The sequence below is a fragment of the Orbicella franksi genome, chromosome 6, assembly GCF_964199315.1.
Source record: "Orbicella franksi chromosome 6, jaOrbFran1.1, whole genome shotgun sequence".
NCBI lineage: Eukaryota > Metazoa > Cnidaria > Anthozoa > Scleractinia > Merulinidae > Orbicella > Orbicella franksi.
In genome coordinates, this window is record NC_138150.1 from 19410039 (window position 1) to 19480554 (window position 70516).

The following is a 70516-nucleotide window of genomic DNA, read 5'->3' on the forward strand; positions in this document are numbered from 1 at the left end:
ATTTGTTTTCTCTGTGTGAGATCCAAGTAGATAGAATCGCGCAACTTGATTGGTTGCTCGAGCGCGCGGTCTGAACTCGTTTTACATCAGAATCCGGATTATCCTGAATGCTTACGTCAACTTTTTTCAAGCGACATTTTCCATGGTATAAAATATAATTCAACAAAAATAGACCAGCTCTTTTCCTGTGTAATTTCAGTCCTTATTTTTCTATCGTAGTATAGTTTATCGGTTCCCTGCAGTGAAGAGCAGAAAGACGAAAGAATTAGAAATTGGTTCAAATGAGAATGGAAACGCACCATAGCTGAAGTTTTAAAAAGCAAAACTAGAACATACAAGAAGAATTAATATTTGCAAACTACATTTCCTTCTCTTGAAAGCGGCGGCAGTTGTCCTCATCGTTTAACAAATGTGCTTTAATGTGTTTTGGTTAATGTTGTAGTTTTGGAACAGCTTTCATCTCGATTCATTAATAATTCACGCTCGAATATACGAATATTAATAACCAAGTCAAACAGGAAAAACTTCACTTTCATGAAATTCTTGATCGTGCCACAACGCGACTGCTTGGTTGGAGTGTATTAATTCGATATATATATCTCGCAGGATATCTCAGCAAGGAACATCCTAAGGTTCACCATGAACGCAACACTTTCCACAATCGAAGGCTTCGCCCAGCAGTTTAAAAACCGAACAACTGCCATTCGAATAGTAGAATCACTAAGTATGTTGTTGATCAACCTCAGCGCCTTTGCTGGCAATCTTCTCCTTGGTATCGCGGTCTTTATAAACCCAAATCTTCGGACAATCACAAACATTTACATCGTAACGTTGGCCTTTTCGGACTTCCTGCTATCTTTGCTAGGAATTCCTTTCACGGTTGCCTCTCTGATCGTCGGATCATGGCCGTATAATAACTTTGTTTGCCAGCTCCAGGGATTCTGTATTCTCCTCATGTGCGCTATATCGTTACAAACCTTAGCTGTCACCGCTGTAAACAGATATTTTCGGGTGGTCCGTTCACGTGCGCTGTATCTGAAAATCTTTAACTTCAAGACAACAAAAATAACAATAGCATTCGTGTGGATCATGGCTTTGTTTGCGCCTCTTCCCTACGTTGTTTCCGGGCATGAATTTTCCTTTCACCCTGCGAAAGTTTTCTGTGCGCACAACGCCGAAAGCTTGTACAAAGGTTACGGAGCGTACCTAGTTCTGTTTTTTGTTGCTATACCACTGATTATCATCATAACTTGCTACACAAAAGTGTTTCTGGCGGTGCGCAAACACAACCTAAACTTCCAAATTCGAATCCGCTCGGGGAGCCAGTCCAAGCCCTCGATTGACGGGTGTCTATCAGTGGATGAGGTGAACATCACCTACACCCTTCTAGTGGTAGTCTGTGGTTTTCTGGCTTGTTGGACGCCTGTTGTAGTGGTCGATATGATCGATTTTATAAACGCAGACTGGAAGCTTAAGCGACAAGTTTATGTGAGCTATACCTGTTTCGCATTTGCCAGCGCTTCGCTCAACCCCGTCATATACGGCATCATGAACCGGTCCTTCCGCGCGGAGTACGCTCGGATATTGTCGTCCCTAAAATTGTGGTCTTCCCACGACCATCCTGAAGCCAACAACGATGGAGAATTAAAAATGTCAACGACGCAAGGATTAAGCTAAGTTTGATTAGAAACAAAGTCGATTTGTAAGTTGGCATGCATTAAAATATTCCGTAGAGTACAAGGTTGTATAATTTGAAAAGTAAGCGAGCATATCTACAATCAAAGCTTGAAACAACTAATCCCTCATACGACTAGACATTGAATCGATCAACGTTTGGACGGGTTGGTGATCTACGATCATGAACTTCGGCGACTTAGAAGAGCAATGGCCACCTGGTTTGAGTCTCCCGTAACTTACAAAAAATCTTAGAGGGACTACAGGTCTTAGTTTAAGGACGTGATTCTTTGCTGCTGGTATAAATTTACGATCACATTTGCAAAAGAGCAAGTTGGTAAATCTTATTATTTTTTCCCTTAACTGAAGAAAAAATTGTTCTGCAAATATGAAAAAACAATTTATTATCTTTGAAAAGGGCTCTTAAAACACCTTGGTGTCCATTTTCTATGCATTTAGTTGTTGATTCAAACTAACCCACCAGGTCATTGCGAGATATACCTTCGTAAAAGTAGATATAAATATATACATCAAATATTTCAAAAACAGTCTTAGAACCTAAATACTTAAGTAAAAATTGTTCAAATTATTGATTCTCTGAAACTTTGATCAGAATTTTGCCAGACGCTAACCAGATGTTCACTATAGTTTAAGGCAAGTACGACTATTTTATCTCAAATTCACTTTCACTATTTTTCTGTCTGGACGTCTCACGCCGGTGAACAAGAAAGTAAGCCTTGCGAACTAGACTAGAGCTGTGAAGTGCAGCGGTTCACGTCACTCACTTCTGTACATACAAGGAAAGCGAATCTTGATATGAACTTCAAACCGAGTACATAGGATCGGTACGGATTGTCGTTTGTTTCAGAATCGCGGAGAAGGCATTCATGAGCAGGTGTGCATTATTAAGATAAAGAAAATTGTATGTAGTGCTAGAGTCAATAATTAAACTGTCATCCCAGATTTGAAAATTAAAAGTCGTGGATGACAGATGTCTGCTATTAATGGCATATAGAGCAAGATAAATTGAAAGACAGCGCTATTAAACTGTCGTCCTTAATCTCTGTTATTGATAGTTCAACAGAACAGCGAGCGGTGGATGACAAAGCCAATTAAACACTACTATCTATGCACGGATTAGAATTTCGATAAAAATCCCTTCAGAAAACTGAAATTAAAGGCCGAGACCTTTTCAAATGTTTCTCGTTTTTAGCGCCCTTTTTAAGCTATTCGAGTGATTTTCTTTTCAATGGAGACAAGCTCAGTTCGTGACTTGGTAACCTCGAATTAATGAAAAGTACATTAAACTGTTATCTCCTGGCTCAAAAATAGATTTTTGTGAACAAAAATATGCTCATAAGCGAGATAAAATAAATGCAACACATTAAACTGACATCTTTAGCCTGGAAACAGATCGTTCAGTTGTGAAAAAACAGCTCAGCTATCTGTCAAAACAGTTCTGCCCCATCGAAACGACACGATACAAGTCTTTTTCACTACAGCTACCAAAAATAAGGGCAATGCCAAATAGTTTTAGATTCTATTGATACTTAACTCGAAAATATGCATTTCATTCAACGAGGAACGAGATATTTTGTTCAGAATAACAAAACTATTATCTTACCTGGCGACACTTAGCGACTGAGTTAGTTGCCCGCTGGGTGGGATTCACTCATGGCGCCAAATTTAAAGCTCGAGTCGTAAAATGCTTTAAATTCACTTTCTTTTTTTTTTTAATTTTAACAATCTGTTATGGCTATTGGCATTTTCAATCCTTTTTCGTGAATATTCAGTGCAGTCTTCCGGTTAGAAAACAGACTCGACTTTCAGTTCACAAGTGGTGCCAGGACGGTTGCTGAACCCTTGATTACTGGCCGGAGCCGCTATGGGAAGTTTTGAGTACACGACAGAAGCGTTAAGAGTTGCTCGAGGTACAGTTGAGAGCAACTACTACTAAAATTTTAAGCGTGTCGATGACGTCAGTTGTTTTATAATATTGCCAATAGAAACAAGTTTCTCTCGCGAGGTTAATAGTTGCTCGAGGCACAGTCGAGAGCAACTACTACGTAAATCTCGAGCGCGTCGATGACGTCAATTGTTTTATAACATTGCCAATAGAAATAACTTTCTCTCGCAAAGTGAAGCTAACTCTCTTCACGTAATGAGCTTGTACGCTTAAATCCTTACGTTTGCTAGCTGTTATAAGAATAGCTCGTGAAAACTGCGAATCAAAACTCTCAGTGACATGTCACTCTGATTACAGAGTACAGAGTGTTAAATTCCCTTAATCTTTACGTCACGCGCGGCTTAACGGATAGTCGCTAATTAACAAAATTAATCAAAATGGCTATCAAAGGATTACCGACAACGAAACTGACAATTAACTCCAGAAACCTAGAATCTAGTAACTGAGTCGCATTTTGAAACAATTCTTAAGGCAAAAACAGAGATTTGACGATTGTGGGTCGGGATGAAAATTAAAAGAAGTGAACAAAACAAGTAATTTATATGCAAAGATAACAATGCGACTTACAGCCAGGGTGTGAAACGATTAACCGTAATTAATTTAGCCCCATAAAGCCTTGGCTTTGTGGAAATTCACGCTCGAAAGAGGAAGAACAAAAAAACGAAGTCACTTTTGTTCACTATCAGTTAGACGAGGCGCTACCCCACGACGCCTAGCAACGCGTTTTGATCAAAACGAAGTATTCGTTCGTATCAGGCAATATCACTTCATGTAGACTCGAGGGGAGTGATATATAAGCACTCGACGGGTTTATTTGCACGATCTATTAACGTCAACCTCGTATCTACATGAATTGTAGGCGAATTCCAGACGTCATTAGAGACGATTAAAGCTGGTTTGATCCATCCATCATGGCGACGGCTCTGCCTCGGGAAAGTTTACAAGTGCAGCCGGCCGTGAGGGCGAAAGCCGCGAACAAGGATTTGAAACAGAAGAACAACCGAGCATTACATAACTGGCAGAAGGTGAGGAACGTGCTGGACAGAGAGAAAGAAAAATGGGCGAAAGGAGTTCAAGATGATCGAAACAAGCTGCTGAAGCATCGCGAAATGCTGCGAAACACGTCACTGAACCTAACAAGGTCCGACTCTTTACACTCCGAAGACGATGCCACCCCTCAAGTTAAGCCTCGTTTGTCTTTAAAAGATGTGTACGACACGCTCCTGAAGAGCGCCCAAGAACAAGAAGATGGTGGCTTTGATAGCAAGAGCGTCAAATCAGAGCCGCCAATAATGTCATCGACAGTCAGCTCCGAACAGAAGCGAGTGGGAAGAAAAGCAATCACATTTTCTTTACAAGGTCTACAGAAAGCAAACAGCAATCTGCAAAGTAAACTACAAGCTATGGAAAAAGCGCAACAACGTGACCTGGCAGTTGATGATGAAAATCACAATGCACGACCAGTTTCAGGGCCGCCACCGAGCCATTTTGACTTAAACGACGAGGAACGCAGCTTAGGCCCGACTCTAAAGCTCCCCCCTACCCGTCTTCCACCTATAGCTAGAAGCGTGTCTTTCAAACCTCAAGCGCGGAGTTTTAACAAGGATGAAGAGTTTAAGAAGCGCGTCAAAGGCCGAGAATATTCACTAGATGACATACGCTACTGCCGCTACTTAAGGAAGCGAGCGTTATCTGATCCGATTGAACCAACGAAAAAACTACCTCATCACCATCGAAGCACAACTTCATCTAAACCTCAAGGAAAAAAATAACACGCAAATCTCTACGTCAGTTTTGCGGGGGACTAACTGTGCACACACAACCTGAACTATATATTGACTCGAAATTGTAGCAAAAGACCAAAATCAAGATAGCCTGTTCATTTGCATTTTTCCTGTTGCCCACTTAAACGTTGTACGGTTTCATATCACATCGACAATAATGAAGCTACACTTCTAAACTTTACCTAAAAAATATCAAGTGATAATGGAGACAAATAGTATTTTGGGGAGAGGTTATTCACAACCCGAATGAAAAACACAAAAGAGAGGAAGACGAAACAAAAATGTTGAATAACAGACAGGAAAAACTGATGAAACATGTATGACGTACTTCGGTTACAGCGACAACACGAATGATAAACGATATTTTAGTTGCACGAAATAACAGCGTAATAACACGTACAGAAAGAACTGGCAGGGTAAAGCAAAAGCTCGAAACAAGGAATCAAACTCTCCAAAAAAACTCCTGGTAGTCATTACAAGAAACTACAGCGGAAAGAGAAATATTTAAAGCGAAAGCCATCACTAAATAGTTTCAGAATAAACGATGCGCGATATGTGTAGCAACACGAGGATGTTAACATGTAATTATACCTTTACAAAGATATTGTCGAGCACTTTTCAGAAAAAGGTTCAGTCCGAACGAAGTTCGGCAAATAGTAAAACCTTTCGGTACACAAGAACTTGTTGTACTATGTCATGAAGACAAAAAAACAAATTTAAACAAAGCATATATTGTTCAATGAATAAAAATAGATTAGAAAACAGCTTTCCGAATCTTTTACCGGCCGCTTTTAGAACCTCAAAACTGCAACCAGGAAAATTCGCGATATTGAAAACCTGTTAGTTGTTATGGATATTATCTACTGGCCCAAAAGAACAGAACATATGGCGTGGGCGCTGTAATAGTTGGGGCCTAATTGCGTGTTTGCTGCCGTCAAACACATGCTCTATTTAAATTTCAATCGAAACATTGGAGTATTTGCATAATGACAGTTCCGTGGTCTGGCCACGCAACATGAAGTTTGCGGTCACGAGATTAGTTAGTCACGTGATGTGCAAAAGCCAATCAGTGAATTGATGCTTCCAGCTGACAAAAGGTGAAAAGTAGTTTTGTTATAACTACTATTATAACTGCTGCAACTAACGTTCTTAAAATAGTAAGTTCTGTTTTATCTAAGGAGTTCAGTCACGGTATTTTGGCCATGTAAAAAATTACCTTCAAATTGAAGGAAACCTGATAATAGTAGTTTACTAAGGTAGAAAAACACCAAAGAGATAATAACAAACCATTAAGGAACAAGGATGGCTAAGGATGAAGAAGATTGACACGGATTACAAACGACGAACTTGAAAAATTTAAGCTAAATTTGTCAAGATACGCAAAACTAAAAGGATCTCATGTTCAATCTATATTTCATCCTAAATTTTCCTTATTTACTTCAAAACTACAAATACCCCTTCTTTCTTTTCCTGCACACAACTCGTAAAAATCATCGAAAACGTCTAACCCTTGGAACCTTCCACCGTAAACTAGTAAGTAGAGGCCTTCCATTATCAGTTTCCAAGTCACTGTTACCTTCGCCATACGGACTATACGTGAAAATCAACTATCTGCTTTTGTGCTTCTTGAACGAAGGACTAAGCGACAAAGTACCACGGTTCAAGCGCGTTAGACAGTTCGTGCCCCGCGGTATCAGACGCGTAATTTGTCTGGATGAATTACGAATCTCTAGTAAAAAAAAAAAGACACCATCTTGGAAAACAACCTTAGACACACTTTCCCGAATGACCGCGGCGCAAAACTAAAGAACTCGCCTAAAAATGGCAGGAATTAGAAGCAAATTCTATTCAGTAAAGCATGGCCGCCTAGATTAGCCTTTGCCACCTGCGGGCATGCTTGCTTTTACATATATGTTTATTTAAAAGGATTGTAATCAATAAATTAAGTGTAAAGTGCAAGTATGTAAAAAAATAGTCTGTAAATAATTTATAGCATTCAGTTGTTTCACTTTGATGTTTCTATCGGTTCTCTTGGGAGCTAAGTATATCTAATTTGCTCAGGTTAACGGTAGCCAACGTAATCGCTGAATTTTGTATAGGTAATCATACGTTTTTTTCTCGTTCAATTTGAAATTAATTTGTACGAGTGAGTTTTTCAAAAAGCTGAAACTGTACGAACCGCTTCGGCTTTTTGAAAAACTCACAATTCAGATTTTTGAAAATCTCACAATTACCTATTCAATAATCGCGTGGAGGAAAGGCCAGAAGATCTTTCTTGACGCCATTTTTTCTCATTCGAGAAATCTTTTTTCAAAGTTTCCGCACAAAATTTTCGTCATCATTTTACGTGATATCATTGGCTTAGAAAATTTCCCTTTGTCTTTCAGCCATTCATAATCCAGAATTACGATGCGTAATTTGCACTGGTGTTATACTTTTTGCACTGGTGTTACACTTGAACTGCACTGCTCTCAGCCAATCAGAATCGAACAATTTTTTCATGTACGTTATTAATACTAAATATATCACATTACGCTGAATAAACGATTGATGTGTTTAGCTCTGATTGTAAATTAAAACCAGACACAAACAACGATTAAAAATCTGTTATCTTGTATAATTGTTTTTAATAATAGTCACTTCAGTCACTCACTATATTATTTCCAATATACAATTTTCACGCGTTATTCATGTTTTTACATACATTTGTCCTTTAAAATACATACGTTGATTTAAGTAGCTTACTAGCTCCCAAGACGATAATATAAGACTCACTGACTGACTGATTGATTGACAGCTTGATTGACTGATTGATAATAAATAATAAATTGATTGATTGATTAATTAAAAATACACGACCTCTTATGGGCCAACTAGCAAGGCAAGTCTTTATAAACTTAAGTAACGAGCAGTTTTTCATTGGAATAACTAACTAGTCAAATTCTTTCTGTAATTCATCGTTATCAGAAGGGTTGAGATGTATCTGGTATGCAGTGTTTTCTGTGTGAGGTAAGGGAAGTCTATACTCGAAGATCGATCGATCTCTGCCAGCCTCCACTCAATACCAAGGTGTGCTCCCCTCGCAAGTTTGAAATGCAATTTTGGTTCAACATACCAAATACCATAAACAGTGTGAACAATAATATAGGTCATCTTCTCGGGATTTCACCGAGTTATCGTTAAGGAGTTGATGAAGGACTGGTGAAGGTTTCCAAAATTGGATTAAAGTTAAGGGAAGGACAAAACAGGAAAAAACACTGAACTCCAAAGAGTAAGCCTGGTTTTGGTAGTTAAGATAGTGTTAAGTAAGTTTTTTTAAAAATGCATGAAAATTATGGCATTCAGATATAATAACCCTCAATAAAAACATATAAAAGGGTAAAAAAATTAAGGGTACGTATGATTTGTCCGGCAATTTGATATGAGAAGTAATTACCTTATTGAATATAATGAGTAAAGTCCTTATTTTCATACATGTTATATGTTCCTAACATTGTTTGAGTACTGCTTGAGTCGTAATTAACTTTATTGACTCAACGTCGAACACTCAACGTGGAATTGATTACCTAAATAACACAGTAAGTGGTGTTCCCACGTTAGTAAGGGATTATTATTTCAAGCTATCAGCGCTTGACACTCAAATAAAATTTCAACATCGTTATCATTATCGCCGTCGTCGTCGCTTCGTCGTCGTCGTCGTCGTCATCATCACACGCTTAGTTAAGATTTCGTTGCATATTGCTAGACTCACTGGGCATTCTGATACATCTGACGCTTTTGTTTTCGAGCATCTCGAAATAATGTTAAAAACAGAGGGTAGTGACGATTTGTATTGGTTATTGTATCAACGCGAGTGCAATAAATAAGGATTTACATGACAAGTGATATTAGAAAATTCTCTCCAAATTGCACGAGCCTTTAGGGGAGTACAATCTGAAAGAATTTTCAAATATTACGAGAAGTGCAAATCCTTAAGTGTTCGAGGATTCATGCGATTGCTTGTATAAATTGGCACTACCCTCTTTAAAAATTACGAAGGAGCGCACGTTAAAAATTAATGCAAAATTACCGATAAATTGGCGAGCTCTCTCAGCCAATCACAATGAATTAATTTCTTCAGTCTTATAATAAAAAGAGTAACACTCTCATGGTTACCGTCATCAGAAAGCAAGTAATTTTAACGATGCGCAAAACTTCTTTTTATTACGAACAATGATAGTATAATAGTGAAGAATGACACCTAGGGGTTATTATGAACTAAAAAAAAAACAGAATTATAGTTAGGACTAAGCAAAACTGAGATGGATTATGAATGATAAACCTGATAACGCTAGGTTATATTTTTCGCGACGTGTGGTCATAGTAAAATTTAAAAATGCTGACTAGTCTAAACTAGACTAGACTAGATTGACACGTGTCGCCGCCACTTTCGAAATGCCAATATAAACATTCTGACTAGACTAGACTGTCACGTGATCGCCGCCATTTTCCATAATTTCGTCTGCAATTGGGTTGTCTTTGGCTCCGGTTCTATCGTCATCTTGTTCGCGTGCAAACTCCAGAAAAACCTACGGATATTGTTTTAGTCGGTGAAAACGTAAACACAGAAGTGCTTTAACCGTATGTACCGTCCGGCAGTAGGGGCATTAGTTTTAGGCCTCACAAGGAGTGGGGAGGGGGCAGAAATATACTTAAATCCCCGAAAAGAAGGAAGGAGCGGACTTACCTCATATACAACTATGCAGCAAAGTTGTTAATAATGGCATCTATGAATTACTCCTGGGTTATAAATCGATTACTTGTTCACGAAATTCTCGATGATTACCACATCTCTCCTTCAAAACGATTTTAGCCCAACAGGTTTATGTTCCTTTGAACAGATATTAGACCTCGAGTTAAATTTGTTATGAAATGGCAACGAGAGGTTGGACATTAATTAAAAGGTTAACTGTCACTGAATGATGGCTTTGAAAGGGGTGTCAGGATTTCTAATTTTTACCAAGTCTAAAATTCACCAAGTTTAAGCACCAGGGAGAAACCAGAAAGTGAACGAAATAGCCGAGTTCTTCAGATTATTTACCATGGCTATATTTTTGTAGCAAAGAAAGAAAGAAATAATTAGTAAAAGTCAAAACTCTACCTGTTCAAGAGTTGATTGACTGAAGCTGTACTCTTCTATCCCGATCTCTTCCTTACCTGGAAAATCAAGCAAAGAAAACTCGCTTAAATAACAAAACAAAAGGACTTCACCTTTTCATTTCATCGACGTTGACAGCACAAAAAAAAATGAAACAATAAACTGCAATATTCATAGAGGAAAGCTGCATTATTCCCTGCTGGTTTTAAAGCGGATCCTCTACCCTGGTAGAGCTGAGACATTAAGAAATGTTGATTTTTCAGGAGGGAGGAAAGCATGAGTATCCAGGGAAAAAGCCTCAGAGCAGGCTGAGGGACAAGAACCACTGACAAATTCAACCCACATATGACACCAGGCAGGATTCGAGCTCTGACCACGTTGATGGGAGTCGACCGCTCTCAACACTATGACATCTAACAAATAGTTGCGGCTGCATGTCTCTGGATGAAACCCAGGTATGTAACCATTCTGACTTTAAGTCCGTGGATGACTCCTTAGTATGTAGTGTGACCATCCATCCACGAAAGCTATCAATTACTGCTGTTTTTTTTGTTTTTTAATATTTTTGTAAAATGAAATTTTAGCAAGGGTTTCATTAATGTTTTCAGAAGGAGGGCAACCTTTTTTGAACTAAACTTCCTTATAGGAAGAACTTTCCTCTAGAAGGTCAAACCAGGCGAGCAAAATTGTCCTTGCATCCGGTCAATTTGCCCTATTTTGTCGGTCAATTTGTCCCTATTTTAGATTTTTTTTTTTCTTTTTCCAATTTTTGCTTTTTGAACTTGGTACTCCTGGGTTAACACTATCCCATTATTTACTGCCACGTTTGTCCCATACCTCTTTCGAGTTTGTTAAAGATTAGTGATAGCGCTCCTACGCCTTCTCTCGGGACCTTGTATATCACTCTTCCACCGAACTCCTCGGACCGAGTGGCACCTGGAAGCAACTCTACAACATAATTGTGTAACCGCTCCATCGAATCATCCGTGGGGGGTTTAGGGGACTGGGTTTGAGTGAGTTTGATTTCCAAAGTGTAGCCACTGCCATAAGTACTCTTTAAATGTTGCGTCGAGCCAAGACACCTAAAGGCAGGATGGTGATATATTGGTCAGGTTCTTAAGGACTGGCTTTTTGTAATTCCAAATAATAGCAATGGTAAATCCATATAACCTCTTAGAAAGTATGAAAATTTAAGTAGAGGCCATAAATGAAGTGACTGGAGAGGGAATTGTGCGAACTTAACTTGCTTTGGTTGATGTTATGTTGTACAGTTTTCAAACAAACAAATTTCTAATTGATTTTGACCACGCAATTTTTAGAAGAAGATTCAAACTAAAGTCTTCATAATGGCTGGAGCAAAAGCCACTTGCTACATATTTAACTCCAACCTGGCTCCAAAGACAAAAGACAACTTTTTTCATCCCTTGGCCTTGATGTGGTTTCTTTAGTTTTATCGAAATAGGCCAATCGGTGACAATGCGCAGTTGAGCATCTTTGCTTTCAAATGTTATAACTAACTAAATTCTGCTATGATATTCAAAATAGTGACTCACTTCAGTTGACCTTTGACCATAATACCAACTCGTGAACACAAGGCGTCTGCCTCCTCCATGGAGTGAGTGGTGAGAATGGCCCCCCGGTTTCCATGGACGTTCTTACTAATGGTGTTCCTAATCAGGGGGAGCGACACAACAGAGAAAGTGAAACATTCAGTACACTTAGAAAAATACTCGTTTTGAAAGGAGTTGGTGAAGATGGTAATGAACTAAGATCGCAGACAAGAAAAGTTTTTTTTAGGGTGCCAATACAGCAAAGAGCTTGTCACGGACGACAGAAGGTTTGGCGCGAAAGTAGCAAAACGCATCCCGTGGATGACAAGAGTTTTTGACGCGAAGAAAAGCAGACCATGGACTGCAGACGTATTCGCGAAAAATTCAGACGCGAAAACAGCGATAAGCTTCCCGTGAGTGTTGGAAGTTTTGGCTCGAAAACAGCAAAACGCTTCCGGCGGGTGACAGAAGATTCGGCGCGAAATATTCAGGCCACGTTTGACAGCTGTTTTCGCACGAAAATAGCAAAATGCTTGACAGTTTGCCAATATTCGCCGGTAGTTTTTCACAACCAAGGTACTTTTTTCCTAGCGTCATTTCATGTCGGTAGCTGGCTGCTTACCATAGGAAACGCCTCGCGGATGGGTCCATGCCAGTGGAGGGCTCATCAAGTAACAGCAATTCAGGGTCCCCAAGCATGGCCATGGCAAAACTGACCTGTATGAGCAAGACGAATATTTTTATTGTTAATTTCTCCTTACAAATCAATACAATCTCAAACATACAAGTGTTGAGAATAAAGAAAATCATCAAGGATATATTGACTTACGAAAGACTAAAATCTCTGAACTTACATTACAAGAAATGTATGACAGCAGGTAAGGAGAAAGTCTGCCTCGACCAGGAAGTACGATGCTAAAATTGCATACAACGTAACTGGAACAATCAAAGTTAAATAGTTTGGAAAAAGCCAAAGGAACAAATGATAACCTTTCTTTTTGTTCCTCCTGAAAGATCTTTGGACCTCTTCCCAGCATGTTCTGTAATCCTTAAAGCTGACATATAGCTAACAAAAAAACAAACAAACAAAAATGTCGTCAGTAATAGCAAAGATTACCTAAATACAAAAAGCAGTTTTTGCAAACGGAAAGCAGGAGTGGCTCAGTAGGTACAGCGCTGACCATATACCAATCTGGCCTGGGTTTGAATCCAGGGGCCTGTTTCTCGGAGATCCCGACCCGGGGGTCCCGAAAAGTTTTCGCACCCGGAAAGCCGTAGCAGAACCTCAAACCTTACGATTACAGAGCTGTTCTATTTACATATTCTTAGTATGACCAGATGTTCCCTTCATAGAAGACGTTTCAGGCGTATACCCCTCTCTATTTTTAGATAAAGATTAGAAAAAAAGATTTAAAATGGCTTTACGGGCCAAAAAAGCTTCCGGGGCTTTCGAGAAATGTGCCCCTAGACCCACTGTCATAAGTGGGTTAAGTTTGTTGTTTGTTCTCGCCTTGCTCCGAAGGTTTTTCGTCGGGTTCTCCGGTTTTCCACCCCCCACAAAAAACCAACACCTCTAAATTCAAGTTTGATCAGGAAACAGTGGACGAGTAGCCACTCCCTGGTTGTACCACTGCTTATTTCCATTTTAATTAGTTATATTATATATTAGTTTATTTTAAGAGGAATTTACTCACTTTTCAGGAGAATATCTATACGTGTACCTATTTTTGAAAACTAGTTTCCATGTGTGGCCTACTTCAAAACTGTACCATGCATAGCAACTGTAAATATTTGACCGAAATGGAATGTTCTGCTAGACAGGACCAAAACACGACTTCAAACCCCCTTAAAGCTTGATGAGCATTCCCCCCTTCCCCGCCCCCCCGCCCCCCCCCCCCCCCACACCCCTCACTACTTGGTTGCTTTTATTTTTGGAGATACTGAGGTCAATAATCAACTTCAATTTTTTAAGGTAACTGAGTCTGAAGCTGACGTTTTGGGCGTCAGCTCCTCGTCGGAGCCAACTGGCATACGTTTTGTCTTGACTAGCCTTGGCTATCTGTAGGCATTGAAACGTTTTCAACTTACTGCCCGACAAGTCGTTTGACTTCACCCCATGGCACGCCGCGGATCCTGGCGTAGGCTTCAAGGTGTTCCTGCAGTGTCACGATCGGCCAGAGTGCGTCTGCCTGTGGGCAGAAGCCCATGTGCTGGAATGCCTCAAATGGATGTCTGCTCATGTCATAACCCGCTACATAGATCTTGATAAAGAAAACAAAGAACAGAGTCTGAATACATAATACATAAAAAATACCGCTTACATAATAAGCTAAACGAATTGTTGACCAGTTTTTCAAGATTGACTAATGATACTTCGCTTAAAAGTACAAAGAAATTCGGATAAAACGGTCCAGTTCAGATCGCCCTTTCTTATACTAAAGGCGCATATCGGTCCAGAAGAATTATACCCCTGTTTTATGCGCCTATATAGTATAAACACGAGATGAACTATCATATCGCACACAGAAGCGCTACAACACCAGAAAAAGGATACCACGTAAGATTTTAAACTTTCTTGAAGCTTTTCAAAGAAAAAATGGGGATAGTTCCCAGATTCTTTGATGGAATTTCAAATCCATAGAAGCTCTTACCAAACATACATTACAAACTGTATCCCGTACGCTTTGGTCACCTGTGATCTGGCTACGGCAACTATGCAAACAAGTTTTATAGCCTTTACACGTGATCTTAATAGTAACTGTATACTACCTTTCCCCTTGTTGGTGGAAGGTCTCCAGTTACCATGTTCAGAGAGGTTGTCTTCCCAGCTCCGTTTGGTCCAAGAAGTCCAAAGACTTCTCCTCGCTCTACACCAAAAAACAGGTCTTTGACAACTGTTTTGGCTTTCCTGCCAGTGTTGAATCTCTTCCACAACCCCTAAACAACACAATTAAATAATAGCTTTAGCTCTTTGTTGGAACTGATGGTGTTTGACCCCAATATTGTAGTGGGTGTGATAATAACAGAGGCGCGATTTGGTTAGACTCGAAGATCAAGAGGTCTATGCCTAATAAAATTCCATGTGTTTTATCATTATCTGTTATATTTTTGGCCGGAACGGTAGATGGAGTCACCCCGCTTTCATAGTAATTTCCTCAGCTGAGATGTATAAATGCGAACTAACAAATTCCTGGGAAACCCTAGCCTTCTACGAAGACCGTCTTTGGGCTTGTCACACTCAGGATTGTGTGCCGAGCCAGTAGGAAACTAGAGAAACCCTGGCGTAATGCAAAGGGCGGGGGTGGGGGAGGAACTTGTGATTGATCGAGCTCTTGCGCTCTTGAACTTGCCTTGATTATAACGGAGAAAGAGGACTCTTCGATGGAAGTTTCGTTTCTGTTTAGCAGTTTCTCCTTCTCTCTTCGTACGTCGTCGTCCTCTGGTTCCGGTGACCGAACGCTGTCAGATCGCACGAGGCTCGGACTTCCACCAACTTGACCATTTTTCTTGCCACTGAAAAAGTAAATGCAACTATACTCGCAGAAAGCAGGTAACGTTCTTTGCGGCCTGTTTTAAAAATCTGCAAGGATCCCTCAACACGCTTCTGTTTCTCTTCTTTTCTAATATTATAGTATTTTGTCTTTATAAGGGCCACGTGTTGAGAGATGCCCGTAGAAGAGTAAGCTAACGTGTCGAGAGACAGGGGACTCAAGCCACCCTCTGGTCATATGGGAGTCAACTCGTCGTAGGTCGTACGGGATTAACGGGACGTACGGGTCTTACGGGATTAAATGATAACAGAGGGTACGGACCGTATATGTCACTGGTTATTTGGAAAGTACAGGTCGTGTGGGATTACGGCACGCACAGGCGGTACGGGATTAACAGGAAGTAAGGGCCGTACGAGACTTACTGGTAATATGGTGCGGGATGAACTGTATGTGATAAACGGGTGGTTCGGGATAATAGGATCCTCTGTTCAAGATGCTACCCAGGACTTGCTCGGCCCTGGCTCCGAACAATGAAAAGATCTTTTCCAGAGGTCATGGGATTCGTCACGTAGCAAGTGATCAAAGACTTTCTTGTTCCCTTTTCTGGTTTCTTCTCCCTCGGCAATAAACTTAGCCCCTGTTAGGAATATATAGGGTCTATGTTTATTCATTATGACTCAACATACCTGCAAGTACAAGAGCACATGGCTTTACCGGCGACATTTCGTTGGTCCAGAATATAGATCAGCACAGCGAAAAGGATTGTATGAAAGACAGGCTGAGAGAAACAAAACAGAATCTTAAGTAATTATTCAATACAAGGCAATGAGATATTAATTAAAACCCAGTAAAGATAGATACGCGAAGACAATACTAAGGTTGAGCTATAGTCGCTCTGCAATTGTCTAGCTGAATGACGTTCAACAGCTCAACAGTCCAACAGTCGTTCAACAATCAAACCAGCTAAACCACAGTTCCACTGCAGTCGGCTTGGCAGTCACACTACCCAACATTCTTGTGATAGGCGAAACACAATCTTATAGTGCTCGTGCACAGTCATATCAGTCTCAATCCAGGTCACAGGCAGGCATCCCGTATTCATAGCACAGTTATACTACAGTCTTGTCAGTCACACTACAATCACACAATATTCTTGTGATAAGCAAAACACAATACTGGACTCGTGCTTACACCACATTCCAAACACAGTCATAGCAATCTCACTGCAGCCAAGTCACAGACTGCCAAACCAAATTCATAGCAGAGTCGTACTACAGTCAGAGTCGTGGCTTTGACACCACAATTGTACAATAGTCGTGTTATACAAAAAAAGGCAAAACACGATAATGCATTGGAACTTATAAGTCCAAGAGAGGATGGGGGATGACAATGTTAATACGTCAAACAGGACTTATTCCCAAGGTAACTCTCAAGTTATTTTTAGACAAGGTATCATGATATTATGCAGATATTCTGTAGGCACTCAGTTATTCCACGGATAACGCTATTGATGGTTTCGTGCAGGATTTAAATGGGTGTGAACCCGTTTGGCCTGTCTACATGAGCAAAATCCGCGTCAAATGATTTGCTATTTCCAGACCCTCTTAAGATTTCCGCAACCGGGATTGATCTAAAAATAACTTAAGGCGGATTGTCGTGGACTAGGGAATTAACCCTCTAACGTTCATCCTCTCTTGAACAGTCTCTGCATTTCTGCTGCAGTTGTACCACAGTCATACCTGTCGTATCGTGGGCAAACCCGCCACAATAGTAACAAAACAACGCGTGTGTAACTGTGTGTGTCTCTTTGGTTGTAGTTTTAGCACATTAACAAATGAACAAGGAACTTCTACTAAATCTAAGGCGTTGTCTACCAGGAATCCGATAATGTTACAACACCATATTATCCAATTTCTGCTCTATTATCTGTCAAGAGGTCGCTCACAGGAGGTAAAAAACCAAAATAAAATGTCAAACTTTTAGCTCTAAAAGTGGTCGCGGTCGCTTGCGAGAGGTGGTCTCTTGCAAGAGGTTCCAAATCTAGTGATTTGACTTGAAATCTTTTGGTATTTCGGAGAACTGGTCGTTGAGGAGAGGTGATCGCTTACGAGAGGTGGTCGCAACTGGAGGTTTGACTGTAGTCGTATCATAGGCCAACCCGTCACAACAGTAACAAAACAACGCTTAAGGATTGTCGTAAGAACTCACAGCAATCAACGCAGCAGGAATGCCATTGTATTTAGTCCATTTGAAGTAATCACTTGCAGTGACTTGCACATCAACTGATCCACCATTGGCTGTAAAAAACGCTATAGCGGACTGGTACCTGTACACCTAAACAAACATACAAACAAACAATTAAGTTCTGGTGAGAACAAGAAAACAAGAGATTTGCATTCTTGCGGTATGACAAATTAAGGATTCCCTCCGAGGATTTTTCTTCTAAGCGAGCCAATTTCACCCAAGGTAAATGAGCTTGTCGAATGTTACAGCAAAACTCTGAGATAAATAAACGTCTGGTAGTATTTAAAGATTTTCCTTTAAGAATACTCACGGTTTCGATATAGTACAAAGCTCCGAAGACTGGATAAGGAGGTAACAGAAATACAGCCACATAGTGAATGATAATAGCTGTATCACGGCTTGCTGTCATATCCACTAACGACACCGACATGAATGGGATTAAAGCAGCCTAGAAAAAAGGATGCAAAAGAGTGAGGTTTTACGCATACGCTCTTCAAGTTCAATAACGGTTTCTGAACATGCCTAAAGGTTACTGCTAACCAAAAAGATCGTGGCCCCTGGGAACGAGATTGCTGTTTAAGTAGCGTTAGTTTCCGCGTATTGCACAGATCACACAATAGTTATCTGTACTTGCCACAGATCACCAGCTCTTATGATTCTTTCCCGCGCTGCCATGGACACGCACTCGTCACGGCTTCCTTTTGCTTGCCACGGGTTACATATTTTTCCAGACCCACCTCGATTACAAGTTTTCTGGATTACATATGTTATGGATTACACATTTTTTCTTCTAGTATTGATTTTTTTTTTTTTTTTTAACCACTGCAGTGACTGGCTATGGTTGATTTTCTTTGATTGAAGTCCTACTATCCAATGAGCTATTGACGTTTGCAGGGTAAATGTACTACCCGAGCCTACTTACTGTACATACAGTTGAATCCCGCTATCTGAAACATAGTTCGAGATGCTTTCGGGGGTTCAGCCATAAGCCGATAGTAAGTGACTGGCAAGTATGTTCAAGGGAAAATGTTTCGAGGATAGCAAAGTTCTACTGTATCTCAAACAGAAATGCAGAATTTCACGAACGCGTTTTGTTTGTGTTTTTCACCTCTACAGATTATCAAGTCCAATTTCTGTACCTCATGTAACGCTGTCAAGACAAACAATGTATCATTTGTAATGATTTGTCCAATCATTGCATGACTTTCCAGGATGAACTCGCGCTATACTTACAAAGGTGAAGACATTGGGCAAAACTTGCTGGGCTACGTCCCACGAACTGAACGGGAATGACATAAGGTAAGAGAACAGTATCCCCGAGGGCAGATACAGGAGCAAAGCCATCACCAGGCAGACCATGGCGGGGGCAGGAGACAGCGAGGGTAGCTGGAAGGCTGGGATGAGTATCAGCATTAACACCATTGGGATGAGGAATATGATGGCATCAGAGATGAAGAGCTCCAGCCAGTAAACAAATGACGACACTCCAGACACCCTTAGTAAGTGACGAATCTTCTCCTGCAAACCAAAAACAATTTTGATTATGCTCATGAAATCTTCATTAGGAAACGAACCAATGAGACGCACACACTTAAAGGAGTTACGTCACGGTTTGCGTTAAAAGTTTAGCCTACATTTTTCAAAGTCGTCGTTTGTAATCCGTGTTAATCTTCTCCATCCTTAACCATCCTTGTTCCTTTATGGTTTATTAGTATCCCTTTTGGGGTTTTCTATCTCAATAAAATATTATTTTCAGTTTTCCTTCAATTTAAAGATAATTTTTCAGGAGGCCAAACTAACTCAAAATACCGTGACTGAGCTTCCTTACTAGTAAATGACGTGTTTCCAGTAAAAACTCTCCGCTGTAATTATCATAGTTAATATGGGGAAAGGGTATGAAGCCCGACAAACCTCTTTGTTGTATAACGATGCCGAAACGTCGGATATTTCACGACATTTTAGCGACTAAAAAGACAGAGTTACTTTATTCATCTACGTTGGCGCTACGCAGTTTTCATTTATTCTTACCTGGCGTTCTGCTACAACCGAAATACCAAAGCCGCCTGGAATAACAATGAGAGCTAAACCAATCAACAGGATGGACGTGAATGCCGTAGCGTCGTAAGTCCATTCTGGTTTGAGGCCAGGAAATGGAAGGATGGTCGTCTCCAGTGGATAAGGTGTTTTATTCTGACTCTTCAGCGCATTCATGTTTAGAATGGATCCAATGATGTTGATGCCAAGAGGTACAGAATGCACTGCTGTGTCGTTGTATCGCATCTCGATACTTGAAGAAAGATCCTGGAAAGAAGATGAGGTGAAAAAAATAGTCTAATTCAAGCTAAATAACCAAGGGTATGTCTTCGAGGTTCAAGTTGCACACTTGCACTGGACTTAAGTAGTGTAGACCATCACTTAGACGAATCCCTTGCTCTCTCAAACTGAAACTCGTTTCCCTTTCGCAATACTATTTACAATAGTTTTGTAACACCTATCTGGGACATCTTGCACTCCAATAAGATTGCGTGTTTCAGTTTGAGGGTAAAACCCACAATCTAAGGGCGCTTTCCATTCAACCAAAATTTCCAGGACTTCAAGGTTCAAACCGGGGGAAAATGATACGAAAATGTCCTTGGAAAATCCGAAAATTGTCAAATTTCCGAAATGCAAACTATCCAACCGAAAATTCCGGGGTGAAAATCAAAAGGAACAGAAATTTCCAGTAGAAATTTTCGAAAATTTCGTTAAGTTCGTTTTCCCTTTTTCTGGAAATTATGGAAAATGCTGTTCTATTAGCCACTGGAAACGTCCGGACATGCAACCCAGAAAGTTTGGGCGCATATAATTTGAATTCTGTAAAAAATAAAACTTGTGCCTTATTGCTCTAATTACCGCTGTAAGTTTAGTCAAGGAAAACATACTTACACTGGGTTGCAACAAATTGGAGTCCGCCGGAAACTCTCGAATGTTAAATCCCAAGTTATACAAAGCATGAGATGAACTGCTCAACACACTCTTTATAGAAGATACCAGCGCGGTACCAACACTATATTCAGCCAAGTAAGCCATTACGTAGCCCATGGCATGATTGGTCGAGTTCTGTAGAAGAGCATTGGTGGCATAATCTGCGTTACTTCCTGGTTTCAAGTACAAATCAGGTGTCAGTTCAAGGGGTTGTGGTCCAGATGCTGCCGACGTTTCCTTGTCCTTACTTCCACGGAGTATCGAAAGACCAGCGATCAACAGAATGGGAGGAACAACAACTTGGAAGAACACCTTAGCTGGGGTACGAATTGTCATTAACCAGCGAATCTGTGAAAGTATAAGAAGAAGGGAGCCATTTTAATTCAAATCTTTTAAAATCCCTTGTGTAAACATGTAAATTCTCTTGACTCGTCTCAATAGATTAGTCAATACCTTTCCTAAGAGTATAAACGTCTGAAAAAATTTTTTTAATATAAACACCTTAAAAGAACCAGTCGCAACAAAGATTACAGAATCAGTAGTAACAACAACAACGGATTTATAAACCCTACATTTCTTCCTTCTTACAAAAAGGATCACAATAAAAAGTGCCTCAGTCAGTGCTGGCAAATTTACCTATTTTTGCAGCGATTTGAACATCTAAGCTGCATTGTATAGCAGGCATTGAGGATTAGACACAACTACTGTACCGAGACTGTCAATGATGCAACTGACACTATTATAATACTGCCAATGAAGTGAAAAAGTGCAACCTGCGAAAACCGCGGGAAAATGTGCAACCCGCGAAACGCGCGGAAAATTTGTATTAGCCTTGACGATGTACGACATCCTTGCTCTCATTGGTTAAAAGATATCACATGACCAACGCTGCCTCTGTCAGCATTCTGAGTTGAAATTAAGTCACGCCATGCCATTCTAGTCTATCTACGATCAATAACATACCATTAGTAACCCTAGCAGCTGTTGTTTTGCCTTCCATACCGGTTTCTGTGTACTTTCCTTCAGTTCCGGATTATTTAGCTCCACCCCTGCCTTGTGCAATGCATTGACAGACCCTGACACTTTCGAGCCTCCGTCTTCAACATCGATGGCATCCGTAGGTTTGAGAAGATCTTGATTACTCTCCCCCGTCTACCAGAATAGAATAAACAATTCGAAATAACTTTATTTTGAAGCATCGTGAGAAATATCAGCACTGCCTCGTAAACTGTGAAACAGACGATAGAAAAATGGACATAAACTTCAAAACGATGAAATTGGTTCCAAAAGCAGAGAAACAATAGGCCTCTGGCTCCAAACCAAAAAGCTTTAAGATGGAATCCACCATAAGTTCGAGTAACAAGAGGAGAAAAACTTTGTACCAAGGTTATTTACATTGTATTTCAAACTTCTGTGCGACTGTTTTGATAAATATCTTCTCAAAAGAAATCATTTATAACAACAAATGTCAAAAACAAATTTCGAAGTTCATATGAAACGCTTGAAAGAATTGATGAAATGAAACTGATGAACGTTTACCTGTGTTACGACAGTTTCTCTAAACTTTGAAATTTATCTTCTCGCGTTTGCAGGGTAAATTGTTTTTGGTGTTATTTCAGGCAACTGTATTTATATCTTTAGCTTTTAGAAAATGCAAAAAGGACTGTAATGTATCTAAAGTTTTTCCGGTACGAGGTTTTTGTCCATAAAAAACTGAAATTGCTCGATTTCCTATCGGATTTCGTCTTGAGGCTCATCGTCTCGAAGGCCGTCACTTTGAGAGTCCAATTACAGTCACGTTTGTATTCAAACGCTGAAAGGTCATCTACAAGAAACTAGAACTCCTAAGAAATGATTGATTATAGAGCGTGACAGGTCAGACCAGCAAACAAGGAGACTGCTATGTCTGTATCATGTTTTCACTAAAATGGATAGCCAATATGACAGAGCTTACAGAATAGGCCATGTCCGAGTTACCTTGTGCCTCTGTTTCAAAACGAGTCCTCATGCAACCTCGTTCCCAGGGTCTTTTCCCTGGCTTGGGGGAAAAGACCCTGGGAAAGAGGTTGATCTTCATGCAAAACCTTTCATATGAAAATGAGTTCGATGACTTGCATGAAAATAAAAAAGTAGGCAGAACACATTTCCATATGAATGGTTCCCCACGAAGACCCGTTTTGACACAGAGGCAAAATGAAATTCGGAATTGCCCTATATTGCCTCCACTCTCAGGAAGTAGCGAATATATCAAGCCTGACAATTTGCCTATACCATCTACTTTTAAATACCATGTCGAACCACACAATTGTCACCCTTGAAAATTTTCAGCTTACCGGAGGTTCGTCTTCTAATGAAGACTCGCTATCTTCCTCATTTGTCTCTTCCAGTTGGAGGAAAACCTCCTCGAGCGTTGTCATGGAAACACCGTAGCTGGTCACGCCCAGTAAAGGGGCTGTGCAGACCTCAGAACTATCATTGTTATCTTCCAGGGCCTTGAGTAACTCTACAGGGAGCAACAATAACAACTAAAGGTATCAAGAATTTAGACGCTTCGAGGTGGCATGTTTTTGTATCAAGTCATTTGAAAGAGTCTGCTACACGTATTGACCTTTGTTCATTTTGTCTTGCCTCGTACACTACTCAAGGTTGTCACGCAATGGGGAGATACATTGCGTGACAGCCAACATTAAGTCTCATAACTATCAAACCAGATGAAAATTTTGCCAGCAAGTCAAAAGTGCAAGAAATTTCGAAATGTTGTTTCGTTCTTCTTTTTTTTTTTTGTAAGAAGTCTGTTGGAAAAATCAAAAGTTGCCAGAGCAAAGAAATTCAGATTCTAGGGGCGACCTGTACCGTTAACAAGGTTCTTTATAATTGGCCAAAAGAAACAATAGATAAAGAACACAAACAATGCCCCTAGCGCTAAGAACAAAGAGGTGCAGATTAACAAAAAAGAATCAAAATACCATAACTGGCGCGTATACGTCCTGGGCTTATACAACTTTGTAAGGGCTTTTAGATGCGCTTATAAAGGGAGCGGCGTCTATCCAAGAAGAACAAATTCAAAACAAGGAAAGCTAGAGGGGGCTTAAATCCGGGGTTACTTATAACCGAATGAATTTTCGGCTCACAGGTAGATGGGCCTATAACCAGGGGGAGCTTATAAGCTGTAGGGGGTTATAAGCGAGGGAGCTTATACGGTAGTTGTTCAAAAGAGGTGCAGGTCCACTGAAATTCTTGAAGGAATGTTAAACAAAGCAAGAACTTGATGTAGAGTGGTTCATGCTGGGATAACAAGGTCTTACCAGGCGTTATATATTAAAGAGGCACTGTCACGTTTTTTTTTTTGTTTTTTTTGCTTAAAACTGTTATAAATTTACGAAATGGTCCCTAAATTTATATAATAAGAACTTAATTAGCTCTAACTAAAAATTTCTTGAAAAAACTGACATCCTGACGCTTTTTCAAAAATCCATATCACAATCCGTTTCCATCCTCGCCATCGTTAACCATCCTCACTTCCTCGTGGGTTCTAATCATTTGTCGAGTACTGCTCTACAAAATAAAACCATTATTGTTCAGCTTCCAAAGATCGATACCTGTTTTTGAGATTTCGAAAATCTTGCTAAAAACGGTGACAGTGCCGGTCCCTGTAAGTGACGTTAGGAAACGAACATGTTATGATTATTGCCTTGTTATTAACTGCTTCAGGTAAAACGTAACTTTAGTTACCTGGGAATCGTGATACTTGATCCATGGGCAAAGCAAACGCCATTTCTTTACCATGGTGACGAATAGCCTCGGCTCCTTGAACTTTGCTTTGAACAAGCTCAGTCAAATGCTGCGTGTCGCAACCTTCTGCTAGTGCCATACTAATGAAAAATTGCAAACATGATACATTTTCTTGGATATAATTAACAATTAGATTATGAGCTCGAGATTTCTATGCGCGCTCGTCAACTATCACGCATAGAAATCGAGAACGAATAATCTAATTGTTTTAGTTTAGTATAAATCTATTAATTAGTCATTCAAAACTTAAACAACCACCTGAACAATCCTCTTCCCAGACACTTCGAAAACGCAATGAAGCGGCCGCCATTTTGTTAACAGCCGCACTCTGCTAGGCTACTCACTATCTCCAATAGAGTAGACGGTGAGTAGCGTAGCCAATAAGAGAACGGCATTCGTTACAGAAAGCCAATATATCTGTTGTATACTAACAGTAAATTTATCTTGTGGAAGTGGCAACTCTACTTATTGCAATGAACAAGTAATGTTTTCACGTATGTATAACAAACAAACCTCGCCGCAAAATTGGCCTTTTTTGATGACCTTTTACGAAAAATTCCGTAGTTCTTACTCTCTGGTTTTTACACCGTCGTTTAAGTTCCTAGATTTTCTCTCTCTCCAAAATTATTTTTCGTTTTACGCTCGTTTTACTTTACGCTCTTCTAAGTAAATCCACCTTTCGAGTTCAAAGAGTCAGTTACAGAACTTACCTCAATTTTTTTTCGGTTTTGTTTTTTTCTTTGTCACACTGCATATTTTACATTATATTTACTTACAATACAATGCTTGTTACTAACAACACAGTACATACTGTAAATCTAACTACATGTACATTGCGCTACATTACAAGAAAATAAAGGGTTGTGGACAGTTTATACGACACTACCTAACTACAGTACGTTACATGACATTAGTTATTTACAATACGCTATATTTACTACACTCACTTCAAATGATATCCAATTCCAAAGCGGTTCTTGAGAAAAAGTGAGCTTCCCGCACAGCGTACTTTTCCTCTGGATAAAATAGCCTTGTAATCTGCAGAAAACAAAAGCATATCACTTAAAAAGTGCCCTGACTCACTGGTCTAAAGAACTGATAACCTGGATTAGCATTTCACTGACAGGCACATCCAGTGACAAAACCAGGTTATGATTTCCTCAGGGTCCAGAGTAGTTCTGCAGCGATAATCGAGCCATGCACGAAACCAAGAACGTCAATCAAAATTTCAGATTAAATAAAGCAATTGCTACAGTATTCTAACGACTATTAGTATAAATCTATTAGCGTTCTATCACGAATGCCGTTCTCTGATTGGCTACGCTACTCGCTATCTATTCTGTGATAAATAGTGAGTAGCGTAGCAGTGTACCCTTGTTAACAAAATGACGGCCGCTTCTTGGAGTTTTCGAAGTGCCTATGAGGAGGATTTAGATAGAGGTTTGAACGACTAGTAGATTTATACTAAAACAATTAGATTATTCCCTCTCGACTTCTATGCGGGATAGTTGACTTGTGCTGGGCCTTCGTCAACTATCGCGCGATAGAAATCTTCAGCTCATAATCTAATTGTGTGTTAGAAATCTTTCAACTTGAAATTCGATAAGTCAATCAAATTAGGTCCCAAAAACGCTGATATCACATCAAAACGAAGAAAACAAAGAAAACCAGTCCATGATCTATAAGGAAAAATAGGAAAATTCAACATCTGCGTTACCAGCTAAAATGTCAGCTTCGTCCATGAAATGGGTCGTAAGGAGGACCACCCTGTTTTTGCACTTTTCTTTTAACAAAGACCACAGGAGGCGCCGAGAATATGGATCCATCCCGCTTGTAGGTTCATCTAAAATGACCACCTTAAAAGTGAGAATAAACACATGAGCGTCAAATCTCATTTATTTACTGTTTTCGACGCATTCCTTATCCCTAAGACACTCGCGTAGGACTCGTATATGAAAAGGATGGGGTTTCTCGTCGTACCTTTTAGGCGTTAAAAAAACTGTTTTGGTACCTCTTAGGGTTTGTAGCCTCAATAGGTCCACAGCAGGAGTTTCCACGGTATCTTTTAGGGTATTGAGCCAAACTGGAAATATGGGAGGAGATCAGTTTGATGATCAACTGATTTTTCATTTTTGTCGCATTCACAACTCATCAAAAATGTGCTGTTTAAGAATTGGTACCTCTTAGGGTTGAAAAGAATTTCAAGCCACGCCCTCAAAACAGGATCTCGGTACCTCTCAGGGGTACTTTTCAAAACTTCTCACGAGCACCCCACCCTTTTTATAAGGGAGTCTTTCCTCCCGGGTAAGGTACATGTAGTTTTAAGAATTTAGTGATACACTGTGCATTGCAAGAATAATCCACTTATATAAGATGACGATTTTCATTCTTCTTACCACCTGTCTACTTTGTTATGCATAGATACTTTAAGGAGAAATCAGTTCTTCATCAATTTTCAAGTAAATACGACAACCTAGTACTTAGTACCCTGAGAAGTGAACTTCCAGGGAAAGTTCTTAGCATTTGAGAATCTTACTAACTTCTGAAGTTAGAAATTGAATGATGTTTATTCCAATTAATTAATTGTGTATGCAACTTTGTCAGACGAAGGCCAAAGAAATGATTTTTGGTTTTATTTTCACCATATTCTATTTTTTCCCACTTCATGCCTGGCCACCATTGGAAATCTGTCAGTCAAAACCAGAAAGCACACCTTTTTCAGTTGAGTTCACTTCTCAATACCAGGAGACATCATGCAGCAACTTTTGAATTTAAAACTTTTCATTTGCACACAATTATTCTAACCCATGCTTGTACAGAATAACAACTGATACGTACCTTTGGATCTCCTATAAGCGCCAAGCCCACACAAAGTTTTCTCTTCTGGCCTCCACTCAGATCTTTTGACAAAGTGTCCTGTTGGTCAGCCAAGTCAATCTCCTCCAACAGTGAACTCACCTTGAATGAAAATTCATAGTAAACAAGGTTAAAGATGCACAGTGTGTGGAATGAAAAATTAATAGTAAATATCTTAAGTCCTGAACATACACCCATGGATTTCCTTCCCAAGGTTAGGCCTGTTAACGAAACAGCAAACCACATGAGACAGTCAGAGATAAATTCTCTTGATCTCCCTAAAGGGTTTGCATTGTTCTTCTGACTGAGCAATGAAGCCAGATACAGTGGAACCCCATTAATACAGTCACCAACAGGCCATGAAAATGTGGTCATATTTACGGGGTGGCTGGATTAACGGGGTAGGGTCAAACTTCATCACTGGTCTAACTTGAGTGATGTTTTAACAGATATATCACAATTGCTCTTCTACACAACTGTTCATTAATAAGCATTTGGAATGCTGATATATTTTTAAAACAATTTAAACTTGAATCAGTGTGTATAAAATATGAACAATGGAAAGATGAACATAGCTGGTTTGAGTGGCCGTATAACTGGGGTAAAACAAACATAAAGGATTATACAGGTTGGGATTTCAAAATGTGGCCGTTGGCCGTATTAACAGGGTGGCTGCATTAACAGGGTTTTCTTATAACAAAATGCATTGGCGCTTTGCCGGGATAAAATAAAGTAGCCTTGATAATGAGGTGACTGTATTAACAAGGTGACTGTAAGGCAGGGTTCCATTGTAGTAGCAAGTTGAGATTGGCACAGTAGATGTCAAGGATGTTGAGTGTCCACTAATGCCTGTCATCCACCAGGTAGGTTTTTGTGAACTTGGGTAAGACTGAATTTTGGGGAATTAAAACAAGAAGAAATAATTTATTCATCCCTTGACTTCTATGTTATTTCTCCTAAACCTTGGAGCTATGCTAGACTTTTGACATTTCAAAAATAGCTTATTGTTGTGATTAAGCCAAAATGAATCATGTTACCATATCATCTCTCTCCTCTGCTTCTACTTCCTTCAACCCAGCATAGAACTGCAAGTGTTCCTTCACAGTCATGAAATCAAACAACACGTTCTGCTGCTGGCAAACACCTTGCAAAAACAAGAAACAACAGAAAAAAAAAATTAAACATCAGTTTAAGCTTAAAAGTTTTAATTAAAAATTTACCATATGCCGAATAAAAATAACATCAGAACAATCCTTTCATTGAAAATTCAAACTTTATTGCTTCACAAGTGTTTTCAACAATAAGTACCTGTCTTGATTAAAAGAAGAATTGTTGATTTCCTACTAAGGGGTCACATCTACAACTAAGCTTAATATTGTGTATAAAACATGAACATGGCATGATCTCTAGTATTTTATAAGCTTTAAAATTTTATAAGATTGGAACAGGTTTTCCAGTTATCATTTTCTCAACAAGAAAGTAACAAAAATTAAATGAAGTGGTCAAGTATACCCTTTTTGTTAATAGACTGGAATGGTTACGAAGCCCAAAAATGTTTTCTGGTGTTTGTTTTTTTGCACAGAACCCTGTAATCTTCAGTAGCTGTTTACTTCTGACTGAAGAACAAACCAATAATTTGATTGTAAAACATGATTCATGCATAGTGCATGAACGTAAAACAAAAGATTGTGCACAGTTGTGGACCTTCCAATGTAAATCTTGGCATCTTTGTTTGCTCCTTTGATGTTCGCCAGGCTTAATAACTGTTCCCCTCTATTAACTGTGAGTATACAAAGCTAGTCTACCGAGGAGCTATTACAGCAGCCACAGTAGGCACCTAACAATATGGGCATCATGTCATTCACATAGAGATTATCAGAAACTAAAAAGTACATGAACATTTTAAGACATTAAAGAATGGCACGAGAGCCTTGTTAGCTTACCAATAAGCTTTCTTATTTCTTGCATCTGAATAGGGTCTGTGATGTCCAATCCATAAATAGTAGCATTGCCTTCAGAAGCAGGAACCATTCCTGTCATCATAGCAATCAGAGTAGTTTTGCCTGCTCCATTGTGACCCAGCAGTGCTGTCACATGACCTTCATAGATGTCCATACTGACTCCTAAAGGAGCATGACAAGTGTACTGGCATTGGAATTACATGTACCACAGATAGAACTTCCTTCCTTAGGTCAACAGGTGAACTTCCTTAGAGCTTATCAGACTTTTTGAGTTCATTTACTTCACAGATTGTTTAAAGTAAGAACATTTGAACTGTGAACACTTGTTAGTTTTTATACTTTTTTAGTGACCATAGAATGTGCCTGCTCTTCCTTTTAACAAGTAGAGTATAAAATTAGTGTTTTTACACTTTAAAAATGCTTATATTATACATTGTAAGAAGAGCCTTTATTCCATAGTCATTAATAGAAAATGTTAAGTGTTCAGGGTTCAAGAGTGTCCTTACTGTAACACCTACAGTTTTTTATTAATCATGCACATAAAAAGTGCCAAAGCAGAGAAGGGAAAAGCAAGATTCCTGATTTTTGAATGAGAAAATTGAGAGATAATCCTTTACCATCAACTGCCACTACATCCTCTTTTCCGTGGTAGACTTTCCTCAATTTGCGGATGCTAAAAGGAAATAAAATCTGACAATCAAAACTTTAAGTATTCATCCAGCAACTACAAATTGCAAAATAATGAAATACTGTCTTGAACTTTGCATGTTTAATTTGCAGGACTTTACTGACTTGCTTTTTAGAAAATGTATTGAGCAGGCTCTCACCAATATAGAGCAATGATATTCTCTTCTCTTCCATTCAAGTACAATCTAAACTCGATATCCAATTTTAAAGACCCCTAATTTGGTTCTCATACATTTGCTTTGAGTTGTGATCACTTCAATGCAATTATTTTAAATTTTTCATGCTGTTATCAATGAGTAAAAATTTGTTCTGTGATGACCCCCACCTGTTCTACTGAACAAATACAGTGAAACCTGTATTAAGTAGACACCCTTAGGACCCTCACTAGTGTCCACTTAATATAGGTTGTCTGCTTTTAAAAAAACAGGATCTGATATGTTGTGCAATAGCCTTTTTGAAATACCCTTATAATTTTTGCATTTCATCGCATTTCAATTTAATAATTTAACCTTTGATCTGTCCCTCTACTCTCTCTTCTTTTGTCTTCGTGGGTTAAAACCAAACCAAAAAAAAAAATAATAATAACACCACATCAAGAGGACACAGTGTAATACCAAAGACTGCTCATAATAAGGGTTCCGGTCCGGTCCATTTCATACAGGTTTCATGGTAACCTTTGTTTTCAATACCTTATTACTTCATTTCCATGCATGGCTGCTGGCATGGCCTCAATATCATCAGAGGCCTCTTGCACTCTTGACCACATCTGTCTTGCAGGAACATTCCTTTTGTCTTTTGCAGGAAATAAACTTTTCCAAAAAGAAGGCATGAAGATGAAGTGCGGGGGTTTCCGTGGACCATACTCAGCAGGAATCACTGCATCAAAGTACAGCGCCAACACGAAATACAAAGCAGCGTCAACTATCAACATGACGATGAGATTACTGGCTGGAAATGTTCCTTTGGTGGTCAAATTGTCAAAATGTAGACCTTCCAGGTCAACAGCCTGAAAATATAAAAGGAAAAAAGTGACAACACAGTTGCAGTTTTAAAATAACATTGTGGGATTTATAAACTTGTAAACCCAGTGGAGAGGATTCCTGAATGGCATGATGTCTTACATTTATGTTGAACTTTTAGGGTTTTATAAATTGTGTAGTAAAAGAGGTTTTGCTACAGTTGTATATTTGCTGAGAACCTTAAAACCATCTGGTTAAAAGTTTAAAAAAGTGAAAATTTTATGACAATGTTTCAACATTTGCTTAACATCTTTATCAAGTCAAAGATGATCAAAACTGTGCAAATATAATTGTAAAAGAATTCCTAAGAGACATAAAAAAATATTTTAATATAATATAATCTGATTCAGTCAGGTATTTGCACACAGAGTCACGTAAAATGTTTGACATGAATAGAGTCTTTTTCTACTCCTTAATGAGGAGCATTTCAAAAATTAAGCAATCAAACATCGATCTGCATTTTTTCAAGACAGAGAATTTCTTATCCCTAGGCAGACCATGTTCCTCTAGATGCCTCCCAACAGCTGAATATTTGTATTTGCTAATGCCTATTTCCTCCACCTTGAACATTCTAAAAGATGATGATGGACATTTCATCAAGTAAACCACTTCCCAAACAATGGACAAGTATCATTGTAGAGCTGCCAGCCTCTGCAAACAGACCATTTTTCACCAACAAGACAACAACATCCCGAGTGAATTGTGAACTAGGCTTGGTGTCAGGCTAAAAAGCCCCCCTTAATTAAGAACCCTCCCTCCCATAAAAACTATTCTTAAACCATGAGCTATTAGAGAATTTTAACATGATTGACAAAATATTTAGCACTCGCAGTTTGACACACTACCTGTGAAATAGCAAGACCAAATGCTGTCGGTGAAAAAAGTGACAATGCCCACTTCACAGGGTTGGGTACATCTACGATGATCAGAGGAATAGCGATTGCACCAAATATTGTCGTTATTAATGACGCAAAGAGACCTGCGCTCTTGGCATTTTTGAAGAATGGTGTGAACATGAAGGACATCATGATGATGGTTATACCATACAGGTAACATATTATGACCATCACAATGTAATTACTCCCGCCAAATATTCCCCCTGGTATGGTGATGGCATTCATGATGAGCACGGCAAAGAACATGATCACAGCATAGGTAATGACCCAAGACAACCAGTAGGCGACATCTGACGTGCCCATGATTCTCATCAACTCCTTAAGCTTATTCTCCTTCTCCTGTACCAAGTTGATGAGTAGAACAGTGACATAAGGTGCAAACGCCATCACAATGTAAATCAACACAGTGTAGGAAAATCCTTGTAGAGACGGCGTGTAAGACTCTTTCGGCATCATCTTTGTTTGGATGTTTGGCACAATGTAGTAAGGCAAATTGGCTTCAACCTTGAAATGAAAAAGAAAAAGGTCCTAACTAACAATCTTTATTTGAAATCTCTGTTTCAAAAACCCAGGTATGGTAGCAAGTTTAAAAGACATTTGAGACTGAAGTGCACAACCTGTTAACTCTTCCATGATGATTTAAGCATCATAGGTAAAATTTTAAGAATGGCTACAAACGCTCTGACACATTTATTAATTTCCAATTGAGTGGTCAGTGGTTTATGTCAGTCACTGAATAAAGGAAATTACTTTGCATTAGGGTCTGTTTACAAGGAGGGAGGGTTACCCTAGCAAGTGGGCTAACCCTAGCTGGAGGGCAAAAGATAGCCCGGGTTTACAAGCAAAATTTTACAGGTAGGGTAACCCCACAACTTAATGCACGGTTACGCTCAAAGGGTCTGGAAACAATTAGAAAGTTAACCCAGGTAGGCGGGTTAACCCTACCTGGAGTGTTCACAACGGAAAAAGTTAACCCACCTTCCAGGGTAACCCTAGCATGCAGATAGGGTAACCCACCTACCCGGGTAACCCTAGCTGCCTTGTAAACACAATGAAGAAAAAAAGAGGAAAAGTGCGAGTGCTAGGATAACCCACTTGCTAGGGTAACCCGCCTTCTAGAGTAACCCTTTCCTTGTAAACAGGCCTTTAGTCAGTAATATTTTACTTTACATATCTCAGTTGTGTTTAAAGATGATTTCCAGTCCATACTGCATAGTCTCACAACCCTAATGTTTATAAACATACAAAAACCTCACTTGATAGAATGCAAATCAATATTATTCATCACAAACCACAACCCTTATCTTTAAGGGCTTTCAAATTCTTTTTCCAACTGCTTCATTCATTTTTACAGCTGCAAAGTTGTTTCATCAAATGATATGAGAAAGAACAAAACATAAAGTTTCGTGTCGCTTCGTGCCCATGACAGCAGTTGACATGAAACTGAATTTACTTTATGTGAGTAGTTGCGAAATGTTCACATTCTGTGACAACATGCATGAAACAAAACAAAAAACATAAACAAACTCTTGAGAGTGCACAATATGGACTGGAAATCATCTTAAAACTATCCTTTTAATTATTATAATTTAAACTGACATAAATAGAAATAAAATATAAAATAAGGTATTTGAAATGCAAAACATTATATATGTAAATCAGGCAACCACCGAAATGGTATCACACCTTCGTAATAGCAGCATCAATACTTGCTTGTATGGTAGCAACTTTCAGTACGATGTAAGAATTGGCAGGACAATCACTAGGGTCAGAAAACCTCGATATATCATGACATCTGCCTTGGTCTTAAAGGAGATAAAAAGCAGCAAAATTATTGTCAAAGTTAACTACAACAATGACCAGCTAAAATATGTGACTGGAATTCTGTAGTGATGTAAGCCATTACATGTGTGATCTTCACAACAGAAACCAGACCATGAATGGTTACCCATCATTCATGGAACAACTTTTTTGAGACGCACTATCACAGGAATTTAATACAGTATAATTTGCTAAGTGATATTCAATCTAACTGGAGTGCACACTTGCATTATGGTTAGTCTGAAAAATGTCCAGGTTAGTCAGATTATGGTTAGCTCTCAGCAATAGAAAATTGTTAATGTTAACATGTATACTTAAAAAGTATGCAGACTGCAGTTAGCAGTTTACCCGTGGTATGCAGTCTGCATTTTACTATTGCTCTGCAGTCAACAAACAACTCAATAGGGAGTAAACAAACAAACAACCATAATAGGGACGAAAAAATCTCTGGGGAGTCGGAGAGAGGCCATTTTTGAATTATTATTACTATTTTTTAAATACCTCTTAGTTGTTGATTCTGGACTATGTTATGACTGAATGGATGGGCAGGTGAGTGGGCAGATCAATCTGAAAACATTAGTGAAACCCCAGATTTCAGGGTCTTACGTAGGAGACGATTGTTCAGAACAACAGTTGCTGGACATTTAAGATTTCAATTAAAAGTTAAACTGTTGATTGGAAGTGCAGAGAGTGGAGCAGTGTATTGATAACTTCTGTCACTCACAAATGTAATCTGAGACACCAGTTGAGAGTCACGCCACTCCTCATTTTTGCCGCAGAAATGCAAACAAGTCAACCTCTCACACCTTTCTCGCTCGCTCCACCGCTTCGCAACCTAACACCTCGCAGCTCTCTTTGTTCACTTAGCTATGCTGCCCTGAAACTCATTAGGTCGACTTGTGGCAAGTCTACCTGTTCCTTTACCTCACTAAAAAATGTTCCTACGCCCCTTGCATGCCCATATGTTCTTAGTATTAAATTCCAGAGGGCCACCTACCCCATAAGGGAGTTCATATGCTCCCTCACTAACCCCTACACAAAGGTAACACATTACCAAAGTTAGCACTTCCTGTGACTATCCAGCTTATAGACCTGGTGACCTGGTAATGGCCTCTAGGCACGTAGTCATCTCAAGTCTAGACAGCAGACAAAAATACTGACAACTGGTGTAAGTGATTTGGAAATTTTGAAAGGAACCCCTAAAAGGTAACAAGATCTTGTCATGTGGGCATGGCTTGAAATTTCTTTTCACCCCTAGGAGGTACCAATTCTAAAATAACACATTTATAAAAAATACCCCAAAACCTCCTGCTGTGCAGCTTTTGTGGCTGAACACCTTAGGAGATACCAAAAGCGCTTCTTTAACCCCTGAAAGGTACGACGAACACCCCTGTACTTCTTATATGGGAGTTGCCCCCTCCCCGTCCCCCACCCCCCGGACTTTCATCCTCAGCTCACCTGCAAGTTTGTTTTCAGTCGACGGAACAGCTTTCACAGGGACACGGATCGTGTAAGCAACGCCTTTGTTCTTGCTTTTCGCGAATTCAATCCCTAGTTGCAGGCCTGAACTTTCGCTGTACTTTCGATAATAGTTCGCCATGCTGTCGGTGCTGTTAAACTGGAGATAGGTCACGGCGCCATTAGATGCGTTTTGCACCAGCTCCATCACTCGATCAGCGTTCGGAACGTTGTTGATGACAAAACCGATTGTTGGCTTGCTGGTTGCATTGCCCTGCGGTACTGAATTGGACAACCCCAGCGTGGACACATTATTTGTGGGTATTTCACTGTCTGTCACGGCCGGCAGCTCCTTCGTTCGCACGCTAAGTTTTATGAGCAGGAGAAGCAAAATCCACCATATTGGAATGAGAATCTCTTGCAAAGTTTCCCGCTTGTTTCGTTTTTTTATGTGAAAGTTTTTTTGAAGCAGATATTTCGTTTGAAGTAAAATGCCCATTATTGCGGACTAAATCGTTTACAACAGGTGAACAAAGCACAACGGGTCACCAATTCCCGTGACCTTTTATAAGAGGGGTTTTGTGGTGAACAGGTATGAGAGCAGCCTGGAAACGAGTATACGAATATGGAAGTGACACAATGTGCTAAAAAAAGATATAAATACGTCACACAATGTGCGTATGTGGTCATATGATAAAATTTACGTTTCTATTGTTTTCTGTCGTGATTCGTCGATTCCTACATGACCCTATATGCTAATTCGATTCTTTTAATGCACGTACAAATGACAATCAAGAGCTCCTGTACCAAATTAAACCGTTTTTCAAATTTCCTAATCGTTCATCTGCAAGTGCAATATGTAAGTTTTACTTTGCTTTTACACATGGCTTCCTTGTAAAGCAGGTTTTTTAACATTTCTTTTATTGCAGTAGTTATTAATGATTTATAAGTTAGGTAGTTAGACTAATTTAATTCAATATTATTAAGTCGAGAACGAAATACCGTGTCTAAATAAAGATCTTACCTTATCTGTCTTCTCTGTATTTAATTTAATACCACCTACAATGTTAATCAAAGATTTATATAGCAGTGCGCTCATATTGGGTATAGGGTATTTTCTGCGAAAGCTGTTTGTTTGAAGGGAGAGTATAAAATAAGAGATGGATAGAATGAGAGATAACTAGTGGAAATTTCCAATCCCTTAGGTTGATGGTCCACCCTCTGAAACAACATGAGCCTGTTCATATCTTTTTCTTTTTTTTTTAACACAAGTTTTAAAGTTTGATCGAATGAGAGATTAAACAATCTACACGCGAAATTGAACTAGCGATAAATAGATTATAATTCACGAGTCACGACAGCGACTCGTAAAACTGGAAAAACGTTTTTTTGAAACTGTCTGCGAAACTCAAGCTTCAATTCCAGAACGCTAACACTTCTTAAATATTTCTTGAGAAACCCATACACTGCTAGGCAGAGCGTCGCCAAATACTTATTTTGATAATTTTACCTTGTGTTTGTATTTGTTTCTCAACTTCAAAAAAAGGATAAATTAGTAATGACCAGTGAATAAACCAGTCTGACCACAAATCTCAGCCTTTTGGCAATGCACACAACTCGTACAGTTTGTTTTCTAGACGAATCATGGCCATTTGCCAAGCAGAGTTTATTTTCTGACTACAGATCATGACCATGCCGTCGCCGAGCTACAAAACATTTATTCCTGATTACGCAACGTCGAAAAATTCCATCGAATCTAACACGTGACTGGATAAATGCACTCATGATGTAGTGGGAGAATCTTTGCTTACGTCATTGGTTAGATTTTTCCTCATTACATACGACTTTGCTCAGAGAAGTCATCACGCTGAATACGGATTGACTACAAACTTTTAAAGAGCCTGTAAAATTTAGTAACTGGTGATATTTTGGTGTAATAGTTGAGGAGAAATTGGCTTTCAAAAACTGCAAAATCATCTGGGTGGCAAAAGCGCTAATGAGCTCATACATTCTTTGTAAGTTTGAGTTTTTAAACCCGCGTCGCACTGAAACAAAGAGCTCTTAGAGTCTACTTCTGACTTCAAAGGCCTTTGCCTGATTCTGATCAATCCTCTGTAGGAAAACAGATGGCGATTGCTACATTTAACCATAGTTCTTAGTGCACAAAAACCTTAACAACGTTCATAAAAACGTATAGAAGAGTTGCAAAATCTTCAAACCTAGCATAAACAATGTCCTTCGTGCAGGGACAAATATTGTAAAAATTTGGCTTTCTTTGTGCGTTACAGGCTGTGTTAGGTTTGCAAGGTATTGTGGTAGAATGTACAGCCGCCATCTTTTTTCCTACGGTGGATTCTTGTTGATGTAAGTCATCTGAAATTGTAAAAGTGAAACGAAATGTATTCCTTGCCCTGTTTCTATGGGCTGTTGACAGGCGATGTAGCGTTTAGTCGGCGAAGAGCTTGAAACAAGGAGTGCGGTGCTTGATGGTTCGGTAGTTTGCGTAGCAAGCGTTAGTAGCAGACGTTCTTCTACAAACACTCAGCATTCTGGCCACGCGAAAACTGGGTCTAGAACAAAAAATATCGACAAAGCTACCCCCGACTTCGACTCCATGCGAACCTAGCCTACCACAGCTCATCAGTCACAAGGAAAGCCATATTTTTGCAATATTGTCCCGGTGTAAACGACATTGTGTATACTAAATTTGAAGATTTTAGAACGGCTTTTCTGTACGTCTTTATGAGCGTTGATAAGGTTTTCGTGCGCTATGAATTATGGGTAACACAGCTCATCAGTCACAAGGAAAGCCATATTTTTGCAATATTTTCCCGGTGTAAACGACATTGTGTGTACTAAATTTGAAGATTTTAGAACCTTTCTGTACGTCTTTATGAGCATTGTTAAAGTTTTCGTGCGCTATGAATTATGGGTGAACGTGCCAGTCGCCATCTTTTTTCTTAAGTTACGAAGGATTCGATTTGCTTCACTGTCGTTGAAGGCGAGCGGGTCGAAATCGCATTGCCAAGCTTTGTCCCTGCTACGGGGAGGGCAAATCGGTTAACATGTCCCAAAAAATAAGCCCCGTGCAGGCGCATATGACTACTACTGATTACAAAGTGAAAAATAAGAAAAGTAGAATTGATGATGCATGCAAATAGTTTAAATAATGAATGCTTATGATGGGAGACGTGAGCTATATTTCCGGTCCTTTTTTTGCTGTGTTCAAATGAACGTTGTTATAGTATTTGTCCTATCATATATACTACACGCATCGGCGGGCGCTCTTATTCATCGACAACAGACAATTTATTGGATTTTTACACAAACAAAACTGAGCAGCATCTACCGACATGAACTTTATTATCGCTTATTGGGCCTTGATAAAACATCAAGCGTTGCTCACAATTCAGACGAAACTCAAACGTGCAATTATTTTTTTGTTTTACTTTTCAGTCGAGATAGACTCTGGCGAAATCCTCGCAAGCCTGTGGCAAGAGGAGGGAAACTTTGAAGTCCTGAAACGCTGCTATATCCAAATATACCCAACTAGTTTTTTTGCTGTGTTTTGGAAAAGCTGTTAATCTTCAACATATGTGAAACTTAGAGTGGAGTAATGTACAGCTCATGTAAAAGAAGCATCCGTCGGAACACAACTTGGTCAGCGATATATATCTAAGCTTAAAGCGGAACATACCTAAATTCGACACTGTCTTACTTCCTCAAACTGGAGCAGCTTACGACGAAAATACTTAAGCAAAATTCCAACAGACGTAAACGCATTGAGTTGTGGGCCAAAAACATGAAAAATTTCGGGAATTTCGGACGCTATTTCCCCCGCGCGACTTCCGCAAAAATCCTCGCAGCATGTACGCGCGTGTGCCTCAGGCGATGGCGCAATTTGTTCTAAAAATAGGATTATTGTCCCATATCATGGGGACAACCCCAATACTTGAAATGGCGCGCGCTTACGGTCTCCGTCCCCGATTATGGCTCCTGGGACAACCCCAATGCTAGAAATGGCGCGCGCTTACAGTCTCCGTCCCCGATTATGGCTCCTGGTCGAACTCTTCTTAGGCCTCTTTCGGTAATTTTTTTTTTTTTAGTGTAATGTAATCGACTTAAATCGACTTAAGATGTGTATATGTCGAGTTGACTTCGATTTGTATCGAAACGACCTTGTGTCGAATCGACTGGACACCATTTACTGCACTTGTTATTGTTTTTTTTTATTATTATATTATTATTACTATTATTATTATTATTATTATTATTCATTTATTTCCACAATTACAACAATTACAATTCTTTTTTCAACAATTAAGTTACAGAAAAATGAATAAAGTTTGGTTTACAGAAGTTAACAATGACACCATATTGAATTAATTAAGAAAATACATATTGTCAATTTTTTTCTACGTACTTATTTAATTTAACGATTTTCCTTAATAGTAGCGTTGTCCGACTTTAACTTTAGTTAAAATTGTTTCCTCAAAAATCTTCTATTTTTCTTTAAACAAATTCGTTTTATTCAATTTGAAGTATATGTTTTTCAGTTTCATATTTAATTACCAAACTTCTTATAAAGTGAATCAACAAAGGTAATGTTTCTTCACATCGACAAGTCCACAAGAAAGATTTGCCTAAAATTACTATGTAATTAAATAGATGCATCTCCTCCTCAAAAGACCCAACAATAACATCGCAATATGTAAGCGAGTGGCTTTTGCAACTCTTCATTTTACTCAAAATTCTTTCATTAACCTCATGCCAAAAAGAATTTGAAAAAGAACAATCGAACAAAACATGGGATATGGTTTCTGTTAGCTGATGACAGAAGGTGCAGTTGGGATTGGAAACGTGTCCTATTTTAAACAGGCGGTCATTCGTAAACAGAGCAGAATTCAACACTTTGTACTGAAAGGAGCGTAGATACGGTTCGTTAGCAACCTTCACTGGCAAAATAGATGCCTCTTAAACTTGCTTGTCATCAAGGCTAAATTCGTTCTTTTATAGCTTAACCCATTTACTCGGCTTATCCCATATTTGTTTTATAAGAAAACAATAATAGTCATGACATTTAAGACTTTCCTAATCAAGAATCACCTTAAAATTGAGTATGTCGACAGGCAACTTCAAAGGAACAGATTGCCTTAGGCCTGTCCAGACTAAAAAATTGGACCTTGTCAATCCCTCACTTCTGGGAACATTAAAAGACTCAATATTTGACTTGTCGAAGAGCAGATCATTTGTATATTTAATATTCATATTAAAATAATACTTATAAAAAACACATTTACCATAGATTTTGATTTCTTTGTTGTTCCATATAACATATTTGTAAACATTATTTGGATCTACTATTTCTCTTATATTTGACCACCACACTAATAGATCCTGATAAAAGGTGGATGAAATGTTTATCTGGTTTACATCATAATTACACTGAAGTAGAAAAAGACCCCCTTCATTATCCAAAAGATAATTAAGGTAAGACTTCCAGAAACCTGACGAGTCCTCATCCGTAATACGCATTAGCTAGCTCAACCTCAACGCTTTTATCATGTTGCATAATCTATCATTTTGAGGCCATCTTGCTCATAGGGTGCATACAATATTGACCTTGCCATGAATTGACAAACCCCTTGACTTCCATAAATTTATTGCATTTCTGATCTTTTTCAGCCTTTGCTTAAAATTTTTCTCCACTAGTATCTGCACATCATACTGTAGGTAATGAAAATTCCTAAAAACTTAATGCAAGTTTTCCATTTGACTCCAAGTGGTTCAATTGTTGCTTAGTTTGGCTCTATGAGGACTGAATGGTTCAGTTGACCTTAGTTGGAATTCATATTTCGGGTGCTGTACTTTGAATGGTTAGTTCAGTTTTATTAGCAATCGATTTCACTGCTTCGATATCAACACGGTAGTCGTCATTGTTTTGTATTTTAGATTTCGCAGACAACCTTCTCTTGGATCTCTATGGGGTAGAGTTTGGTGAACTAGCAGAAGTAACCTCAGTCAATCAACTTTATTTAGAGAGGATGACACATGACAGTATAAAGTCAAAAACGTAGTGGCCCTTTGTGCTAAAAATCTACGAGCAATCTACAAACCTCTCTTCTAACACCATATACATGCAGGTTTATTGTCACAGCAAAATGCATCTCTTACAGAAGTTTTCACAAGAGTTAATTTACTATGGTTATGCAGATCTCAATGGCGGATCTAGACCTTGAGCTAAGGGGGAGGCCCGGTTTTTTTTTTTTTTTTTGCTTGCCTTGTCGGCTTTTCTTCCCTCTGCAATTTTTTTACCCAAAAGAAGGGGGGAGGAGGGGGGGGGGGCGGGCCTAGATCCGCCAGTGTCTACAGTTCCACTTCACTTACCACAGTCTTTTGGCTGCAACAAAGGGCTTGAAAAGTAGACTTCATAATGAAGCGTACAATGTTTTGATGACCAAACTCTACAAATTTGCGAAGGCGGCGGAAGTGTTTAGGCAAGCTTCGTTATCAGAACCAAGTCACGGTGGTGTACTTCATTAAAGTTGGAGGATGAAATTTTGGCGGAAGTAGAAAAAGATGAGACAAACATTTCGAAATGGTTGAAAAGGAGGATCACTAACACAAACGACTGACCCGATCTTTGATTGTTAAAGAAAGCCGATAAAAAGGAATTAACACTTTGACAATACAGTATCAGAAAATTAAAAATGGGTTTCAGCAATGCCACCCTGAGAAGTTGCTGACGACCATGGTGTGTGATATTCGTCGGGGGAGCGGGTTGTGAGTCAAAAAGAACCTATGTGAGGACCCCAAAGGAAGTAGTCTTCCCGACAGAATGCAAAGAGCTAAAAATTTGGGATAATGCGATGTTTGTAAGTTACTATCGCAAGCCTTGCTGTGGAGAGAAAAAGAAGGTGTTCGAATCTTGGAAAGAGGTGGCTGTCTGCTTTGACCACAAAAAGCTGTTCAAGCTGGTAATTTTAGCGTGGGAAGATGCACGGACACTAAGGGCAAAAAATGTATGTTTTCTGGCACCAAAGAAATGCTGGACACTGCAGATCGTTTTTGATATGTACGTGTTAGAAGGAAATTAGGTTTCTTAAAGCTTGGTTCTGAATTACAGCAAGATCACTATGCAAGATTATTCAGTGTTAAACTGGCACGTTTTTGTTCTCACAACATTTTGACGTTTTCTGTGATCAACTACTGAACAGACGCACGGCAACATGGAATATGTGATATGATAAAGAAACAAAGAATGTCGATGACGTCATTTATGTGTCCAAGATCATAAGTAATAGCCAATCAAAATGCGAGAATGATTCGATATAATAATATAAGCCTGATTATCAGCCGGTTCCAGGTTGGTTGATCGAACTCGCTCCTCTCACTGTCTGATACTACCTTGTTTGAAATCTTGTTCCACCATTATTACCATTTCCACGAATCAGTTTCTCAAACCTAGTTGCTGGCTTACAAAAGTTTACAATTTACTTCCCGTTTTGCACAACATCCTGTTCCTAATTCTTTTTCATTTGGCAATACTACAATCGAACTGTCTGACAAAGTACGCAATTTGGGTGTCATATATTAGACAAGGAACTGAGCCTAAAACAACACGTTAATGACATTTGTAAGAAGGCTATCCTGCCAATACGATCAATAAGCCTGATGAGGAAATATCTCTCACATGACAATCTCAAATGTATCGTGAACGCTTTTGTCATTTCACGCCTGGATTACTGCAACAGTGTACTTTACGGCCTCCCTAAGCTTGAGCATGATAAACTGCAGCGAATTCAGAACATTGCGGCGCGACTGATTACTGGAACTAAGCGGAAAGAACATATTACTCCCGCCCTCAAGGACCTGCACTGGCTTCCTGTCAAATCACGCATCGTTTTTAAGATCCTACTATTAACCTACAAAGCCCTTAATGGTCTTTTACCAACCTACTTAACTTCTCTTTTTAACGCCTATAAACCAGCTCGTTCTCTTCGATCATCTGGCCAATACTCTTACAAGTTCCGGACGTGAAAACATGTACATACGGTCAAAGATCTTTTTCTTTTTACGCAACGAAACTTTGGAATGACCTACCTTTTTATATCAAACAGTCTGAGAGCATAGCGATTTTTAAAAAGAACCTTAAAACATTTCTTTTTTGTAATAGTTTTTAACCTAGTCATAGATTTTAATAATTGCATCTTTTAGTTAGGTTTTTATTCTTTTTAATCGTATACAATTGTAAGCGCATTGAGAATTCTAAATGCGTAATAAGAACCTTATTATTATTATTATTATTATTATTATTATTATTATTATTATTAAAGATTCGCACAGCTATTGATGATATTGAAGCTGGTTTCGTCATTGGCTCCGAGCAACAACAAGTTGCCTAGGGAAGCCATTATTATTATTATTATTATTATTATTATTATTATTATTATTATTATTATTATTACTTTGTCTAAGAGGCTCGCGAGCTCCCAGGAGAGTCCACTTAGAACTGTTGGACATTGATTTAGATATCGAAAAAGGACATGCAAATATTTGTTAAGGTAATTGAGAATGCTATTTCTGGGGAACTCTAGCCGAAGCCACGAACACTGAGCCAAGAAGTGGACCTGCATATAGCTACAGTGTATTTTTAAAGTAGAGTTTTTGCCATTTAAATGTGTAGGGTATTTTTTGCTATTCTTATTTAAATTTTTTTCAACAAATGACAATAGACAAATTTATAAGGGTTGTAAAGAATGAGTGTAATCTGTAATTCGTTTGTAAGTTAGTGTTTCCCTGACATATATATTGTCCTAAGAATTTTTACAGTTGCAACTTTTTATAAGCCACTAATAAACATTATTATTATTTATTATTATTATTATTATTATTAAGGATTTGCACAGCTATTGATGATATTGAAGCTGGTTTCGTCATTGGCTCGGGGCAACAACAAGTTGCCTAGGGAAGCCTAGGGAAGCCAAGAAACACCCCTTATTATTATTATTATTAATATTATTATTATTATTATTATTATTACTTTGTCTAAGAGGCTCGCGAGCTCCCAGGAGAGTCCACTTAGAACTGTCGGACATTGATTTAGATATCGAAAAAGGACATGCAAATATTTGTTAAGGTAATTGAGAATGCTATTTCTGGGGAACTCTAGCCAAAGCCACGAACACTGAGCCAAGAAGTGGACCTGCATATAGCTACAGTGTATTTTTAAAGTAGAGTTTTTGCCATTTAAATGTGTAGAGTATTTTTTGCTATTCTTATTTAAATTTTTTTCGACCAATGACAATAGACAAATTTATAAGGGTTGTAAAGAATGAGTGTAATTTGTAATTCGTTTGTAAGTTAGTATTTCCCTGACATATATATTGTCCTAAGAATTTTTACAGTTGCAACTTTTTATAAGCCACTAATAAACATTATTATTATTTATTATTATTATTATTATTAAGGATTCGCACAGCTATTGATGATATTGAAGCTGGTTTCGTCATTGGCTCGGGGCAACAACAAGTTGCCTAGGGAAGCCTAGCGAAGCCAAGAAACACCCCTTATTATTATTATTAATATTATTATTATTATTATTATTATTATTATTATTATTAAAAGTTGCCGCGAATTTTGTTTGGCTCAGCTATTTATGAACAGGAAATGGCCTAAGACTAAGATTTCCTTACGGGCAAGAATTTCCTTGATGAAATTTCCATCAAAACGGTGTTCCCAAGATAAGGAGCTAACCTCCCCTCTCCCTAGAAAAACTAAGAGACAATACAGTGGGGAAAAATATCTTGAGGTGGCTTGGTGTTTTCAAGGGAAAATGATGGCGGAAAAAGTCTCAGTCAAAATATATTCCTATTAAGAACACCACGTGCAAATAACTAAGAAAAAAACAAACTTTTTTCTTGCATTGAGGAAAGACTACACATAGAAAATTCATCTTTTGTGAAACTTTGTAAGACAGAGACTCTAACACATATGTAAAGAATCTGATTTGAGTTATGCACGGTGTAACCTTCTCAAATAATTTCTGAGATTGAAATCTTGACATTAAGAAAATTTGATGAATTTCTTAAACTTCATATGCAGTACATAGATCTTGATTGCAAGCTTCACTCTGCTCCTCTAATAACATCTTTACCACACCTTCACAAGACCAAGGCTCTAACTCACATTTGAACTTTACATTACAAAACTTCTCAAATAATTTCTTAGACTTAAATCTTCATGTTAAGAAATTCTGATCACATTCCTAAACTTCATGTGCAGTGCATAGATCATGATCACAGCTTCACTTCACTCTTCTTGGAATGTTTCACTCATAGCAGTGGAACTGCAGGTTGGTTTATATTCACTTGTCTTCCTTGTAAGGACGTTTGGCATTGTCTTGAAGTTGGGTATCCTCTGTAATCCTCAAACGGAAAGTACTTCTGTCAGTCTGTACTCCTTGCACAACATTATGCCTGAGAAATTTCTCAGCACTTTCTGCCATAGAAATAAGTTCAACAATTTTTGATGGATCAGTCTCACTTTTGTGCTTCAAGAACTCATTTCTTATCCTCTCTTTTCCAGCCTCCAAGGCAAGAATGTCATCTTTAAAAACTTTTAGCCGCGTCCTATGAAGTGATCGGTAACAGGACAACACCTAGAGAGATAAGAAAGTTAGGTAGACAAACCAAAAGTGAGAAGGCGTAAATATTAAAACACAAATGGCGATATCTGAAGCAAAATGAAAACTTTGATCTCAGGCCTGTAGCCAGACCAAGCGGGTTGACCCTGTGAAGTAATCGGTAACAGGACAACACCTAGAGACATGAGAAAGTTAGGTGAACAAACCAAAAGTAAGAAGGCGTAAACATTAAAACTCAAATGGCGATATCTGAAGCAAAATGAAAACTTTGATTTCAGGCTGCAGCTAGACCAAAACTTTCACCAAAGCCCTTGTACTAAGCAATACCATGGCAGGTTTTGCACGGTGCACAAAACCACCAGTTCAGGCTTAAATTGAAACATTGCATCACTGGCTTTGAGAATGGCCAAGTATGTTGTTGTAAATTTTATTCAGTGATAACAATGGGGTTGACAGGCCTGCAATACTCCCACCCACATGTAATAGCCAGTTTAAAGTTTTGCCCTGCTAACAATATATACTAGTACTAGCATTTTTAAAATGTTAGAAGCATGTTTGTAAGTTGTGTTTGAATATGTACATTTAAAAAAATTAAGCAAACAAATACCACTGGCTTTCAGATATCATATGTTCGCATCTTTGTCATTTTGCACTGACTATTTCGTTAGGCTTACTTGTTATTAAAACCTACAAGAGTTGGTGCATTACAAGATGGCAATTTGTCCTCAAATACTGACTCAAATATTTTTGGCATTTTAATTCACATCTCTGTGTATGTAAAATAAGCCTGAAATAGAAGACTGTGATTTTCAAATATCCCCTTGACAATGCTACCTCAGTCTAATCCCACAATGGTTATCAATATCACATTGTGTTGTACCATAAAATGCCCATGCCTTCCCCTCGCCCTTAAATTTGAAAAATAGTGACTGTATATTTATTTACAGAAACATGAAGGTTCGTTAATCTAAGTTCAAATACATTTACCTACCAGTATTTTAAGAAGGTCATCAGTCAATGTCAGATAATTTTCAAAACAAGAAAGCTAATAATTATGCGGTTGGGTGTGTCCTTTAATCTCAACCAATCCTTAGTCTGGGTCTAAGCAGAGGGTTCTGTCCTACATAGGATAGGCACTTTACTTATGTTTTCTTTGTCCTAATAGGGTCAGGGTTTTAAACTTGGTTTATAACATGGTTCAAGTACCCTAATTACCACCTCCAAATAATAATTACTACAATAAAATCTTTATTTATGCATGGTGTAACTAGGTAACTGGAAGCTGTTTGGACTGGTTTTGTACAATTTCTCCACCTGCATGGTGGTTTATGGCCAGGGGCAGGGGAACTGCCACATGAAAAGTTTAGGCTAGGGATGTTCATTGTCTTGTTCATGTTCATGTAGGGGTGTAATTCAAGGATTTTGGTCTCACTTAAGGTGTTCAGGATGAACTGCCACTATTTTTAACCATCATAGTATCTTTTAGGGTGCACAACTAATAATAGTAACAAAAAATGCTTTCATTTCCTTCTGGAGTGGTATCTTAGGGGCCAAATAAAGCTCAAGTCAATTCACCCAGATTGGTCTCCTTTGAGGGTTTAACTCAAATTTTCTGATGAGCATCCCTGACCTTTCAATATGGAAGTCCTCCCCCTGTGTTTTTCCTAGGTGTATTGTTAATAGGCCATTTTACAGTTTTTTTTTCAGTTACCTGGCCTATAAATGCAAGCGAGGCTGGAGGTGACCTTGCTTTGATACAAACCTCTCTGCTTTTGTAATTTTTAATGCAAGCTAGTTAGCATAAGAACAACTTAATTTACACAACAAACACAGTGAGGTCTTTATCAAAACATGGTCACCTCCAGCCTCACTGCCATTCAAAGGCCAGGTCACTGAACAGACAACTGTAAAATGGTCTTTTGACGATAATTGCAGAAATTCTTGCACACTCATTGGCTAACTTCATTGTCAACAAGCGGGCAGGCACATGAATTTATAATTTATGCGATGCGGCAACGAGCGAAAGCAGACAATTTGGCAATTTGATATTGTAAAAAAAACAAACTGACATCACTTTTTCATGCGTCTGTACTGTTATTGACAATGAATTTCATTATAACATTGTCAGAGTAGTCTGCGGATGTACGCTATCACCTCGTGGATCTACAGCTATTTTGATAATGTTATGACGAAACTCCTGATCAATAACACAACAGACGCATGAAAACTGACGTCAATTTGTTCAATGATCGAAAATGCAGAAAATGACTTAGCCTGGTGGTGTCAATGACCTTCAATATATTTCCTTTTGTGATTCACCATTTTAGATTATTTTGCAGTAACAAATAAAAATACACCACCTTGAGTTTCTTTCCAACAAAAAAACTCGGGGCAAATTTAAGCTAGAACTTCATTTGGACTCCTATGCTTGGTTCTTGCATGCCTTAATAAGCTCTATTGGAATGGATAAAATTACATGTCATTTCTTTTTAAACATCATCAGGTTCAAACTAGTATACTCAAGAGGATAGTTAAACATTCTTACCTTTGATCTTAAACTGCTCATAAGGTTATAAGGGGCTGTTCTGCTGCAGTAAATTATCTCTCGCTCATTTCTTCTTGATGTCTTTTCAAATCGACCGCAGAGTGGGCAAAGGCTTGGCGCTAGTCTCTTTCCCAGTCCTTTCACGGTAAGAAACAAGATGGCGGCTGCGAGCACAACAAAGAAAGCAAGAAAGCAACTTTCCCAGCCGGTCGGTCCGCAAAAATCCGAGAATTCACGCGGGACGACGTACAACATTTGGTATAACAAGAATGCAGGAGAAAGATGTCATTCTAGAGAAAAAACTCAAGCTACTACTCGATGTAATATAGCAAAAGATAGTGGAATCACCAAAGGCAGTACAAGACAATGGGATGGGACATTCATTTGCTTAAAATTTGCCAGGGGTTGTTGCCCGTTTGGATACGATTGTTCCTGGATTCACACTTTACCTTCGGACGAGTTCGAATCAAATTTAGAAACAACGAAAGACTGCTTTGGTCGAGAAAAGCACGAGCATGTTAGAGACGACCAGAGTGGTGTGGGTTCTTTTTCAGCTGACCCGCAGACAGCGAGAACTCTTTATGTTGGCGGGATATCCGTGACGTCTGACCTCCAATCCGTTGTTTATAAGCACTTTATAGAGTGGGGAGAGATTGATAACGTCAGGGTGTTGCATTCAAAAGGTGTGGCTTTTGTACGCTACAGAAACCGTTCAAATGCGGAATTTGCCAAAGAAGCCATGCAGAATCAAGCTCTGGAGAACAATGAGATTTTGAATGTAAGGTGGGCTACAGATGATCCCAACCCTTGGATTCAGAAACGGAAAGTGGAAAGTAGCAAAGAAAAGCTTGCTACTGCAATATTACAGGACTATGATGGGCCTCTAAGTAACCAAGGTGATGTCCTGGAAGGCCATCTCCCTCCACAGAAGCGTCGGTATCCGGATCGTGACTCAGAAAATAATGGAGAGGCAGTAGGTTACTATCCAGACACTGATAATCAGTATTCAGAAGTTAATATCAAATCTGATACTCAGGTACCTCAGTCCCCTGCCATGATGAGTTATAGAACGGCCAGCGACTCACAGCCAAAAACTCTGTCTGATCTTATTAAATGGTCAAAAGAGCAGGCTTCACTCAACAGAATAACTGAATCACCACACTCAAAACACATAGGCATGGTGGTAACTGGTGGGAAGAAAAATGAAGGAAGCTTTTCACTTGTTTCTGCCTATGATTCTTCTTCAGATGATGAGAGTGGAGACAAAAGCTAACTGTTTTTTCAGGTCTTACTTTTCAAAAACGTACTTTTTTGTAGATGAAATGTTTCTTTTTTCTTTTTTTTTGCACCAGTTCTTGTTTTCTTCTATGCCCCTATTCCATGTATACCTTCCATGTATACCAAGTTACATATAGATCTCATGTGTTTCTCACAGTTCTAGTTTCACATCATTATTTTATAATAATGAAGCTAGCTATCATACTAAAGTATTATTTGTCAATTGGATTGAGTAAATCAACACATGGTTATCTCTTCTTCAAACTAATTTTATCTACTTATCTGGCATCTCTCTTAACATCTATAACATAAGAACGTAATCATTTAAAAAAAATGCAGCAAATAGCCAAGTGATTCAATTGAAATAAAATAAAACTAACAAATTCATGCAAAGCATCCTATGACACTACACTCATCTTTCTCATGAGCTCCTTAATTGATAAATAATACGTTTATTAAGTCGGTGGAATTTTTCATCCTTGTTGTTCAGCAGGGACTGTGGACTCCGACCTTCAATGATCTGACTTTCATCAATCACAACAATGATTCTGTCATAATCCAAGATTGGGTCTAATCTTAGGGCAATTGTTAAAATTGTCCATTTTTCTTAGTTCCTTTTTGAAGAAATGGCTGCTTATTATATATTCTTTTATGAGCATTAAAATTAGCCTTACTGGCCTCATTTTTAAGTTGATAATTCAAAAGAAATTAGACTCAAACAAGGTCAGTAAGGCTAATTTTAATGCACACAAATGAATTGAAAATTGGCAGACATTCATGAAAAGGGTTTATGTTGGTCATCGCTTTATGAAAAACAACAGTTTTCTTGTCTTCAAGTAGATTAACTGTCTTCGCCACCACTCAAGTTTGATCCATTTTCCATTACCCTGTAATCTAGCTTCTCTTGACTTCCTTCCCATTTGATTTTTACGTCACTTTCTCCAGGATATCGCTGATGTTTTTGGTCTGAATGCTTCTCCTTGAGTTCAGCTACAGTAGCAGATTACAGCCCTTATTGCTGGTTACCACATTTTTCTTACAAATTTATATAGTTCAACTTGTATGTGAGGCAATTTCATAGTTTCTACCTGAGATAACCCCCTTGGGGGGGGGCACTGCCATATATGGGCTATATAGGTATGTGCCGCTGGGACCCTGGAACCCTTAGCCTATACCAGAGCTAGTTCAGCTGAATTTTGCTACCCTATACTAGAGTAAACTCCCCAAATCCCCCATCTATCGACACTATTGCGGCTGATTTACTTAAATTTAAACTTGCCGATTTGATTTTTTTTCATATTTTTGAGTGGCAATTCCTGGTTTCCTTAGTCTAGATGAAATCTTCAACCAACTAGTCAGTTTTGGGAAAAATGATACCCTATTCTAGACCCAAACACTCTGATTTATATACCCTATCCTAGAGTAAACTACTTGAAAACTGGTTCCTTAAAACCAAGCAGGCAATCTAACCGGGTTACGCCAATCATATAATTTATTCCAAGATTATTCCATCTAAAGAAGTAATACAAAATTTCACTGAGAAACTAAAATGACAGACGATCAGAATATAAACACAAACCTAAATTACAATGTTAAAGGCCTGAGTTACAGTACTAAACACTTACTTCTTTGACGATATCCAATCAGATTGTTTTACGGTTTGTCCAGGTCAGCAATCAGATAATACAGATTTAAAAACAGCAGAAAACGGGTTAGCGAAACAGGTCAGCAACAAACATGTGTTCTTTTGAAAACGTCTGTGAAAAACTACCTTATCCGAGCTCAAAGGTCAGTTGACCGTATCGGGTACGTAACTAAATGTCAATCAAAGCTATTTACTAAATCAAACGACAATCAAATGTTAATTGTTCAAATATTAACGGAACAAAAACCATACCCTTCACAGTGGCACATACCTATATAGCCCATATATGGCAGTGCCCCCCACCCGGAGATAGCTGTTTGTTTCCATTTTTCTAGAGTCGGGGCAGGGAGCATTCCTACCCATTTTACCGCCCTTACCCCTCACCCCTGGTGAGTACTGCTTTCATTGACCATGATCCTTTCCGTTCCAAGCTACAAAATGGCTGATTAAATCTCCAAACCCAGCTACGAAGAAACTAGGCGGAAAAAACAGGCTAAAAGATAACTATGAAACGTGCTTCAGATGAATCAGAAGCTATCATATCAAAGAAACCTCGTAAAGATAGCCCAGAAACGGAGAAAACCTTTACTGTCTCACCTATAGAAGCTTTTCGAGGAAGACTTCCTTTCTATCGACAACCTGTTGAAGTCGGTTGCTTCTCCCTCGACAATAATAGAGGTTTTCACGACGACAAGCGACAGCTGAGATATTTTCGTCCTCCGCATAATATAGACTTCGACCTTCGTGCCGGGTACAAAGATTTTGTTAAAAGAAACGAAGATGAAAAAGAAGGTTTGGAGCACTTGTTGCAGTGGGTCGACCGTCACAGGAGTAAATTTGAAATCATTCAAAGTCCCACAGCGAAAAGTTTTCCAAGCGGTAAACCTCCTTCGAGGTAAAAGCAAATATTAGGCAGAAAGTTCCATAGTCACTCTCTCCCTCCCCTCCCTTACACCTGGCCTCGACTTAAGCACAGGGTCATACTGTTTTATAAGACATAAACGTGTATGTTGGATTTGGCTTTGTAACAAATATGTGCCCTCAGCGGATGAATGCCCCCTTTAATGACCGCTTTCATAATAAGGGCCCTCTTGAAATTGGTACATCCAATCTTAACTACAACAAAATTCTTGATTCTGATTAGTTATCAGCATGTACGTCCTGTCTTTCATCAAATTGGAGTGTGTGCAGCTAAGGTGCGTAGTAACAAAGTGTCCAGTAACAAAACTGCATGTCACACATACTCTTTTCGTTCCTCCTTGTGATTGAATATGCCTCTGCATTTTTCAGAAATGGCTTTTAAGTTAAACAAGGTCAATATTGTTATTGAGATTATTTGGTTGTTATTATTTACCAATTAGAAAACAGTCCTAAGAAAACACGTGCACTGTGGAAACACTCGCCTGCGGCTCGTGTTCCCACAGCATTTCTCGTTCTCTCAAACTTCCACCCATGTTTCTGTAACTCGGTACAAACACGGTACATATTTTCTATTTCTTAATTATTGGTAATGAGACTTTGTATCCTCTTATTTTACTTTCCTTTCCAGAAAATTTTCAGTGAACATAATTCATCTCATTCACAATTAGGAGAGACGTAATTTTGTGTAAAACACAAGAAAAAATATTAAGTGTTTTTACTGGAGCAAGCATTATGCAGAGTAGAATCAAAAAAGTATTTTTTATTTACACTTAATGCTAGATCAACCCTGTTTTAACTTTCAATTGGTAACTTTATTCATGACTGATAAAATTACTTCATTGTGATTGGCTGAGTGCTGGCTAATTTATCATTAATTTTTAATTTGCATTGCAGTGCAAATTGACATGTACATTCACGATTTTCTCAGTCACACTATAAACGTCTTAAATATGAAAGCTCAAGCAGTAATATTAAGGATTTACACAACTCATGATTTTTGAAAAGTTTTTACATTTCTACCCGCCTAAAGGCTCATGCAATTTAAACCCTTACTTACATTGTGTAGTTCCAGAAAATATCCATACCTCCCCCATGGAAAGGATTACTTCTAAGACCTCCCACCCCTCTGGAAATTCCAATTAAACATAATACATTTTTCACATGTTTTGGTCTTACAGACCCCCCCCCCCCCCCCCCCATCCCCCAACCACCAGGAAATTCCAATCCCTTCTGTGGGGGTTGTATGGATATTTTCTCGAACTGCACATTTGTATTCATGCAATTTATTATGTATACTTACTCCTCAGCTTACACACAGATTTCATAACATGGAGAGGGCACTTGACAAAGATCATGTGCACACCTTACGAGACAAGGGAATCATGGCAGATGGCAGCAACACTTCACAATGAAACCATCTATATCAGTGAGGTAGAAACAGAGGAAAACAAAGAAAGACGTACAAAGATGGATGAAAGACAGAAGGAGATGTGTTACTGGGGTTATAACTTTGAAAGCTATGTTACATCACCAGTGGACAAGAGTCGTCAAAACAATGGGGCAACAAGAGAAAGGTGTCCTTGTAATGACAGTGAGGCATTTATCACTGTTATCAGAACCAGGCTTGGTGGCCATTCTTTGGTGTTTGGAGCTGAAGTGGACTGCTGTGCTAAGGTTTGTTTTTTGATCTGTAGAGAAGTTGGTCACAGTTTGAAGGTACCATCATAAAAGGATGGTAGGCGTGGTGGCCTCATGGTTGGTGGGTATACCTCTGCATCGAATGATCCGGGTTGGTGTCCTAGACAGGGACATTGTGTTGTGTTCTTGGGCAAGACACTTAACTCTCACAGTGCCTCTAGCCTCTCCACCCAGGTGTATAAATGGGTACCGGCAAACTTTATGCTGGTGGTAACCCTGCAATAGACTAATATCCCATCCAGCGGGGAGTAGAAAACTCCTAGTTGCTTCATGCTACTGAAACCAGAGGAAAGCGCCAGCATGATGGGCCACCTGGCTTGTATACTGACTTTGCCTATCACAACTCCTTAATTACCCTGGTGACAGGGCCTATTAGATTTTTTTAAGTCTCTTGAGAGAGGGGTGGGTTACCATAAATAAATAGGGAGAAGAACTTATTTCAAATGAAAAATAATTTACTCCTTATGAAAATAGATGCTGGAGATGTTAAAAATGACTAAATTTTTACTTTTTGGTCATTTGATTTCATAAATTTTAATTAATTTTTATTATGATGATGTTCTTCTATGAACAGGGGAAAAATAAAGTAAAAAATAAATAAATAAACAAACATGGTGACTGAATAATATTTGCATAGTACAATTTCTCCTCTTCCTGAGATGTAGGCCCAATTTCCCTTGCTTGAGTCTGCTTGTGTTCCTCATGGGCTCATTCCCTGAATCACCACCGGCTGGTATCAAGCCTACTTAAAATGGTCCTTTGCTACCATTTTAGGAAGGGGGAGGTTCTTGTTAAAATATTGAAGCAGTAGAGGGGGCTGCGGGTTCACAAGGCTACATGTGTCCAATGCCTAACATTTCAGTGTTTTATCCTCACTAGGAAGATGAAGAAGCCCCAGCAAACTACATAGAGTTGAAGACCTCCCTAAAGCCTCACCATTACCATCACCACCAGAACTTCAAACGCTACAAGCTGATCAAGTGGTGGGCCCAGTCATACCTTGCAGGTGTTCCAAAAATCATCTGTGGCTTCAGAGATCATGATGGCCAGGTCAAAGAACTTCAAACATACAACACCCTAGCCATACCAAGACTCGTTCGAGATGAAGAGGGGCTGTGGGACTCCTCTGTTTGTCTGAACCTTCTGGACAGGTTTCTCACTTGGATGAAATCAGTGGTTGTGAAGAACGGTCCAGGTGTTGTTTATATGTTCTCTTGGAAACATCCCTTTGAGGAAATAACTGTTTCTGAGTTGTCAGACGGATCTCATCATGTCCTACCAGACTGGTATTTGGAAAGCTCTGGAAATGTTGCCTCTCCTTGACAATAATGACTGATGGTGCTTGATGTCACTGGTTATGAGCAAAAGAAACTTTTGGATTGTAGTGAACCAATCACAGGGCCATAGCCAGAAAAAATTATAACTGAGGCAATGTTCAAGGTTAAATTGCATACATGTAGAAGAGTCAATTTTTATTTTGGATTTGCTAATAAAACTTTTATAGTTATTATTTTATTTATTATTATTTAATTGTCCTCCTATGTATTTAGGGTGTTTATGATCACTATAAAACAACAAAAATGGAACAAATGACTGAGACAAGTACCTTGGTTTGCCCGTTACTACAATCGGCAACAAAATTGTTGACACATTCACCCTTTTAACCCCTATTTCATCACTGTGATCCATTTTTGCCCTCCTAGCTTGTCCTTTCAATCCCCCTTGTCCCCAAACAATGTTGTGTGGCAATTGCTGTGATCTTAAGCTACAAACAAACAACATTGAATGGGGAGCAGGGTCTTTTCCACAGTAATTTACTGTGCGATAGAAAGAGTCGTGTTATTTGGTGCACTAAAAGTACTGTTGAAAGACAGTGTGTCAACTGATTGTGTCGCCGATTATAGCTACAGCCCTGGCTCAAGAACTTGGACTGTAGAGTAGACACGCAAGAAAAAGGCAGCTCACACATAAAAACACACTCTGTTGTTTCCCATTTTTTGAACTATGGCATTTTGCTCATTCTCTCCACAATCACAAAGCCAGGAACAGATGACAGTTGTTAAAACACATATTAAATAAAGTCTCTCAGCACATGAGCATTGGCTTATTCGAAGAGTAAAATTTACATGGAGGCCTTGAAAATCAAACAGGCTGAGAAAAATTCATTGGTTAGATGATTTTTAAGCTTTTCCTATACACTTAATGTTGTAGATTGCTACTGATGTTATGATGCTTTATTGACATTTTAAACATAGAAAACATTTGATGCTTTAATAAATTATTTTATTGCAATGTTCTGGTCATTTTGAATAAAATTCACTTATCTTTGTTTACAGCAAGTTTATAGCATCTTTTCCCCTCATTTATTTCTGGAATTTGACCATTTTGGGCTCTTGTTATTGAAAAAGGTCTATAAAAAACTTATTCTGAGTTCATATATATCCTCATATTTCTCTCCCAGTTCTTCTCTTTCTTTTCTTTGGCTAGCTTTTCCCATCTTCTCATTTTCTTACTACCAGTAACTTCTTTCTTTTCTCCCTCTTTGGTCAGAACTTTTCTTCTCTTCACAGCACTGTGATCATTTGGACCGAAGTGTGTAACTCTTGCTTGTTGACTTCCCTTGCTTCCAAGCCCCAACCGATCTCTCTTAAGGACTGTCTTAACTGGGTATTTCCGTCCCACTCCATCTGGACCTAAACCTATGATGAAAGGAAAAATGTCTGGTCTAAGTGATAATCGCAAAAGGTGAGACTGATTAGGGTCAAATTAAATTGTAATCATTTGGGGCTACCGTTGTACGGAATTACAGTCGTTTCGTCCCAGGTCTGTTTCGCCCCAAGTCGTTTCACTCCAACTCAAAGTCATTTCGCCCGAAGTTCTTTCAAACGATTTAGAAAGCAATAAATGGTTAACTTGACCAAAACAAGCACTGTTGAGACCCCTTCTCATCTTCCCGACGACATCATTGAATACTATGCACATTACATGCAAACATCTTGCGCACTTGATCCCAACATCGATCAACGGACTTTGTTTGACTTTGTTGCTGTGAGAGTGCAACAACACTTCTGATCTATGTGCGTAATCAAACAAATACATTTAGACTCAATGGCACTTTAACCACATTAATGTTTAATAAAAAGGTTTAAATGGCATTTGATACTCTACAGGTAACAGGCATGGAAGGTTTATTACATGTAAGTTTTACAAATACGATCAGCCATCGATCAACCGGCACATCATCAACATGGCGTGGGTGGTAAAGAGGGATTGGGGAGAGTGAAATGAACAATTTAAAATGTCACTAACGACCTCATCTTACAAAGGTGACATTTTATTTCTCTAGTAATTTGTAAATACATTTCAAGTTACTTTAAACGAAACGACTTTAAAGTTGGGGCGAAAAGACTTTAAGTTGGGGCGAAACAACTTTGAGGTGGGGCGAAACGACTTTGAGTTGGGGCGAAACGACCTGGGGCGAAACAGACTTAGGGCAAAATGACCTGTTTCCATTGTATGTAAGCACCTCCTAACTATCCACATATAAACAGACCATTGCAACACGGTCCAGACTCCAAAACATCTCTTCCCAGTAACCATTATTTTTTATTTATACTTCATGTGGCTTATCACATGCTGAAAAATGTGCTGTTAGATCTGACTAAGGCTATGTTCACACTTAGTCCTTGAGCATGGTGCCCAAGTATGATTCTCACTGGATACTAACCTTTTTTCCAAGTACTCACACTAGAATTTGGACACAGTGCATATGGTACTTGGATGCTTGGAGTACCAGTGTCTGAATGCAACACTATTTTGCGCTGGTGCCCGGGCACCAGTACTTGAGCACCAAGTGTGAGCAAAGCCCAAGACGTCAACTTTGGAAGAATTAAATCTGCCAAACTAATGCTCTTTTTGTTCAAAAACTACCATTTGCAAAAACAAATCGTCACCAACCTTGGTCTTCATTCCAACCAGACTTTAACATCATTTGATAACCAACATTGCCTTCTGGTATATAGTAAAATGTTCTTTGAGGCTTGCGCTGTATGTTAAACAAGTGCACGGTTGAACCCTCATGTATCTTCATACCATCTGTAAACTCTTGCTCACATATAGAACACCAGAATTTTGTCTTATTGTTTTTGGAAGGGCATGATTCTTTGCGGATTTTGTTGTGTTTGGATTTAGCCTGACCACTGAAGGATTTAAGAAGTTCTACCACATCAAAGTGGCCAGCAAGTTTAGCCAGGTCTAATGCTGTTCTTCCCTGTAAATCCTTGTGACGTCTCCACAAAGCTCCTTTCTCCAACAAATATCTAACAATGTGAATCTGGCCATCATGCGAAGCGCACATCAAGGCAGTCCAGGAATATTGGTCACACACATTGATATCTATACTACTATTATCCGATAGGAGTTCTTGGACTTGTCTTAAATTTCCTTCCTGAGCATTTTTCAAAAACTTGTTCACTAACCTGTGATTCGGGGAGGAAGGTACAGGCAGTTTCTGAGATCTTGATCTAATTCTAAGACGAGGTTTTGTCGTGTTCAAATCACCTACAGTTTGAGTTGATGAACTATCAAAGGTATTCAGTTTGTCACTTCTCCTCTTCTTTGAATTATCTTGTTCTCCAGTATGGGTCTTTAAAGCGAAAGTACGTTGCATATCAGAACTAGGTGAAGACAGGACGGTTTCATAAAATGTTTTGGCTTCCTCGCCCGACATGTTTCCATGTCGATCGCAGTTTGTTTTTCCCTTCTTTGAGTTGAATATAACATCCTTGCCTTCTTTCGGCGAGACAAACCTCTGTAAAAAATAAGATGGACGGTACATTTCTCTAAGTCTTACTAATGAGCATCAGTAGCGTTTCCTGAACGAAACAAAAGAGCCGGTTTGCTCTGCAACGGCACCATGTACCACGACGATTTGTCCGCCATCTTGCGTGACGTCGCAAACGTCATCAAATTGGTTCCCAAGCTAAACGGAAGCATCTACGAATGTTTGAGAAGCGTATGTTGGCTTCGATATTCCGGTTTTAAATCCACGCATTTGGGACTATTTTCACCCGAAGGATAAAAGAGTGAACATCTTTTAACAACTGTGAAAGGCCTAGTGATGCGGAGAAATTTGTCTGAATCATTTGATATTCCAGCAGATTGATTTTGGGTCGATTCTACCTACGTCATTGCGCAGTCTGTCTAAACGAGACAGCAAACACAGTGATATATTCGTGTCGATAGCGCACATACAGACAGCATGGATAAATTTGTAATTGTTGGGGGATTTTTATGTTTTGCGGCCGATGTATTCGCCATAGCGTCGTTGGCAACTCCAGAATGGGTTGTGATGGACTTTGCTGGTGAGTTTCTACGTGTAATTATTGGCTCAAAATTAAGCTCATTTATGGGCAGAATAAGCTAAGTTTAATGTAGTAATTGGATAAGTTGTAAGATTTTAAACAAGTGTGTACCCTTTTCATTTGTGATTAATTTCACAATTTACCAAGCATTCACTTTAATGACTGAAAGCTTACTAGGAGGTAAACTGATTCTGGGAAATTGTAGGCTTCCTTCAAGCCTCTTCTCATGGCGCCAACAGTTTTCATCTTGAGATTGCTATGCAACTGACCGTGCACGTTTGGCAACTTTCCGAGTACTCTTGAGTACCCATATAATACAGTGCAATCCTGATATTCCAAACCCTTGATTTTTCGAAGTTCTCGATTCTTCGAACAAGACCTGAAATCAATGAACATTGATGAAAATCGTTCATCTGAAAACAAATTGATCAATCAATGTCAATCAATGGATTTATGTGTTATTGACCAAGTGCAAGGTCAAGATGGCAGGATATTGGCCATGTTCTTTCTTTGCTTGTTTGTGGATAGAGATGGTGCTTGGTCAATGATGGGTTTATTAAATGGGATAAAGAACAAATTTTTTCTTGGGGGACAGTGCGTAATCCCAGGTGGGCTTGGGCAGCCAATCACAGTGCTGGATTTGGGTCATCTTGCCTGCCTAGCAAGCTGGCCATACAATAGGTTATTAGCATTGATTGGTATCAGCTAATTAATGGCCAATCAATAATAACTTAAAAGTGGTCTTGGAATCATCAACTGACCATACAGTGCTGCTGAGTAAAGCCTTTCCTTTAGGAAATTTTGCTAACAAAAGTTGTTAATTATCAACAACTTACTGTGTATGTGTATGTCAGCTTATGTTTATGCGCCAGGGAAAACCAGCCTCCACAATATTGTTAATCAAAGACAAGCTGTGTTGTTCAACTGATCGATTAATCATTATGGTAGACTGATAATGAAATTCGATCGCTGATGACAAATATATAGATTTAATCAAAACAATATCTTGCGTATGATTGCACATTGATTATCAATATCAAGTGATTAATTGAGATTGATTGATATCGAGTGATATTGATTGACATCAGTTGTCATCAAATATTAATTTCATTGACTGTTTAAGTCCTAATTAGATGCAAATTTCCATTCCCTAGATGGTTTAAAATCAAGACTCCATGATACTTTTTGATGGGAATAAAAAAGAAACTTTAAGTGTGTTTCAACAAAGATTTGATAAAACAGCACTCGTTTCTATGAGTGACCTCCCCCTCCTTGTTTAACTGAGGTTTCATCAGTATTTAGCCACCAGGGCCGGGTTGTTCGAAACCTGGTTAACGCTAATCCGGGATTAAAAGTAAACCAAAGTAACAATTTTTCTTCTACAGAAATGTTTTTCACTGCTTATGTTTTCTGTAGTTTGAAAAGCTCAGAAGAGAAGGGCAAACAACATAAACAGAAAACCTCACCAAAAATGTACAAAAATGAAATCAAAATTCTGGCTAATCCTAGGTTAGCTTAATCGGGCTTTGAACAACTCGGCCCAGGAGTGTGTATAATATTTCTGCTCCCCCTTTAATTAGGATGCCACTTTTTTGTAGGGTTGCTCGTTACCAGCATTAATTTGGCAATATCCATTTAATGTACACCTCGAGGAAAGATTCACTCTGGGGAAGTACTCCGAGAAAAATTGAGTGGGGGTGTGCAGCTGCTTCCCAAAACCCTTATCCTATTAAAGACCAAAATCTACAATTTTCCCTACCCTATTTTATGACCTGACCAAAAATTTGATACCTTATTTAGGACCTGACCTACTAAGTTCAGACCGTTAATATGCTTTTATTAGGTTGGATAGCTTCATCTAAAAAAGATACCCAATTCAACACTACAGTGCAAAAACCATACTCCGTTTGAGACCAAAATGGCCACAATCGATACCCTATTTCTGACCAATTATTAATGGCTGGAAAACCATACCCTTTGGTGGCGTATATACCTATGTAGCCCATGTAAGGTAGAACTGTACCCCAACTGCACTTTTTAATGCTATTAATTTTAAAAAGAATATTGCTACGGATCTTGATCATCACTTATAAATATTCATGACAAAATTGGGACTAGAGAAAAAGTCCGGATAATCAAGAAATCCCAATAATCGAGGTACGGATAATCGAGGTTTGACTGTATCATGAGCCCAAGCAGGGCTCTAACCCTTTCTGGGCAATCTTGGCATCCAGCAGGCTATCAACTAGATGTGTCTTTAACTTACACATTATTCAAAAAGGGATGACTAACCATTGAGTCAAATACTTTTAATAAGAACACACCATACCATGAATCCAAGCAGGGCTCTAACCCTTATTGGGCAATCTTAGCATCCAGCAGGCTATTAACTGTTCCTTCCTCTTAAAAGTCATTCACTCTTAAAGATGATTTCTAATTGGTACTGCACAGTCTCAGCACCTTAATGTTTAAAAACATTATGTCTCGCTCGATGGAATGCAAATTATTGATGTTATACGCTACAAACCACATACCTTATCTCTGAGGTCTTTCAATTCTTTTTCCAACAGCTTCATTGATTTTTGCAGCTGTGAAGTTGTTTCATCAAGTGATATAAGAAAGAATGAAGCATACATGTATAGCTTCGACCACTTCACATCCAAAATGAAAATTTAAAATTTACTTCATGTAAATAGTAGCAAAATGTTTACATTTTGTGATGTCTTACATGAAACAAAACAAAAAAGCACAAACAAAACTCTCTAGAGTGTGTAGTACAGACTGGAAGTCATCTTAGAAAGTGATTCATTAAAAGCCATTGTTCCGTATGTCCCAGGTTCAACGGTCAGGAAAAAAGTTCAGTCTTTAGAACATACAACATTTTAATTTCCGAGGAGATAAACGTGTACACTTTTCAACATGGCCAACAACTCGCAACCTCATGGTCGAACAACAGGTCTTACTGCGCATGCGTGCAAAACTCCTACTAGGAGGGGGACCCCAGGGAATCGCTAATTTACAACAAGGCTTTCTGCAGAACAGCCATTCACAAAGCGACGACCAACCATTGATGATACAGCATAACATGAATCCACACAGGGCTCTAACCCTTACTGGGCAATTTTAGAGTCCGGTGAGCTAACTATAAACTCTGTGTCTCCCACTTAAAATTCACTCACAAAGCCTGGGACAACCAACCATCAAGTTAGGTATTTCTAATAGTGTGGTAGTTATAAATTTTGATCCTTGTGTCCTGTCTTTACTAGGGTCTGTTCGACTTGGTCTTACCGTCATGTGTCAGAAGTCAGATGGTCAGCCAGAAGTTTGTGTTACTCCTGACTTGCCTCGAGAATGGCTGGCCACACTCATGTTCATGATTCTGGGTGTGGTGGCTTTAACTCTCACATGCTTTTTATTACTGGTATCACCTTGGAAACCATCCATTGTTGATGCAGCCAAGTGGATTGTTTTTATTGGAAGTAAGTTATAGCCTATCCAAGTCTGAGCACACCATGATATTATAGAAAACATCTTCACTTTTTTCCATGTTTCTTGAGGCCATTTTTTCCTTGCAAAAACTTCTTTCCCTTATTCATTTAGTAGACATTTTCAGAGTTACTATGCTAGCATAGTTAGATAGACATCAATTCAGATCCTTCCATTTAAAGCTTTCTCCTTTCATCAAAGCAAAAATGATATCAGGAATAAGAACACCTTTGTATTCTCCATTACTGCTTCCTTTAATATATAGTGTTAAGTACCTAACTCTATACACCATATAAACACACACCCATAACTCACAATTTATTAATCATTCAGTTTGGTCAGATGAAGGAAGCCAGGGCTGTCACTTAAAAAGTGAGCTTTTGCAAATTTGCTATAATTTCTGTTATCTTGCCTTTATCAACTTCAAGTTGACGATCAACTAAGAGTTGAGGCCTTCCAAGTGGTAAAAGCGACAAGCAACACTACCCTGAAAACCAGCGACACAGGAATGTCTAATCAACAACAAGCAAATCAAATTTGCCACTAAAATTCCACAGTGAGCCAAGAAGCACTAGAAAAAGACAGTGACACTGTCTCCTTTGGACTTTTTTCCTATATTCAGAAATTGTATTCTCTTGTTAAGTCTGTAAATGTCAGAAACCTGTGTGCTTTTCCACTGAATGAACTCTAAAAACATCAACCTTGTAGTGACAGCGACATATAGCTTCATGCAGAAAACCGACAATGACAGCTTCCACTGGTTAGGTGACATCAGTACATGGAAGGATGTGACATGACGACATGGCCACCCTCTTGGAAGGCCTCAGTGTTTACAGTGTTGTAACCTGTCTGCTGAATTAGCACCAATCCTGAGCCATTGTGCAGATTCTATCCCTACTTTGATGAGTATATATATCATTCTGTTCAGTCTGGTAATGGGATAACTTAGTAAATGTACAAACTACAAGTTACTGCCCTTGTGGCCTTTTCTAGATAATTTTAGCTTTTGCCTTTTATTCTCATAACAATCTATTTCATTTTAGCAACAATCTTTTTCCTTTCAGTGATTGTGTTCTGCCTGGCTGCCCTGACATTCCCAATGGGATTTCAAATGCCTGAAATTGGTGGCAAACCATACAAGCTTCCACAAGGCACTAATGTTGGACCTTCATTCTTTCTTTACATATTTTGTATAGTTTTTACAATTGCTTCGGAACTTTTTATATTTAAAGTTTGTCCACTCCTGCTTCGGTGATTAAGAAAATAGAATATCAAGAGTGAGCAGTTAATAGATTTCTGTGGTAACTTTACTAAGAGAACTGTGTAAATTTTAAGATATAGTTAGATGTGTAGTTGTAAATAAGATAATAATATTGCATTACAACATGTACTCCATGGATACAAGATAAGGAGTATTTGTAGCCCTGACCATGGGCAAATTTCTCAAAATAATGGGAGTCTATCAGCAAAATCAATCCAATTGTGAGTAGACCTTCTTCTTGTGAGTAGACCTTTCTTTTGGTCTAAAGAGTAATAAGGGAGTTATTTTGATGTAGGACAATGGTTCTCTGATAATTATCATTGTAAATAATATTGATAGAAAAAATTGCAATGTGCACTTAGTTTCACAGCTGGTACTGTAGTATGAATCAATTCTAAATATTCCCTTTGTTGTATATTTACATGCATGCATGGATGTAATCCTTTGTAAAGGATACCTCTTACACACCAAATACATCAATGTTCAAATGTGGTATCTAGGTAGCTATATTTTCAAGGTTGCAGTGAATTTGAAGCTTAATTCCCCTCAATTCAGCTTGAGTAATGATTATATTTGAGACTAATTGAAGCAGGAAAATTATGAATTTAAAATTGTAGATACCATACTTATTCTGCCACCTGTAAATATTTTGTTTTTGAAAGTATTGAGACACCATGTCTGAAACTAAAACTATGCTAAACATCAGCATGTACGTGTACCTAGCCTGATAATTATGGGCATATCCTGTATACCACAAATACCACATGATAAGGTCTAAGCCAAACTTAGAAAAAATTGTGCTTAATTTTTCTATGTAATTATTTTGTGCTTGCAACTGATGTATTACTTTTTGTATGTATGACTGTTAATAACATTTTTATTGTCTTTCATGACGACTTCCTTACTGTATGAACCACAGTATTGTAATTTGAAAGATAATTATAATAATTTGATGCACTTATTCCTTTTCAGTAGCAGTACTCTACAAAATTAAATAATAAATTGCTGAAAACTATGGTCTGGTTGCTTTCATTGCTTTACATGCACAGCAGTGATGTCATTAGGCCTTATTGTTATAGCTGCCACATTTGCATTGCCATTATAAATTATTGGGCAAGCAATCTCTGTAGGGGGTTTTGCCAGCAAGTTAAATTCTCGGAACTGGTGACTGGTCTCTTATCATTTTTGGTAACTGTTTAGTAGTCATGCACAGCACACCACTTTAACAGTTGCCTCATGCTAAAAGAAGGAATAATTGTCGAGATGCTTGCTCAGTTATTCAAAAACAACCCTGTGAAAGGAGTGTTATGCAAGTAATAATCCCCGTGGCCTTCATATGCAGCTTGTTTTAAAATGCAGCTCTCACCAAATCCCCAAACAGGCTAATCATTCCGGAAACGAAACACCACCATTTCTCTTGAAATAGCTCCTTGTGGGGCTTGGAGACCTTGCTCCACCTAGAAATTTCCAGTGACCTTCCTTGGGGGTCTGAATAATTTTCTGGAATGGCACCTGTCAAATATGACTTTGGAGCAGATACTCAAGATGAGCCAATACTATTCCAAGACTTTCTTCTTTCCAATGTTTTCCCAACACACTGCAAAGCTACTGGTAATAGGCAACTTGGATGATGGTGTCATTTGACTACAACTACCAAAATCCTTCACCTTTTCGGTTTCTTATGCTTATTAGGGAAATTGATATTTACACACCACTGGGAATTCAATTTTTAGATAATAAAGAAAAAACTAAAGGAATTCTGTTAGTTGTAGTCAAATGATGACAACGTGCAAATCTGCTATTTGCATTAGAATTTAACAACCATCATGGCAACTATTTGTGACCATCAGTCTGAAGAGCATTTGTTTTGTCCTAAAATTCATGATTTTAACTGGCAGTAACTTGAACTGGAAAACATATGAAGTCTGAAATTGTATCACTTCTACATTTTTTAAGTCATGACCATTTACTTTTGTGTAGGAAAGATGGCCAAGTGGTTTATAGTCATGGATTTGAACTCCGGCCCAATTCCATCATTCAATACCTACAGTCCTGAGTTCAACTCCTCAGCGTAACCTGCATTTCACTAGGAAGGGGCAGGCAAAGTGCAGATGGAGGAGAACTTATACCTCGCATTTTTTGGCCTTCCAACTGTAACCCCTTCCCCGTTTACCCCTGCAACCCAGGCTACCGTAGCTTTACTATGTTTGCATTGGAGTTCAAAAAGCTCTCAATGCTTTGCCTGGGATAACTATCCTGTCATGGAGTAAGGAAAGTTGGTTGAAAATAACTGTTTTGTTTCCCCTTTGAGATCAGTTGAAGACTCAAGTTAAATTAAATGTTTTCACAAGAAATTTAATATGATCACATCAAATCCCAGAGGATTCACTTAGAAAATGAATCAATGAAAACTCAAACAAGCAGATTATATACATTTTATTTCAGTTCATGGAGTAACATTCTACTTCAACTCCTTGACAGCCAAACCTGTAAAAAAACAACAAAAAAAGGAACCAGTTTGACTTCAATTCATGCAAAAACAAACAAGATACCCAGAATTTTCAGGATTTGGCACTAGCTTTGGACACCACTCTTATCTTTAGAACGTAGATCTCACATTTTATGTATTTTCTATTTCAAAACTTTAACCTCCAAAATGCATTGTGCCCACTGTTATCAATTACCAATAACAATAGTTATTAATAAAATGAATCACAAATTCTCAGTGACTAAAGAAAATTAATTTTATTGGTCAATGAAATTGGGACATCATCCACAATCCACCAATTCAAATTTTGTACCACATTGATTGTACCCACAATCTGTTACACAATCTTCAATAGGTTCCCTCAATCCCCACATATGATAGACATTGAGAATTATTTCTCACTTTTGCAATGCCATTTTGTGTCTTGCTCAAAACAGCACAGTGACCACAACCAGATTTAGGACTGGACAGCTCAAGTAAACTTTCAGTGGACAACCATTGGGTAAAAATGCTTTTTTGAAATTCAGAAGGGGAAAATCAAATCCGACCTATCAGAAAGTTGCCAAAAAAAACTGATATCAAGATAAATCAATCAGGGGCCATGATAACCCAAGACAATTCTTTCAGCTTTAAAATTTCAAAAACCTAAGGAAGGTAATAGCAAGTCAACTCTATCACATGCTGACCATGTCTGGAACTGTTCCTTAAATCAAGTTGTGAGTTGATCAATCCATACCAACCCATTATTCTGATTTTGAAAGCTCAGGACTGGGTTACTGACCAGGCTTACGGACCTGTGGAACTTCTCCAAACTTTGTAAAGAATACCTAATAACATAACAAAATAAAGTTACCTGGAGGCAAAGACTGCTTCAGTTTGTCGGCTTTTTCTTTGTCCTGGATGACAAGGGTGTAAAGGTAACGACTGCATCGCACCTTGAACTTCACTGTGTCTTTGATCTTCTTTATCTTAACAGCTATAACAAATAGTAAGGTTGCAATTTGTTATCGCAGTGATTTTGATCTAATGTAATTAAAGTCAGCGAAATAATACAGCAAATTAAACATGACCCATAACATTTTGCTATCAATAACACTGGATATACAGTAACACATTAAGTGACACAATGGGACCTAGTCTGAATTCTGTACCATTAAATTTGGAAAATTTCTTTAGCTGGAATGGAATAAAGAAAAACCTTAACCAAAAAAAGTTTTGAAGTGTAGCTAGTTGTGTCTTTTACTGGAAGATTTCATGGTTGCAGCCGACATATTTGGAGTGTAGAGACAAACAGGCAAACACCTGTTCAGTGCTTGAATAGAACACAACCCTGAAAACTTCTATGTTTCCAAGTAACATACAAACAGACCCAAACAAATTTCCCTGTGTCTATATACGTGTCCAGCAGCCAGACAGCATTTTGAAAATACTTGGTGTCTGGCAGTCTGAAACTTTATTTTCCTTTTACCTCAATTATTGAGGACTAAGCACACATTCTAAGCTAACCTGTCTACATTTAAGGGTAACCACAGTGCTTTAAGGGCTAACTGGACAAGGATTATTACACTTCATCTAAAGAATACTCTGTGTCCAACTGGCCTGAAAAAACACCTTGTTTAGCCCAAAAATTGCTATGGTTAGCCTAGCCTGCTGCATGAATTGCGCACCAGTTAGTCTGTTTATTGTCAGCTCTCAACAATTGTATTGGTAAAGAAATAAATACTTAGTTGTAAATGGACAATTTCCTGACTGACAGACAGGGAGCATTTTCAAAATGCTGAATGCTGTTCGGCTGCCGGACTTCTAGCCACAGTGAACAAATTTTGCAATTTTGATATCCATGACCAGATAAACGTTAAGTTTCCAAACACTTTGGCTTGTAGCTAACCTTCACAGCTTTGTATATATATCTAGAGTGAGCAATATGCTGCAAATATTTTAAAATGCTAGACTAAAAACAGCAGCCCTTTCTTATTAGTACGTGAGCAAGAAGATCATCACTTACATTTGGCATCCTTCCTTCGAGCGGTAAGGAGAAAATCTTTGATTTCGTGAATCTGCTTAGGCTGCAACAAGATAAAACGTGGATTGATTTCAAAAAATTGTTTGATCTTCAATAACTACTCGAGTGAACTCGATCCATCGAGTTTCTAAGCTAAATTTGAACCAAGAAAGGTTAAAGACAAAACATTTCAACTTTAAACACAACAGCTTACCATTGTGGAATGAATGTGATGGAAAGATCAGAGGTACCTAGGGCATGACAGAAAGACTTCGTTACTAAATTTACTAACGACATAAAAAACAAAGATTTTCAAACATAACTCACTGAAAGTATATAATATCGTTCATATGTGATAATTAATTAAAGAAAATTGTGAAGGATGCCTGAGATATACAAGGATTTTCTTTCGTAATTCTACATACCTTCCACACAATTCAAGATGGAGTCCAAAAGGACAGAGCTGAAAAACGACTGCGCATGCGTAGGGTTTTGGCGGGTGAGTCGACGAGTGGTGGAATTTTCGATCGTTTGATCAATGCAAAGTTTTGGCGCCATTCGATGTTAATTTTTTGGACTAGTATCATCCGAGAAAAATGGAGAAGATGGAACTTTCAATGTCATTTCAGTCAAGCAGATGTTCCTGATATCCTGAACATATTTCTGGCTATATTGACGGTCTACACACAGCAAATTCTAGCAGACATCGGTCGCAGCGCCATGGTGAGTAGTGACCGCTTTACGCTTGTTAAGTTTATTTTGGATACCACTTACAGGTTAAAAAAGTGTAAATTTCAACTCCCTTGTTGTCAATACATCTATTCAAATGTGTTTGCTCTTTACAAATAATTATATATAGATGTAACCGACCCGCAAGGATAAACCTGCCACGTAAGCTCGCATTTGAGCACATCAGCTTACATTTGTACTTGAGCACTCGTTGCATGCTTTTGGACCTCACGGGAACAAACTGTAAAGTAAATGATTCCCTTCTTCATGTTGAAATATTTATGTATTTACCCTGCCACTCAACATTCCTGGAGATATGACAGAAAAATTAATGGAACGCTGAGTATTCTTACTTGTGAAATTGAACAGAGAATTTGGAAAGGTAAAAAAATATCTGCTCTCATGGGCTGACCTTGACTTTGCTGATTTAAGCTTATATTTTGCTAATAACGAGTCTATAAAGGCTTACTTTCTGGAGACAGTAGTCGGAGTTCAAATTCAGTTTGGTGTACATTTCTACAGATGCCTTTCCTTATTTATCTCCCCGTCAATTTAGTAAGAAAAAAAATGAATAAAATAAAAACGATGTAAACCACACTTTCTCTTTGATTTCTGCGTATGCCCTGGCCAAAATGTCGTAAAACGCGATGCTGGGGGAAAGAAAGGCATGCTGTCCTGTTGCAACTGCTATTTGAGTAGATTGCAGCTAATTTGGCTCATATCCAGCCTGAAAATGTCCAAAATGTCCAAAAAATGCTTTTTTGACAAAAAGCTTCAGGAGTTAATGGGTTAAAAGTAGTTTAAATGGTGGAATTTAGGAAGCTAGGAAAATATATGCTAAAAATGCTAAAAAGCTGGGAAAAGTTTAGTGAGGTGTTAGTGAAACCTAACATTAGTGACTGTACCAAGAGTGAACTGAAAATTGTTGACTTGCTTGAACCAAGAAAGTAATTCGAAGGAGTACTGCCATTCTGCAAAAGCTACATGGGCTCCACTGTTCCCATGTAAGTGGCTGTCTAAGAGGAAAACACCTTGTGTGGTTGGAATGAAGACGACAGTATTGGAATTTAAAATAAAAATAGATGTTGTTTTGCCGTGCGTTAAAGCAGTTCTCCAGTGAAAAGGTAAATTAGCTGCGGGACTTGCTTCAGGGAT

General features: G+C 38.6%; 8 protein-coding genes across 8 annotated transcripts; 5 read left to right on the forward strand and 3 right to left on the reverse strand.

Moving 5' to 3' along the window:
- Positions 1 to 229: 229 nt before the first annotated feature.
- On the forward strand, positions 230 to 2062 carry LOC145489471 (melatonin receptor type 1A-like). Its single transcript, XM_081468450.1, has one exon. It carries the CDS (start codon positions 640 to 642, stop codon positions 1675 to 1677), a length of 1038 nt encoding a protein of 345 aa, XP_081324576.1. The 5' UTR covers positions 230 to 639; the 3' UTR covers positions 1678 to 2062.
- Positions 2063 to 4144: 2082 nt separating this feature from the next.
- Positions 4145 to 6521, forward strand: LOC145489477 (uncharacterized). Its single transcript, XM_081468457.1, has one exon. The coding sequence runs from the start codon at positions 4552 to 4554 to the stop codon at positions 5410 to 5412; it is 861 nt and encodes a 286-aa protein (XP_081324583.1). The 5' UTR covers positions 4145 to 4551; the 3' UTR covers positions 5413 to 6521.
- A 1156-nt stretch (positions 6522 to 7677) lies between these two features.
- LOC145489464 (cholesterol transporter ABCA5-like) lies at positions 7678 to 36041 on the reverse strand. Its single transcript, XM_081468444.1, has 28 exons — positions 35301 to 36041; positions 33708 to 33826; positions 31971 to 32525; positions 30796 to 31112; positions 30037 to 30092; positions 29402 to 29581; positions 28496 to 28602; positions 27441 to 27560; positions 26320 to 26458; positions 25550 to 25640; positions 24543 to 24682; positions 23144 to 23313; positions 21774 to 21962; positions 20772 to 21158; positions 19875 to 20147; positions 19080 to 19364; positions 18157 to 18294; positions 17811 to 17936; positions 16289 to 16380; positions 15462 to 15624; positions 14881 to 15048; positions 14200 to 14372; positions 13102 to 13177; positions 12734 to 12828; positions 12115 to 12231; positions 11399 to 11643; positions 10565 to 10620; positions 7678 to 9992 (listed from the first exon to the last, which is right to left on the reverse strand). The coding sequence occupies exons 1-28, from the start codon at positions 35797 to 35799 to the stop codon at positions 9885 to 9887; spliced, it is 5184 nt and encodes a 1727-aa protein (XP_081324570.1). The 5' UTR covers positions 35800 to 36041; the 3' UTR covers positions 7678 to 9884.
- A 12518-nt stretch (positions 36042 to 48559) lies between these two features.
- Positions 48560 to 50648, forward strand: LOC145489469 (uncharacterized). Its single transcript, XM_081468449.1, has one exon. The coding sequence runs from the start codon at positions 48648 to 48650 to the stop codon at positions 49761 to 49763; it is 1116 nt and encodes a 371-aa protein (XP_081324575.1). The 5' UTR covers positions 48560 to 48647; the 3' UTR covers positions 49764 to 50648.
- A 223-nt stretch (positions 50649 to 50871) lies between these two features.
- LOC145489467 (decapping and exoribonuclease protein-like) lies at positions 50872 to 55547 on the forward strand. The gene is made up of 3 exons (XM_081468447.1): positions 50872 to 52308; positions 53642 to 54008; positions 54912 to 55547. The coding sequence occupies exons 1-3, from the start codon at positions 51920 to 51922 to the stop codon at positions 55353 to 55355; spliced, it is 1200 nt and encodes a 399-aa protein (XP_081324573.1). The 5' UTR covers positions 50872 to 51919; the 3' UTR covers positions 55356 to 55547.
- Positions 55548 to 56056: 509 nt separating this feature from the next.
- On the reverse strand, positions 56057 to 58979 carry LOC145489468 (G patch domain and ankyrin repeat-containing protein 1-like). Its single transcript, XM_081468448.1, has 2 exons — positions 57990 to 58979; positions 56057 to 56731 (listed from the first exon to the last, which is right to left on the reverse strand). Exons 1-2 carry the CDS (start codon positions 58867 to 58869, stop codon positions 56454 to 56456), a joined length of 1158 nt encoding a protein of 385 aa, XP_081324574.1. The 5' UTR covers positions 58870 to 58979; the 3' UTR covers positions 56057 to 56453.
- A 59-nt stretch (positions 58980 to 59038) lies between these two features.
- LOC145489480 (modulator of smoothened protein-like) lies at positions 59039 to 66389 on the forward strand. Its single transcript, XM_081468460.1, has 3 exons — positions 59039 to 59395; positions 62662 to 62874; positions 63946 to 66389. The coding sequence occupies exons 1-3, from the start codon at positions 59293 to 59295 to the stop codon at positions 64134 to 64136; spliced, it is 507 nt and encodes a 168-aa protein (XP_081324586.1). The 5' UTR covers positions 59039 to 59292; the 3' UTR covers positions 64137 to 66389.
- Positions 66390 to 66481: 92 nt separating this feature from the next.
- LOC145489483 (large ribosomal subunit protein eL38) lies at positions 66482 to 69109 on the reverse strand. The gene is made up of 5 exons (XM_081468467.1): positions 69058 to 69109; positions 68847 to 68883; positions 68636 to 68696; positions 67484 to 67606; positions 66482 to 66629 (listed from the first exon to the last, which is right to left on the reverse strand). Exons 2-5 carry the CDS (start codon positions 68847 to 68849, stop codon positions 66604 to 66606), a joined length of 213 nt encoding a protein of 70 aa, XP_081324593.1. The 5' UTR covers positions 68850 to 68883; positions 69058 to 69109; the 3' UTR covers positions 66482 to 66603.
- Between the last annotated feature and the right edge of the window lie 1407 nt (positions 69110 to 70516).

Bases quoted from the DNA above. Each gene is read 5' to 3' on its own strand.
- LOC145489471 (XM_081468450.1), top strand. From the start codon at position 640: ATGAACGCAACACTTTCCACAATCGAAGGCTTCGCCCAGCAGTTTAAA.
- LOC145489468 (XM_081468448.1), bottom strand. From the start codon at position 58,869: ATGTACCGTCCATCTTATTTTTTACAGAGGTTTGTCTCGCCGAAAGAA. The intron at 56,732-57,989 runs GTTGGTGACGAT...CTTTCATCATAG, and splicing joins TGGTTGGAATGAAGACCAAG to GTTTAGGTCCAGATGGAGTG.
- LOC145489480 (XM_081468460.1), top strand. From the start codon at position 59,293: ATGGATAAATTTGTAATTGTTGGGGGATTTTTATGTTTTGCGGCCGAT. The intron at 59,396-62,661 runs GTGAGTTTCTAC...TGTCTTTACTAG, and splicing joins GGTTGTGATGGACTTTGCTG to GGTCTGTTCGACTTGGTCTT. The intron at 62,875-63,945 runs GTAAGTTATAGC...TTTTCCTTTCAG, and splicing joins GTGGATTGTTTTTATTGGAA to TGATTGTGTTCTGCCTGGCT.
- LOC145489467 (XM_081468447.1), top strand. From the start codon at position 51,920: ATGAAACGTGCTTCAGATGAATCAGAAGCTATCATATCAAAGAAACCT. The intron at 52,309-53,641 runs GTAAAAGCAAAT...CTTACTCCTCAG, and splicing joins AGCGGTAAACCTCCTTCGAG to CTTACACACAGATTTCATAA. The intron at 54,009-54,911 runs GTTTGTTTTTTG...TATCCTCACTAG, and splicing joins AAGTGGACTGCTGTGCTAAG to GAAGATGAAGAAGCCCCAGC.
- LOC145489483 (XM_081468467.1), bottom strand. The intron at 67,607-68,635 runs GTAAGTGATGAT...TATTTGTTATAG, and splicing joins TCGAAGGAAGGATGCCAAAT to CTGTTAAGATAAAGAAGATC. The intron at 66,630-67,483 runs GTAACTTTATTT...GTTTTTTTACAG, and splicing joins GAAGCAGTCTTTGCCTCCAG to GTTTGGCTGTCAAGGAGTTG.
- LOC145489464 (XM_081468444.1), bottom strand. From the start codon at position 35,799: ATGGGCATTTTACTTCAAACGAAATATCTGCTTCAAAAAAACTTTCAC. The intron at 33,827-35,300 runs GTGAGCTGAGGA...ATCTCCTTTAAG, and splicing joins GACTGAAAACAAACTTGCAG to ACCAAGGCAGATGTCATGAT. The intron at 9,993-10,564 runs GTAGAGTTTTGA...CAATATCCGTAG, and splicing joins GTCAATCAACTCTTGAACAG to GTTTTTCTGGAGTTTGCACG.
- LOC145489469 (XM_081468449.1), top strand. From the start codon at position 48,648: ATGGCGGCTGCGAGCACAACAAAGAAAGCAAGAAAGCAACTTTCCCAG.
- LOC145489477 (XM_081468457.1), top strand. From the start codon at position 4,552: ATGGCGACGGCTCTGCCTCGGGAAAGTTTACAAGTGCAGCCGGCCGTG.